Source organism: Camelus bactrianus, chromosome 28 (assembly GCF_048773025.1).
Source record: "Camelus bactrianus isolate YW-2024 breed Bactrian camel chromosome 28, ASM4877302v1, whole genome shotgun sequence".
NCBI lineage: Eukaryota > Metazoa > Chordata > Mammalia > Artiodactyla > Camelidae > Camelus > Camelus bactrianus.
The window spans coordinates 299,016-371,104 of NC_133566.1; the positions used below are offsets into that span (position 1 = coordinate 299,016).

The 72,089-nt window shown below is 37.2% G+C and overlaps 1 protein-coding gene and 1 long non-coding RNA gene across 3 annotated transcripts; one reads left to right on the forward strand and one right to left on the reverse strand.

The window, feature by feature from the left end:
- Positions 1-20,282: 20,282 nt before the first annotated feature.
- LOC141575488 (uncharacterized) lies at positions 20,283-34,495 on the forward strand. The gene is made up of 2 exons (XR_012503087.1): positions 20,283-20,421; positions 33,841-34,495. It is a non-coding gene; the product is annotated as an uncharacterized LOC141575488 (long non-coding RNA).
- On the reverse strand, positions 21,719-43,306 carry LOC141575487 (putative N-acetylated-alpha-linked acidic dipeptidase). Of its 2 annotated transcripts, none has more exons than XM_074354790.1 (12): positions 43,120-43,306; positions 41,148-41,266; positions 40,969-41,050; positions 40,272-40,338; positions 39,600-39,665; positions 38,729-38,792; positions 37,343-37,410; positions 35,268-35,399; positions 33,686-33,933; positions 31,769-31,883; positions 29,011-29,095; positions 21,719-26,076 (listed from the first exon to the last, which is right to left on the reverse strand). In XM_074354790.1, the coding sequence occupies exons 1-2, from the start codon at positions 43,304-43,306 to the stop codon at positions 41,157-41,159; spliced, it is 297 nt and encodes a 98-aa protein (XP_074210891.1). In that variant the 3' UTR covers positions 21,719-26,076; positions 29,011-29,095; positions 31,769-31,883; positions 33,686-33,933; positions 35,268-35,399; positions 37,343-37,410; positions 38,729-38,792; positions 39,600-39,665; positions 40,272-40,338; positions 40,969-41,050; positions 41,148-41,156. The 2 variants fall into 2 exon arrangements, with proteins under 2 accessions (XP_074210891.1, XP_074210892.1); XM_074354791.1 differs by having other exon boundaries at positions 43,120-43,294.
- Between the last annotated feature and the right edge of the window lie 28,783 nt (positions 43,307-72,089).

Below are 72,089 nucleotides of genomic sequence, written 5' to 3' on the forward strand. Positions count from 1 at the left end.
ACCATTCATGACGGTCACTTCTGGGGGTAGGATTTGCAAATCTCTGCACTTTTCCTTTAGGCAATCTTTCAAGTGTTTATAATATATCTATATTGCTTTACTAATTCTAAGGTATTAAAAGCATATATTACTTGAGATTCATTCATATTTCATCTACAGAATAAAGTTTATTATTTTTATTTTAAAATATTTGTTACAAGTACAATCAGCATTTATGAGAGTAAAATGATAAATTCTAAAGAATTAAGAATCAGATAAAGAACAAAATCTTTTGGTGACTCAGACACAGGCCAGCTAGTTGGCAGCAAATGGCAGGGTGGGACAGGTTTCTCCTGAAGGTTGTGTATGTTCTGAATCAGCATCCAATAGAGGCAAGGAAAAATTACAAGACATGTACACTGAAAACTACAACAGCTTATTGAGAGTAATTAAGAAAGACCTAGCCCTATTTTAAAATTTGAAGGAGCCAAAATGGCAGAGTAGACAGACTCACAGCTTGACCTCTCCCACAAACACACAAAGAATTACATCTACAAAAACATTGAAATTCACAGAAAACCCCTGAACTCTGGCAGAGTGTCTCTCATTTTGAAATACAGGAAGATTCTCACAAAATATGGTAAAGAATAAAAAGAAAAATTCAGTGCAGGACTGATCCTGCAGGGAAAGAGTAGCATAGGAAGAAAGGCACCCTCACACTGGGACACAACCTCTCTAGCTGGGAGATCAGCTAGGAAAGAAGCAGAGATTCCAAGTTTTGGAGGAGACAGTGGCAACTGCATGGCAGGCAGAACTGAGGAAAACTGACACAGAGGGTCCCTGTGATGATCAGCCTTAGACATGAGCTAGCAGGGATGAGCCAGGACTGGCTACTGGAGTCAGTGAAGAGCCCAGTCAGAGGGCTGGGTCACACTGCAGAGAGGCAACCTTAGGAAACTAGAGGGCAGTGTGAGCTCTGGCTGTGTGTGTGTGTGGAACAGAACAGACTGAAACTCTCATAAAAATGCACCAATGTTGGTATAAGGGGGGAGGAATGAAGCACAGCTGTGCAAAGTCACTTTCTCCACTTGGCTCCATTGTTGGTATGTTCTCATGAGAAGAGAAATGGGGTTTGGTCATAGCCAAAACTGCTGTACAAAGGCAGAGCTGAATGTTGAATCCATACCCTGTGCCATTGCAAATTCACAGGCAGGACTGAGATTTATTAACAGCCCCAGGCAGAGAGGGTGGATTTGCTGTCTCTGGTCCCTTTGTGGATCCACACCTCTGGGACTTACAGGCAGTGAGTGGAGTTCTGACTCAAGAAGGGTGGCCAGTGAGGGTATTTACAACAGGGTTGTGTATGGTTCCATATGTGGATGCAGGATTGGGGTTTGAGTTGAACCTGTAGTGGATCACAAATTCATGTGTGTGACTGCACACTTGCTAAGGCAGGTCCAAGGGACTGACACTGCTGGATCTGCAGTGATGTCTTCTGGGGCTCAGAACCTGATGGGCATCAGAGTAGGTGGCTGAAATTCCCATAACTAAGGCAGGGATAAAGCCAACATCAACAAATAGTACTTTGTAAGTCTGCATAAAAAGTGACAGACAACACCACAGAGGGAAATCCCCAGTGGACATCTCCTGCATATTTTTCTTCACAACGGAAGTGCTCCAACCCTGCCTACTATAGACCACAGCTCAGAAACGGGTCTAGAAGAAATACATAGAGCCAGAGAAATATAAGTAAAATAAAGAAGCTGAGGAACCACTTTCAATTAAAAGAACAAGAGAAATCCCCTGAAAGAACAATCAATAAAATAGACTTTGATAGTCTACTAGACTTCAAAAAGGGAATGATTAATGCACTGAAAGAACTAAAAGAGACTATCAATAAAGACAGAAAACTTTAAAAAGAAAATTTAAACTATAAAGAAAAGTTATTTAAAAACAGAAAATTCAACTACAGGCAAACAAAAGCAGACTAGATAATGCAGAGGAATGAATAAATGACTTAGAAGACAAGGTAAAAGAAATAACCCAATAAGAACAGCAGATAGAAAAGCCAATAAAAACCAATTAAAACAATATAAGTGACATATGGGATAATATAAAGTGTTCCAGCCTATGCATAATAGTGGGTCCCAGAAGGAGAAGAAAGAGAAAAGGGGATTGAAAAGATAGTTAAAGAAATCATGACTGAAAACTTTCCAAACCTAAAGAAGGAAAGAATTAGCCAAGTACAGGAGGCACAGAGGGTCCCAAACAAGAAGAAACCAAACAGACCTACACCAAAACATATTATAATTAAAATGGTTAAAGTTAAAGATAAAGAAAATATTCTAAAGGCAGTGAGAGAAAAACAAAGTGTTAGTTACAAGGGAGACCCATAAACATTCAGCTGATTTCTCTACCTAAAAACTTCTGGCCAGAAGGGAGTGGCAAGATATATTCAAAGTCCTGAATGAGAAAAGGCTGCAAACTAGGATGTTCTATCTAGAAAGACTCTCCTTTAGAACAGAAAGAGAGAGAAAGAATTTCACAGACAAGCAAAAACTAAAAGAATTCAGCAGTACTAAATCTATGCTAAAAAAAAAAATGAAAGGTCTAATCTAAATAAAAAATAAACAGGAAGCTATAGAAATTAAGACACCATAATTAGAAATGCAATAAATACAGTGAATTGCAAGGGAAAACATGAAGATATAAATAAGTCAGTAAGTCAATAAAGAAAACAAGAAAGCAAGCAAGAAAGAAAGAATAGCAAAATCATAAAAGGGGAAAGAGGAGAACAAGCGAATATAGATTTTGTTCCCCCTTTTTTTTTTCTTTTTTCTTTTTGTCTTCTTTCTTTTTAGGATGCATTTGAGCCTACATGACTATCAACTAAAACCAAACAGATACAGTAAGGGGTTACCATACTTGAAACACAAATAACCACAAATCAGAAGTATATAATAGAGTCATAAAACCCAAAAAGAAACCAAGCTAATAGAAAAGAAATTTATCAAACCAAAAAAAAAAAAAAAAATTAAAAGAAACAAATAAGAAATACCAAATCAACTGGAAAACAAATTTCAAAATGGCAATAAACCCACATCTATAAAATAACTACTATAAATGTCAATGGACTAAATGTTCCAATCAAAAGAAAAAGAGTGAAGGAGGAGAAAAGATGGCGGAGTAAAAAAGATGCTCAGAGCTCACCCTCTCCCACAAATTCACCAACAGTGACATACATGGACACACACACCACCCAGAACACCTGCTGAAATTTGACAGAACATTGCCTTTTTCAAAAGATAACATTTTCCACAAATCTGGTAGGAGAAAAGGAGAAAAGAAGAAAAAGGAAAATAGTTCAGGACCATTCCAACGGGGAGGGAGCAGCAAAGGAGGAATAGCATTAATACACTGGGTCTCCCCAACTCCAATGGTGAGTTCAGCAGGATGGAGAGGGAACCTCTGAGGCTCAGGTCTGTACAGAATAGCCTTTGACTGACAGAACTAAGTTAATTGGGCACAAAGAGTCCCAATGATCCCCAGCCTTAGACGTGAACCAGCAGGGGTGGGATGGGACATGCTGTCCGAGTCGAGCAGAGGACTCTGGCTGACTGTACAGAGGAAACCTTGGGGGACTGCAATGTTCTGTGTGCCATGGCTGGGAAAGTATACAAATTAGAACAGCTTGGGTCCCCCATAAAATACAAAAAAAAAAAAAAAAAAAGCAAAGCAACAGTCCTGGTGTGCCCTGGGGGAAATGGGAGCCGTAGCCTTTGTGTCCACAGACACACAGTGCCATTATTGGAGACTTCTTGGGAGAAGAGAGTCAAGGGTCAGCCATAGCTGCCATATTTTCTGGTGCATGTTTCCCAGGTGGAGGAGGGGTCAAAACCCGAATCTCTTCCTAGGGGCTCCACAACCTCATAGGTGGGACTGAGATTTGATTACAGCCCTAAGCAGAGGGGACCATTACACACCAATGCCTCTCTGAATTGGCTCTTCTAACACAATGGAGAAGAAGCAGTGTTCTGGAACAGAGCAGGGGTGAGGGCTAGTGCAGCTGTGTTCTCTGAGTCCACCTACGAAGTGTGGACCTAATGTGGCAGGGGAGCTACCTGCCAACAACCTTGCACAAGTGTGGTGCTGGGACCAGGCATTTGGTGGGGGTGCAGTCCACCCTCTTACTGATGCTGGGACACAGACCAGGGGCACGACTGGAGGGCCTCTGGAACCAGCAAGTGGAGTTTTCACAGCAGGATATGGGCAGGAGTGTGACAACCACAGGAAAAAAAGGAGGTCCTGCTCAATAGCCAGGACAGACTCAGACCACCAGAACACCAGCCACACCAACAACAAAGGGGATAATAGGCAAAAGGCATGGAAGAGAGACTTGGTAACCACCCATAGTTAAAAACAACCTTATGACAAAATTATTAACAGTGCATATTCATGGAGAAAGACCAAGATAGTGAAGTAGGAGGATGCTTGTATCTTATCCTCTCCAATAAATACACCAAGACTGACATTCACAGACACACCCATCCACTCAGAACATCTGCTGAACTTTGATAAAAACATTGCCATCTTCAAAAGACAAAATGTGTAACTAATCTTGTAGGAGAAAAGGAAAAAAGAAGGAAGAAAATGAAAAATGGTGTGGGACTGGCCCTTTGAAGAGGGAGAAGCATAGGAGGTATAGTGCTGTTGGACTGGGTCTCCCCCTTTCCAACGGAGAGGTCAGCAGGATGGACAGGGAACCTCTGAGGCTCAGATGTGTACAGAACCGGCCTTGACTGACAGAATTAAGTTAAATGGGCACAAAGAGTCTCAACAACCCCCAAACCTAGACGTGAATCAGGGATGGAAAGGGACAGGCTGCTGGATCCAAGCAGACTCTGGTTGACTGTACAGAGGTAATCCTGGGGGACTGCAGTGTTCTGTGGACAACTGCTTGGATTGTATACAGATCAGAACAGCCTGGGCCCCCCATAAAATAAGAAAAAAAAATAAAGCAAAGCAACACTGCTGGTTTGCCTGGGGGAAGGGGTGTTTTGTCCTTTGTCTCTGCTGACCTACAGCAACATAACTGGTGATTTCTCAGAATAAGAGAGATGGGGCTCAGCCACAGCCATTATACCCACCCAGGCAGAGGCGGGGTTGAAACCTGAATAGCTACTTGGCGGTTCTGCAACCTCATATTTGGGACTGAGACTTGTTTACATCCCCAGACATATAGGAAGGTTCTGTCCTGGTGCCTCTATGAACTCGCACCTCTAAGACAAATGAACAAGGAGCAGAGTCCTGGCAAAGTGCAGGGACTAGGGCTGTTGTGCCCATTTGACCCAAGCCAACCTACAGAGTGTGGAACAGATGTGGAGTGGGGAGCAGCACTGAACAGGGGAGCAACCAACCCAATTACTGTGTAGGACTGCTGAACCTGGACATGGCATTGGGAAGGGGCACAACCTGTCCACCTACCATGCAGGAGTGCAGCACCAAGATGCAGCATTGGGAGGAGATGTGACATGCCTACCTACAGGCACTGGGAGCAGCACAGACCAAGGGTGTGACCAGAGGGTCTCTGGAACCAACGAGCTGAGTTCATGAAGCAAGGCAAGGGCAGGATCTGTGACAACTACAAAATAAATAGAGTCCCCTTTCAATAGCCAGGGCAGGCTCTGGTTAACAGGTTAACGGCCACATCCCTAACCAAAAGGATAATAGACAAAAGGCACAGAAGTAAGACTTAGCAACCACATATATTTAAGAAGGACCTCTTGGTAAAATTATTAAGGACACACAATCTCCACAGGAAAATACTGTCTTCTTTTTCTGTTCCATTTTCTTTTACTTTTTAAATTTTACTTCTTAAATAATTTTTATATTTCTATTTTTAATCCCTTTAAATTTTTTCTTTTAAAATACTGTTATTATTATCTTTCAATTTGTCCAACTTCACTTTTATCTTTGTTTTGTTGTTCTGTTATTGATTATACTCTGTTCTCAAATATTTTTTCTTCTTTTAATATTTTAAAAATTCATCCCAACTCAATTGTTGTCTTGTTTCAATATGTTCTTCTGTTATTGATTATACTGCTCTTAAAACTAATTTCTTTGTGCTTAGTTTTATTCCTGCATCCACTTTATATAAATAAATAAACTCCTAAAGGACCACAGTAGATAATTGATACTCCATAAGTCATAGTGCCACAGAGATATAAGCAAGATGAAGAAGCAGAGCAACCTCTCTCAATTAAAAGAACAAGATAAATCCCCCGAAAGAACAATCAATGAAATAGACATTGATAGTCTATTAGATGATTTCAAAAAAAGGAGTGACCAAAGTACTGAAGAAACTAAAAGAGATTGTGTATAGAGACAGAGAATATGTCAAAAGACGAAATTGAAACTCTAAAGAGGAGCCAGTGAAAATTGGAAAACTCATTTGCTGAGATGAGAGTTGAGCTAAGGCTGTAAAATGTAGGCTAGAAAATTGAGAGGAATGGATATGTGACTTAGAAGACAGGACAACAGAACAGCTGAGAGAAAACAAATAAAAACCAATGAAAGCAATATAAGGGACTTATGGGTTAACATAAAGCATGCCAACCTACTCATAATAGGGGTCCCAGAAGGAGAAGAAAGAACAAAGGGGATTGAAAAGGTATTTGAAGAAATCATGACTGAAAACTTCCCAAACCTAAAGAAGGAATCAGATATCGAAGTACAGGAAGCACAGAGCGTCCCAAACAAGGAGGACCCAAACAGACCCACACAAAGACATATTACAATCAGGCTGACCAGGGTTGAGAATAGGAAATGATTCTAAAGGCAGCAAGAGAAAAACAAAGAATGAGTTACAAGGAAACCCCCATAAGACTTTCAGCTGATTTCTCTACACAATCCCTACAGGCCAGAAGGGAGGGGAAAGGTATATTCAAAGTCCTGAATGAAAAAATAATGCAGCCTAGGATACTTTATTCAGCAAGGGTATCCTTTAGAATAGAAGGAGAGATAAAGAACTTCACAGACAAGAAAAAACTAAAAGAACTTAGCAACACTAAACCTATGCTGAAAGAAATATTGAAAGACCTACTCTAAATAGAAAAGAAGCATGATTCTACAGAAAGGAGAAAACCATAATTGGAAAGGTGATTGCTACAATGAATTACAACAGAATAAACATGAAATCATAAAAAAGGGCATCTAAATCATTAAGGGTGGGAGACGCGAGCAAGAAAATGTACAGGTTTCTCTCTCTCTGTCTGTCTCTGTCTCTTTTTTGTTCTTGGTAGGATGGGTTTGAGCTTATATTACTATCTGTTTAAAACAAACAGATACAGTAATGGGTTAATATATGTACAAAGTAGGGTAACCACAAGCCAAAAAGTTACAATAGTGTCACAAAAAGACACCAAGATAATAAAAAGTAAAATTATCAAACCACAAAAAGAAAAAGAAAGGAACAAAGAGGAAATACAAAATCAACTGCAAAACAAAGTTCAAAATGTAATAAACACAGATCTACCAATAATTACTATAAATGTCAATGGACTAAATGATTTAATCAAAGGACATAGAGTGCAGAGTGGATAATAAAGCAAGTACCTACAATACACTGTATACAAGAGACCCACTTTAGGGAGGACACACATATATTGAAAGTGAGAGGATTGAAAAAGATATTCCACACAAATGGAAATGAGAAGAAAGTAGGAATATCAACAGTGATTTCAAATAAAATAGACTTTAAAACAAAGATTATAAGGAAAGATAAAGAAGGACATTTTATAATGATTAAAGGAGTCATAGATGAGGATATTACACTCATTAACATATATGAACCCAACATAGGAGAATCTAAATAAATAGAGAAAATATGAACAGATAAAAAGGGAGAATTTGATCAGAATACAATCATGGTAGAAGACTTTAACAATCCATTAACATCACTGGACAGATCTTCCATACATAAAATTAATAAGACAACATAGAAATTAAATGATACAATAGAAAAATTTGTCTTGGTTAATATTTTCAGAACATTATATTTCCCTAAAATAGAATATACATTCGTCTCAAGTGCACATGCCGCATTTTCTAGGATAGATCATATACTTTGGCACAAAAGAAGCATTAACAATTTGAAGAAGATAGAAAATATTTGAAGCAACTTTTTCTGACCACAATACCATGAAACTAGAAATTAACTACAGAAAAATAAAGGATAAATAAATGACAGCATAGAGATTAAACAACATACTACTAAAAAAAAAAAAAGGTGGATGACGAAATCAAAGAAGAAATAAAAAAACACAGTGAGACAAATGATGATGAAAACACAACCACACAGAACCTATGGGATCCAGAAAAGGCAGTGCTTAGAGTGAAGTATATAGCGAGAGAATCAGTTCTACCTCAAAAAAGAGGAACAACTGCAATAAATAATCAAACTTACCACCTAAAAGAATTAGAAAAAGAAGAGCAAAAAATAACAAAAGTCAGTAGAAGGAAGGAAATAATAAAGATCAGGGAGGAAATAAATAAAATACAGATATAAGAAACATTTGAAAAAATCAAGCCAAGAAATGGTTTCTTGAAAGAGTAAACACAATTGACAAAATTATGCTCTATGCTGGAAATTGACACAACAATGTAAACTGACTATAACTCAATAAAATAAAAATTTAAAAATAAATATATAAACAAAAGAAAAAAGAAAAGGTAGTTTCTACTCACCAGACTTGAGGAGGGGACTGCACCCCATGCGGGGGTCACACCCCATGGGAAAGCCCAGGGTCAGTATCGGAGGAGCAGGATTCTGTGGACAGGATCTGTCACAGGGTTTCTGCAGGAGGGAAGGGTGAGGCATGTGAGCAGGCTGAGGACTGGCCATTTGAGTAACTTCATGGGCTCTGGGGTGGAGGGGCTCCCCCAAGTGTCTGGACTTGACTCTGGGTGAGTTGGGCAGGTGGACAGTGGCTCAGTGTGAGTCCAAGTTCAGTGGAGGAGGTAGTGGGTTAGATCTAGAAGGACTCCTTCTGGGGTGGGAGGGCACACAAGGGAGGCAGGAGGCCAAGTCCAGGTGACTGAGAACAGAGCATATCCTGCATAGGCCTGCAGGGACGATGAAAGCATCCAGTCTACAGAAGGTGGAAACACGGTCCATACAAGGGTTCAGCTCCTCAGAGGAGCCTTCCCTGCCTGCACAGTCTACAGGGACAGACTCCTCCACGCATATCTCCCCAGCAGACACATGCTACATTTCCTGCATAGCATTCAGGACCTGGGTCCCTGCTCCGCACCCAGCCATGGTTCCGCTGCCCTGAGGAAAAGCCTTCAAAGGAGCCATCAAGCCCTGCACGACCTGGGCCCCACCTCTCTGTCTCCCCTGCCACCACTGTCTCCACCTGGCCCTCTTCTCCTCCACTCCTGCACTCCTGACTTCCCCTAGCCCTGTGTCCCTCCTAACATGTTGTGTGTACTCACTGTGTCTCACCAACTGCATGCCTCCCACCCAGGTCAGTATCCAGCACACAGTAGGGCTCAGTAAGTAGAGAATGAATGACTCTTATCATCACTGCTGGGAAGACTTTTGTCTGTGGCCTACAGTGATCACAAACCTGGCACACATCTGCTGAGGTCCTACTGTGTGCTGGGCTGGTTCCAGATACCGGGCACAGCAGGGAGTAAAGCAGGAGGGTCTCCACTCTCATGCAGCAGACAGCCTGGTGGGGGACACAGAGAAAATTAAGTAAAATATACACAATGTCCGGCGGTGATATGTTCCATGGAGAAAATAAGGTCAGGGAGGACATTTGAGCAGATTCCTGAAGGTGTTTAAGAAGCAGAGGAAGAGAGTTCCTGGCTGAAAGAGCAGCCAGTGCAAAGGCCCCGAGGCCACAGTGGGATGCACGTGGAGGATCTTAGTTATCCGTGTGAGTTCTTAGTCCTGCCTTGAGTATGTATGTTGCTTTTATTTGTAAACCTTGATTTCACCTTTATAGAAATTAACCTGCATCATCAATCTGTATAATTTAGCCAATTCTGCCTCAGGTGTTGTGGGCACAATGCCGGGCTAGTTACTTGGGTTGGTAAAGAAATACCAGCGTCTGAGAAGGGTCTAGGAAAGTTTAATAAGGACACTGCTATAGGCAACATCAGGCCACACAGGCAAGAGGTGCCTACACGAGCTCCAAGGTTGAGTGTGTGGGGTCTGTTATTGGGGGGGTGCTGTGCACACAAGGAGGAGGGGACTGCATGATCAATTCATGCACAGGCACCTGGTTGGTTGTGAGATCTGTCAGGGGCTTCTCTGAACAACAGGATTTACCACTTTGATAAGGGCAGGATGTGAGGCCTCTCTTCCTGGGGCAATGAGTTTTCATAGGGTAAACCCACAGCAAGAGAAGATGTTTTATAGCTTGTGGAAATGCAGGTGTGCAAAGAGTCCTGCAGTGGGGAGTGGGAGGTAAGGTGCCACTGGGCTGTAGGCACACAGAGAGCCCAGGGGTGAGGGTGTATGACTCTAAAGAGTGCCAGCTGGCTCCACACCAGGGACTTTATGTGGAAACAGGAGAATCTAGGTTGTCAGCACGTGTCAACTCAGTGACCTCCCTAAGCCTAGCTCTGTCAGTCACCAGGTGGCTCTGAAATGAACATGAAGGTCCCCACCCTGAGGGCCCCAATGAATGAAAATCTTGACATCCTCAAGCCCCTTCCCCTGCACCACCGCCCCACCTCATCTGGGCCTAAGTCTATGACCCTGACATCAGTGACACCTTCGTTCCCTACATCCAGCTCCTCTGGACGTCTCTGTGATGAGCTGTTCCATGTCAGTGAGCCCCAAACTGAGCTATGCCTTTACCCCATGATTGCTTCCTCCCTGTGAAGCCCCTTGTGAAGGAGCCACCACTAGCAGGATCCTTCAGCCCTGAGGCTTTGCCTTCCTCACCCCTCCGATGTCTCACAGCACATGATCCCCTCTGGAGGTCCTTATCATCCTCTCACTCCCACTTCAGTCTTGGGCTGCACACCAAACACGTCTACACAATCTCCCACAAGACAGATCCAGGTCCACTTGGGGACACTGAGGTGACACAGGCAGGTGTTGCTGGAAATGAAGAGCCAGCTCCTGAAGCAGAGGAGAGACAAGGGCTCCCAATCCACCAGAGCACAGGCTACAGCGGTGGCAAGACACCCATAAATGGTGAGGCTGGCATCACACTGCAGCCCCTCCCTCTGCTCCCCCAGGGTGCCCTGTGTTTCCTGCTTTGGCCTGGGGGTCTTCCCCCCTCACTCTCTGTTAGAGGGGCGCCCATTCATTCATTCACACCCTCATTCACCATGTACATGGGTCCTGCTCAGTGCCAGGCTTCAGCTAGATGACAGCTCATCCTTGGGGTCACAGCTCAGATCTCACCTCCTCCATGAAGCACTTCTGGATTCCCACCCCCTCCTCCAGCTCCTCTGGCCTCAATTGGGACCACTAGAGCTGTGATCACACTCTGATTACCTCCCAAGTCTGTGAGCTCTGTGAAAGCCCTGGGCCCAATGTGGAAAGAGACTCAGAAAAATGGGGCCAAAAGGGGCTAAGAAAAACGTTACTAGTTCTCTATTATAGAGGACACTGAGCAGAGAGAAGGCAGTGTCCAACCAAAGCCACAGAGGAGGGTATCAGTGAGCCCTCCCATGGCCCTGTTACTAGTTCTCTGTTACAGATGAGGACACTGAGGCACAGAGAGGGAGCAGGGCCCTGCTATAGCCTTGGCCCCACAGCCTGGGATCTTTATGACTAGCTCCATGCTGCCAGCAGGGTTGTGGGCCTGGAATGGAGGTTGAAAAAAGTCTGACCCCCAGGGCCCCTTCATACACAAAGTCAGTCTCAGGAAACACCCCTCAAGACCTACTCTACACCCCTGGGATTGGGGCCTGATTGCTGTTCCTGGAAGCTGGCTGGGCTTCCCTGTGAATTGGTCCAGGAGATGCTTGGGACAGCCACGGGGCGCCTGAGGCTCCCTGTCCCCAGCTGAGCAGCTCTGGTCCCCTTGACTGTTCCTGGCAGAGGCCTGATGACACGAGGTGTTGGCCGGGTAGCCAGGTGTGCTGTGGAGATGAGGAAATGGGGGCAACATGCAGGTACATGCAGAGGTTCAGGTATTCACTCAACAATCATTGATTCAGGCCTTGCAGTGTGGCTGGCCTGGGCCCAGGCCTGGGTGTCCAGCAGTGAATACAGTCAACCACTTGAGCCTCCTGGGAAAGCAGTGCTCAGAGAAACGGGCCCTCAGTGCCCCCACCCTGCTCCCCATGAACAATCACACTGAGATGAGGCTGCGGCCGTGGGTCCCAGCGGAGGGTGAAGGGAGGGGGGACAACCAAGTTTGGGCACTGATCATGAGCCTGGACACTGGAACCAGATGACCTGGGCTCTGTAATCTGGGGTGGTCACCTCACCTGTCCTCTCTGTGCCTCAGTTACTTCTTCTGCAGAAATGGGTGATAACGCCTGTCCCTGCCCCACAGATTTCCACGAGGAGTCAGTGAGCTTCTCTTTCTTAGGTGTGTAGGACAGTGTCTGGCCATGGGTCAGGATCCTGCTCACCTCACAATAGTCTGTCCCACTTTAAAATGAGAAAGCCAAGGCTAAGGGGGTTATGAGACCAGCCTGTGCTAGCCCCCTTCTCATGCTCTGCTGTCCTGGTCTCCTGCTTTTACATCATACCTCTGCCCCCATATCCACCCAGCAAAGTAGGTGCTGAGAATCTGAGCAAATCAGAGTATGAATGGAGGCACACCCTATCCCCATCTTGGGCTCTTGGGGCGGTGGGCAGGATGGGGATATCGGGCTCCCCCAGGCTGTCCAGGAGGCCCAGCATGTCCATCACCTCATTTCCACTCAACACGGAGTAGGTGTTTATCCAAGTGCCAGATGGCGCTGGAATAACCCTGGGTGGGTGGATGCTAGGTAGTTGTGGGAGGCAGAGTTGCCCCTGGGAGACAGTGTCTAGGCAGCCAAGGTGCGGGGAATGAGGGTGCCCAGAAGGGGCAGAGGACAGATTCCAGCCTGGACACCACCCCCTGCTGGACCCTGAGCTGGGGTGAGAACTGGGACAAGCCAGGGCCCCGCTGGGACTCCTCATCCAACAAAGAGGTGAGGAAAGATAAGGAGAAAATGGAAGCTGACCCCACCGTGCTCCCTGTGTGAGGACACTGCTTCCAGGATCCTGGAGGTTCCTTAGAACCTTGTGAAGTGGCTGCTGTTTCCAGCCCCATGTGGGCAGAAGAACTGAGGCAGGGAGGACAGAGTGACTCAGGACAGAGCTAGGATTCGGCCAAGAGTGTGTGCTGGGCCTCTCGCTGAGAGCAGCCTCTGAGCATCATGGACTCAGGAAGTGTCTTTTCCTCCCTCTTAAGGCTTTTGGCATGTTAGGCAGGAAAGGTCCCAGTGCCCATACCCGGGCCTCTCTGGGTGATGCTGGCATGTGGGAACATGATGGTCCTGGGAAAGGAGAGAGAATGTGGGCTGGGCGTCAGGTCTGCATCAGACCCTAATGATGCCCCTAATGTTGTGTGACCTGGAAACTTTCTCTGACCTCTCTGTGCCTGGCTTTCCAGCCCTGACTCAGAGGACTGCTGTTCTTGGCACACAGTAGGACCTCAATCAGAGGAAAAAGCCAGCCCTCCCCCAGGAACCTCTCCTCTTACATGCCCAAAGCTAAGCCCATGTGCCACACATCACCAGAGCTGATACTTGACAAGCAGGGCAAGTGAAATCCAGCAACTCCTCCCTCCTGCCTGAGGCCCTTCCCTCCTCAGCGACAGTGGCTCAGAGCAGGTCTCTGCATTCCAGAAGTCTGAACTGAGCCTTGTGACCTGGAGGAGTTCCTGTTCCACACAACTTGGTTTCCAGGTCCTTCCAACAAGACACAAGAGCACCTGCTCAGTGTCTTAGCTGCAAGGTCCTCCGTTTGCAAATTGCCCTATCACATCCGGGCTAGAAGAAGTGAGTTCCAGAGCACATGACCTACCAAATGATGACTTCAGAGAAGCATCCCTGCCCACACTACACTCTTCAGAGCCCACCTTCTAAAAGAAGGGGTAGTGACCCACAATTGTGCACAGTTTTATCAGAACACAGCTCTCACCCACCCACCATTGGAAAAACATGAGAAGCAGAGATTCCCAAGTGCCTGGACCCCTTTCATCCAGAAAACAGTGGTCAGGGTAACAGACAGAAGGGGAGAAAGTACTTTCAGACTATATATCAGATAAGGGGTCAACACCCAAAACATATAAAGAACTCTTACAGTTCAACAGCAAAAAACAAGCAATCTAATTTAAAAACTGGGCAGAGGAACTGAATAGACATTTTTCCAAAGAAGGCACACAGATGGCCAACAGGTACATGAAAAGGCGCTCAACATCACTCATCATCAAGGAAATGCAAATCAAAACCACAGTGAGATACCCCCTCCCACCTTTCAGGATGGCTGTCATCAAAATACAAGAGATAACAAGTGCTGGCGGGGGTGTGGAGAAAAGGGAAACTTGTGCAATGTTGGTGGGAATGTAAACTGGTGCCGTCACTCTGGAAAAGAGTAAGGAGGCTCCCCCAAAATTTAAAATTAGAACTTCCATATGATCCAGCAAGTGCACTGCTGGGAATATATCCAAAGGAAATGAAATCACTATGTCAATGAGACAACTTCACTCTCATGTTCACTGTATCATTATTTACAATAACCAAGATATGTAAACAACCTAAGTGTCCGTCAACAGATGAATGGATACAGAAAACGTGATGCATATATATGTATATATAATGGAATCTTATTCAGACATTAAAAAAATGAAATCCTACCATTTGTGACAACTTGGATGGTCCTTCAGGGTATTATGCTAAGTGAAATAAATAAGACAGAGAAAGACAAATACCTATGATCTCATTTATATGGGAAATCTACAAAATAAACCGAAACCCATAGAAACAGAGATCAGGCTGGTGGTTGCCAGAGGTGAGTCAGGGGGTGATTGAAATTGGAGAAGATAATCAAAATGTACAAACTTCCAGTTAGAAGATAAATCTTGGGGACATAATGCACTGCAAGGTGACTGTAGTTAACAACACTACGTTGTGCATTTGATAGTTGTTAAGAGAGTACCTCTTAAAATTTCTCATCACAAGGAAAACAGTTGTGACTATGGGTGATGACAGACGTCAACTAAACTTAATGCAGTGATCATCTCACAATATGAACATGTAACAAATCATTATGCTGCACACCTGTAGCCAACAAAGTTATGTGACAATTGTATCTCAGGAATACTTATCCCAGGAAGCGGGGGTGCGTGCCTGGACTACCTACTGCAGGAGCTGTCTTTGCCCTCCAACAGCAGAGGGTGGTAGTTGTGACAGGGACTGTAGGTCCCTCAAAGCCTAGAATGTTTATTGTCTGGACCTTCACAGGGAGAGTGTGCAGACCCTGCCCCAGAAGACGGTGGTCATGGCAGCAACAACGGCCTGCCTGTGTGCAGGCTCAACCAAGACAGCTCCTGTGCTCTGCTGTCACCGCACTTACTTCCCTCCACACCCTCAGAGAGACTTCAATGTTCCCATTTTACACATGAGAAAACTGAGGCTCATTTGCTTTGAATTATTGACCAATTGGTGGGGGAAGCTTTGAAACCCAGTGTTCTGATTTCAAAGCCACATCTCAGTCCTGATTTTTAGAAGGTGGAGTTCCAGACACTGGGGACCCTCCACCTTCCTCACTTGTAGTCATACTCCAGGGCTGCCACCCCTGAGGCGTCTGAGTGAACACATTTAATCCGCTTACTCTGCACCAGCTGAGCCCTTGGATGCCAGTCTGCTGTAGCTGCCTGACACCAGCTGAGGTTTTACAAGTGAACCATCACCCCCTGCCAGCCCACCTGCCCTGCCATGTGGGGCAGACCCCTCCTAGCCTGATCATTCTAAACCCTTAGCTCACACATTTGCAAAACTGCATCAAAAGGGCCCTACTCCCTGTGTGGAGGTATCGACAAGGGGAAGGGAGGGGAGTTTGGGGTGACCCCTTACTCTGAAGGTGACACATGACAGGGACATGTTCATGTCCATAATGGCACTCAATTTGAAGCTAAGAACATGGTCACAGCGAGGGGTAAAAACTGAGAAGCTACAAGGCTGCTGAGAAAGGGGCTTGACTATTGAATTGCAAATGTGTAATTTAATTTAAAAATTAGCCCCCTGGGTAATAAGAATTTTCCGCTAAGGCCAGAATTGGCCACGTGACCCCTTGGCACCCCTCAATTCCAGGATGTAATCATCTGAGGATGGAGGGGGCTTAAATTGGGGTGTTGTCCTCTCAGTCATGGTGCACCTGCCCACGTGTGCACCCATGAACTGCAGTACTCACACATCAAGTCACCTCTCATGCCCTGCCAAGGAGGTCCAGGTCATAAGGAAGGGATGACAGACTGTGAGGTCACACGTGTGCCCCTGCAGGGGTGAATGTTGTATAGGGCAGAGCCCCCCCACTCTCACCTCCAGGAGAGGTGCTGGAGGGAGCAGGACTCCTGAGCCCTTAGGCTTAGAAAGCATCCTGGCTGAGGCTGGGGATGCTGTCCACTCTGAAGTCATAGGTCAGATGGTAGATTAGGGTCCCACCCCCACATCCCACCAGTGAGACCGTCTAGTCTGTCTTCTCTGTAGAGTGGAACCCAGTCACCCTCACCCTCAGAAGTGGGGGCAGCCTGTGTAAATTACAACACAAATCCCTGGGCTGTTTCAGGTGCCCGGGGGTGTCCAGCCCCCTAGGCTGGGAAGGTGGGAGAGGAGAGGTGTGGGTTAGCAGGTGTGAAAGCAGAGCTGAGACTTGGCTGAGTGCATGCACTCTAATATCCAGGAACTGGGACCTGCCACTAGCAAATCTGTTCACTGAGACCATGTGTACTCTCCCTTGTCATTTACAATCCCCTGTTTGAACAGAGGCTTCTGGAGTCTATTAGCCACATTGTTGCCTGTCAGCACACTGTTGCAGTTCCAGGGTCTCCATTTATCCAGCTTGAAGGAATAGTCAAAATTTTTCTTAAAACCGGTGACAGAAAACCAAAGTGGCTTAAAGAAGCAAACAGGGCAGGAGAGAATGACTTACTTAATGGAGACATCCACAGGGAGACAGCTTCAGGCAGGGCTGTACCTGGTGCTCAGTGACATAAGCAGAAGTCATCCTTCCCCACCTCTGGGCTCTGCCACTGGTGTCATCTTCACATGGCTCTGCCTTTATGAAAGCAAGAGAGTCACCAACTGCCACAGGTTGACATCACCACCCCTCAACTCCCAACTGAAATAGAACTTCTCTTCTCCCAGGATTCCAGTAACAAGGCCTAACCTACATGGAGACTGATTGGGCTGGTGCCCAGCCCTGAGCCAATCACAGTGGCCAGGGAAGATGGAAAATGCTGATTGGCCAGGTCGAGGCCATGTGACCATCCTCTCCAGGAAACCTGTGAGCTGTTCACCTGTTTCCAGGTTGGAAGAGTGTGATGTCTCCCAGAGGATCCTGCTATTAGCACAACCTGCAGGTGGCACAACGATCTGGAATGAGCCTGTCTGCTTGGTGACAAGTGACAGGTCACTTAGTGGTTCCTTGCTTCAGGGAGGGAGGCATGACCACACAGTATTGGGGCTTCAGGGCCAGAATGTAGTAGAAAAGCCTCCCAGTCTCCTAAAAGGTGGGAAAGTGAGCAGTGACACTGGAAAGGCACTCATCTCTGTGGCCCTTAGCTTTCTCCATGTTACAGTGGAGAGTGAAGTGCTGCCCCTGACAGACCACTTCCCTGCTGGGAGGCCTTTGCAACAGGTGGAGAGTGCTTGGAAAAGCCCACTTATTCTGAGGAACTGTTATTGCTCCTGGTGGGATTATTATTTTCATGTCACTTGTGAGGTGGGCCCTGAGGGGTCCCTGATCTGGGGGCACAGACACCCACAGAAACTTGGCCCAGTATTGCTGTTCAATCAACAATGACTTACCGAGCACCTACTGTGTGTCAGTTTCCCAGGGTAGAGCAATGATATTGACAGCACAGGCCCCTGTCTCACCTCATCTCTGCATCCCAGGTGGGGTCACCAGAGTGGGAGTTCAGGAAGCAGGGGATATGGCCGAAGCCTTGTGGGAACCCCTGCATTTTTCTCTGTGATGAGGGCACTAGCAGCACACCGATTGTGGGACTCGGTACCCACAGGACCTAGCATTGATGGGTAAAGGAGAGGGGCATTTCTACAAGCCCATCCTCACTAACCCCAGGCTCCGTAGGGCAGCTCCACTCTGCTCAAACCCAGGAGGCATCTTCCGCCATCCTGATCACCCTATGGTAATACTCCCCACTCAGATGCAATTTTCCGTGTGGCAGCTACACTCAGAATATGTGTTTGTTTCTCTCCCATGTGGTTAAGTGGACTTCAGATGCGTGATAGTGCTGGAGTGGCTAAGCCTCTGGGCAGATTGCTGGGTGACCCGCGGACCTTGCTGCACATGGTGAGCTCCCTTCTGCCAACCAATGGGCCAGGTCCCACCACTTTTCTGTCTGTTCTACCTCACTTAATCTGCACAGAAACTCTGTGCAGGATATCCTGTTATCCCCCATCTCTGCTGACCTTGGGTGGACAAAGCTTGGGTTTGAGAAAGTTGCCCAGGTCACATAGTTGACAAATGGGGAGCTGGGGATTTGCACCCTGGTCCCAGGGGTCTGGATCATGGAAAGGCCTGGGTGGAGCAGCTTATTGCAAAGGTAAGTCCTGCCCAAGACCTTAACATGAAAGCCCACCCACCAGCACATCTAGCAGAGTCAGCATTTCCTGGACCAGATGGACAGAACCTCAAAACTTCTTTGAAAACACAGAAAGGCCACAGGCCAGGGAAGGATAAGGCCAAGGGTGTTTTCATTGGGGAGAGTGAAGGACAAGTGTGAAGACACACAGCACTCCCAGCAGCCTTCATGGCAGAGCCTGCCACTGGATGAGCATCTACCGTGACTACCTACCATAACCCTGTGAGGTTCATGCCTGTACAACCCTGCCTGTGAGAAGAGAAAAGTGAAGCTCAGGAGGTGTGGGAACGTTCCAAAGACAAACAGATAAGGTGGGATCATCACCACCATGCTGTGCTGGGACAGGCAGTCACCTGTCACACTGCTCATGCATGACCTGCTGGGAGTAGTGAAGGCCTGATAGGAGCACAGGAACACTGTGTTGAAGGTGATGTTTCTACCTGGAAGAGCTGGTACCGGGGACTCTAGCTGATTCTTCATTGTGCCTGCTTTGAGTGTCAGCATGTTGCAGCCTCATGTAGGGGAAGGGCTGTCTCCTTTCCACACTGGTGCACAAGGAAGAACATGTACACACTGGCATCACCATAGACCACCGGCAGGATCAGCATCTGGAGCTCAGAGCAGAAACTGCCAACACCTCAGGAACTGGTGCAAGAGGAGGACCTGAGTGCCCCCCTGAAATATTTCTAGTTTTAAAAACATACTTAATTAGGGGGAAGTGATAAACAGTTGATCCCTTCAAAATATTCTGTTATCCAAGGAACAGTAGCACCTCAGCATTGTAAGAGGATTAACTCAGTCGTCAATAACCATCACTATAGGTATGAGAAAACAGAGTGTTAGGAGTTACAAAAGGGTCTCAAGATCATGCAGGTCAGAACTGAGAACCGTCCAAAGCATGTGCTGCATGATAGCCTCTCTAAGCTACCTGAGGCTTGGTCTGCTCCTGACACAGGGCAGATGGTTCTGAGAAAACCACACTCCTCAGGGGACCCCAGGGAGTTGACAGAGTTGAGTTTGGGTTCCTGATCATCTTCTAAGTCTGGAATTTTGAGATTCTTCTGCACCTGTTCTTCCTCCAGAACGGAATCTGATTCAGGCGGGATTCCAAGGACTGAGGCATGTGTCAGTCAAGACAGCAGACATGGCTGGATGACAGCATCACCAGTGCCATCAACAAAGAGGCCAGGGCACTGAGATTTCCAGTGATTTAGCATCCTGTCTGGGAGGGGTCATGTGTTCTACAGTGAGTTCTGAGTATCCTCCACTGCCCTCGAGGACCTGCAGGGGGCGCCGAAGCCAGGGTGTCTTAGGTGGTGGTGCACATGCGCAGTCCGCGTCAGCAGCCAGCGTCTTCCCTGGGGATGGAGCTTGTTTTCCTCAGGAAGGAGCGGGGGGCGCCATGGAGGCTCCGGGACAGCGCTGCCTGCGTGTCCGCGGGAGGACACTCCCCGCCCGCTGTCTGAAGTTATGCCGGTTTCCCACGGCCTGAGCTGGCTTCCTGCCGGGGTGTGTGTGGACCTGACCGAGCTGGGGCCCCAGCCGGACAGGAGGGGACGGGTGCGCTGGCGGGCCCGCTTCGACTATTCTCCCCCGCCGGAAGCTGGTGAGTGCCCGTGTCCATCCGGGCCGCGGGCTGTTCGCGCCCCTGGTCCTCACCTCCCGGGTCCCCCTTCCCCCGTGTGAACGGAGGTGTGTACACCAAGGGTCAGGAGTGGGGACGCGGGTGTAATGAGAAAGGGTCTGAGAAAGTACTGAAAGATTTAAAGAGAAGTGTGTAGAAACACATTATGTTAACTTTTATATTTTAAGTGTGTCAAAGTCAGAGTTTATCATGCTTTTACTTTCTTGTCTTTAAAGGAATGCAATCATTTATTTTATACTTAAAATATGCTTCTCAGCTTATCTCGTTTTCAAGTCAAAATACTGCCAGGGTTGACATTTTCTCATAATATAGTGACAGTCTTAAACATGTGTGAATATAAACTCATTGAAAAAATCTTGCAGCATTCCAGGGCGAGTAGTCTTGTTAAAAATAATATCCAGGCCATTACTAAATTATTACAAAAATATAAATTTTTTTTGAATCACTTTTAGAAGTTCCACACACAGTGGTATTTTTAAACCATCAACCCCTGCATAGTACTTAAGACCATTTAAGATGAAATATATTCAAACCTTAAACTTTAGAATGCCCAAAAGGCAGGATAATGGCTGCTTTTTCATTGCAAATACATTTTTTCTTCATAAGTGCAAAATACGAAGGTATTCAGCTAAATTTTGTATATCTTTATTCAAAAGGTGAAATTAGAATATAATCTCCTTATTTTTTATTTTAAGCCTATTTCCCATAAAAAAAAATGGTATTTTTATCTGTAGGATCTTAATTGTCCATTCATTTGTTTTTTCTTTTAGTTTCTTTAACAGAGAGTGCATTCTTGTGTCTTGTTTGAGTTTTTAATTCTAACCTATTCCAAGTGACTTTCTGACACTGATAGTAAATAAGGGGAGAGGCCTCATAGTAACTGTGCATCTTTTCATGTAGTCAGGTTTTTTTTTTTTGGATAACTTTTTTTTCACAATTTCCACTTGGTTCACAATATTATCCTATTATGACAACTCAATAAAAAATTGTAATCGGTTTACACCAAGACACTTATGTCAGCACAGTGCTTTTGCTGATATGATTTTACATTAGATTATAATATAATATTTTATTTGATTTACATATATACTAATACATATTTTATATATGTACATACATATGTATATCTGCTAAATGCCATTAATTTGCATGGGGTGGTAACTGATAACATGAGATCTTTCTGACCATTGGCTATTCTTATGTGTGTCTAATGTACTTCTTTGAACAGATACTAGAATATTACACCTCTCACTATACAGTATTTTAAAGGTTATATTTTATTTTACTTATTTTTAAACATTTTTTATTGAGTAATAATCATTTTACAATGTTATGACAAATTCCAGTGTAGAGCACAATTTTTCAGTTATACATGAACGTACATATATTCATTGTCACTTTTTTTTTGCTGTGAGTTACCACAAGATCTTGCATATATTTAAGATTCCACACATGAGTGATCTTATATGGTATTCCCCTTTCTCTTTCTGTTCTGCTCCACCTAGAATAATATTCTCCAGGAGCATCCATGCCTCTGCAAATGGCGTTATGTTGTCAGTTTTTGTGGCTGAATAGTATCCCATCATATAAATATCACACATCTTTATCCAGTCATCTGTTGATGGACATTTTAGGCTGTTTCCACGTATTAGCTGTTGTAAATAGTGTAGAGAAATCAGCTGAAAACCTTATGGGGGTTCCTTTGTCACTCACTCTTTTTTTTTCTCTTGCTTACTTTAGGATCATTTCTTTATCCTTGACTCTGGCCATCTTGATTAGGATATGCCTTGGTGTGGGTCTGTTTGGGTTCTTCCTGTTTGGGACCCTCTGAGCCTCCTGTGCTTGGATATCTGATTCCTTCTTTAGTTTTGGGAAGTTTTCAGTCATGAGTTCTTCCAATACCTTTTCAATCTCCCTTGTTCTTTCTTCCCCTTCTGGACCTCCTATTATGCATAGATTGGCACACTTTATATTACCCCATAGGTCCCATATATTGTTTTCATTGTTTTTTATTTGTTTTTCTCTCAGCTGTTCTGATTGGGTGCTTCCTGTTGTCCTGTCTTCTAGGTCACTTATTTGTTCCTCTGCATTTTCTAGTCTGCTTTGCAAGGCCTTTAGGTCAGCTCTCATCTCAGCCAATGAGTTTACTAGTTCTACTTGGTTCTTCTTTATAGCTTCTATTTCATTTTTGACATATTTTATATCTCTAAACACTATTTCTTTTAGTTCCTTCAGTACTTTGATCACTTTTTTGTTGAAATCTTGATCTAGTAGGCCATCAGTCTATTTCCTTGATCATGCTTTCAGGGGATTTCTCTTGATCTTTTAATTGGGAGTGGTTTCTCTGCTTCTTCATATTGCTCATATCTCTCTGGAACCGTGGCTTAAGGAGTATCAGTTTCCTACTTATCCTGGAGATGGTGTGCCCTTAATGATTTTATTGAGAGGTCTTTCTGTCTTCACCGTGCTTTGTGAACTCAGCTTGCTGTTTCCATAGGCCTTCTGTTGGTGCCCTCATCTGTGCTGCTCCCAGTGGCTGTTGGCTAGCAGATTGCGCCCCCTCCTAACCCAAGGTCAGGAGCTGAGCTCTTAGCTGGTGGGCGGGGAGGTCACTCCCCCTCCCGATGCCACAGTCAGATACTGTGCTTGGGGAGAGGCAGGTGGGCAGAACACACCCCCTCCCATCACTGTGGTCAGGTGCTGTGTTCCTGCCAGGAAGGTGGGTGGCTGCCCACCTGCCCTCTCCTGGTGCTGGTCGCTCTGCTGCTCTGTGCAGCTGCCTGCTTTGCCTCGGATAGGCGGTCTATAGGTGGGCTCGGGGAAGACCGCGGAACAGCCCTGCCTACGCTCTGTGCCAAATCTGAGCTCCTTGCTTCTCTTGGCAGCACACGTTCTCTGAGGTGTCAGCGTAGAAAGATCCTCTCTGCCTCGGGCTATAAACAAGTCTCAGTCCTGCCTAGGAGGTTGTGGAGCCCCCACGTGCAGATTCAGGTCTCAGCCCCACCCCCACCCGGGCACTATGCACAGAAGGTAGCTGTGGCTGAGCCCTGCCTCTCTTCTTGCAAGATGTGCCAGTAATGGCACAGGTCTGAGGAGACAAAGGCTACAGCACCCCTCCCCCCAGGGCACATCAGCTGCTTTGCTTTGTTTTTTCTTTAATTTAATGGGGGACCGAGGTTCTGCTCCGTATCCCCTCCCAGCCATGGTGCACAGCACCTTGCAGTACCCCATATCTCCCTCAGTGCAGCTGCCCCAGTCCTCTGCCCAGCTTGGGCAAACTGTCCTGGCCCCAGCTGCTGGCTTTTGTCTCGGGCTGGGTGTCGTGGGGACCCTTTGTGCCCATTTAACTCAGTTCTGTCGGTCAAGGGGTGCTCAGGGCAGATCTGAGCCTCGGAGGCTCCCCCTCCATCCTGTTGGCCTCTCCATTGGAGGAGGGAGATTGAGTGAATGAGCGCCAGTCCTCCTTTGCTGCTCCCTCCCAACAGGATTGCACTGTTTTGCTTTTTCTTCTTTTTTCCTTTTCTCCTACCAGATTTTTGGTGTATTCGTCTTTTGAAGAAGGTGATGTTGTCGGAGTTCTGCAGGTGCTCTGGTGGCTGCGTAGGTCCATAGATGTGAGTTTTGGTGTATTTGTGGGAGAGGGTAAGCTATAAGCGTCCTACTCTGCCATCTTGCTTCTCCTAAATATGCTTTTTAAGGCTATTTTCTCAATTTATTTGGCTTCTCTAAATTTCATCAGAAAGATGTTGATTTCCTCCCCAATATTTTATCCTGAAACTTTTCAAAAATACAAGTGTTGCTGAAAGTTGAAAGAATTTTATACTGAACACTCATACCCATTACCTAATTTTAGCAGCAACATTTTATTATAGTCTATCCATCCCTTAATTCATCCATTAATCCATCTTAAATTTTGCATGCATTTCAAGGTAAATTATAGATATTAGTACAGGTCTCTGTAATATATCAGCATGCCTGTTTATAGTTTTGTTTACCTTCTGAGTTAAAATTTACCTGACAATGAAATGTATAAATTAGGCTTTTGAGATTCATCCTTGTATCAGTAATTTATTCTTTTTTATTGTTAAATAGTATTCCATTGTTTGAATATACTATCATTTGTTTTATCCATTCTCCTACTGATAAATACTTAGGCTTTGGATAACTTTTTTTTTTGCAAGCAAACATTTTTTTTAAAAAATGCAAATATAATATACATGCTTAAATGTGAACACATCTTAAGTATACAACTCAGTGATTTTTCACAAAGTAAACACATCTATGTAACCTTCATCCAGTCAAGAAACAGAACATTGCTCTTCCACTTTGGGTTTCTTCCCAGATACTACTGCACCCCTTTGATGGATTCACCATCCTAAATTCAGCCACCATGGCTTGGTTTATTTTCTTTTGAAATTTTTGGTCCCGTACTTTCCACTCAACATTAAGATTCATCCACTAGTGTTTTTGTAAACTAGTATGTTTATTTTTATTGCTTTAAAGTATACAACTTGTATGCATGTGCCACCACTTATGGTTATGTATTTATTGTTGACAGGTGTCTGGGTCATTTTCTATTTGGGGCTATAACAAATAGTGATTATGAGAATTTTCTGGATGTCCTTTGGAGCTCAGATGTAGAAGTTTCTGAAGGGTACAAACATGGGTTACCCTTGGTAATATGGTGTGTTTGTGTATGTATGTGTACACATACACATATACATATATAACTTTCATTCAGAAAGCCTATTTCCAAAGTATTTGTAAGAATTTATATTCCCACTGGCCATGTGTAAGAGTCCCCATTGCTTGTTGCCCTCACCAATGCTTCATATCACTTAACAACTAACTATTCTAGTGGATGTCTAATGGTGTTCTAAGTGTGGTTTTGGTATGTATTTCCATTATTACTAAAGAGGTCAGCCCCTTTTCATAGCTTATTTGGATTTATTTTTTGTGTGTGTGAAACACCTGTTCAATTTTTTTGCACATTTTAATATTGAGGTTCTGCCTTTTTCTCCACTGGTTTTTGTTCCTTATATGCACTAGATACAAGTCTTTTGTTGGATATAGGTATAGCAAATATATTTTCCCACCATGTGGCTTAGCTTTTCACTTTCTTAATGGTATCTCTTGATAAAAATAATTCTTAATTTTACTGAAGTCCAACTTAAAACTCTTCTTTTATGTTTAGTGCTGTGTCCTGTTTAAGAAGTCTTTGCCACTTCAAAGTCATTAAAATATCTCCTACACTATTTTCTAGATGCTTTATTTTGGTGGGGGGATTAGGTTATTTGTTTTAATGGAGGTACTGGGAGTTGAATCCAGGACCTTATGCATGCTAAGCACACATTCCACCTGAGCTTTACCCTCTCTCAGATGCTTTGCTTTTTGTTTCAAATTTATTAGATTTACAAGCTATCCAAAATTACTGTTCATGTATGGTACAGGGTTTCATTCAATAATGTTCCATTGGTCTGTATCTCTAACTTTAGGTAGTTATCACATAGACAATATTGTTTTATAATAAGTCCTTTAGCATTGTTCTTTAATATCACCTTGGCTATTGTTGGCCCTTCACGCTTCTCTATGTATTTAGAATCAGCTTGTCAAGTTCTACAAAAAAACAGTAACAACAATTAACTTTTGGGGATTTTGATGTGCACATATAAATCTTTGAATCAGTTGAAGGGGAATTGACATTTTTAAAATGTTGAGCCTTCCAATCCATAAATTTGGATTATCTCCCCTATACTTATTTTTATCACTGCTGTAACAAATTATCACAAATGTTGCAGCTTAAAGCAACACAAACTTATTATTTTATGGTTCTGTAGGTCAAGTCAGGAACAGGTATCACTTGGGTAAAAATCAAGATGTCAGCAGGGCTGTGTGCCCTTCTGTAGGTCAAAGGAAGAATATATTTCCTTGACTTTTCCAGCTTCTAGAGTTCACCCACATTTCTTTACCCATGGCCCTTCCTTTATCTTCAAAGCTAACAACTTTACAGCTTTCTAATCCTTCTTCCAAAGTCATATCTTTCTGACCACAACTGGGAAAGATTTTCAATTTTTAAGGACTCCTGTTGTTAGACTAGGCCCATGTAGACAATCCAGGCTAATCTCCCTGTCTCAGAGTCCTTAACCTGATACATCCGCAAAATCCCCTTTGCCATGTAAAATAACATATTTACAGATTTCAGGATTAGAGCCTGGATATAGGTAGGGGTCAGTGTGGTGCACTATTCTGTTTATCAAACTGTTTAACATTTGACACTTTCTGACAAACGTACAAGATAGAAGATCCTGATCATGTTTAGAATGCTTCCTCTGCAAAATATTGGGCATGGAGTTTATCTGAAAGGACTGAAAATAATATTACCACAGGAATGGCTTCCTAATTCTACTGACATTTACTTACATTATAATCAAATACCCAAAATGGTCAGCCAGGAGTGGGATCTTGGCAAATAAAATAAAAGTATAATTCAAGCTTTTATCACTGAATTTACTAGCTAATTCTATTTTAGAAACAGACACAAAATAAAACAATTTAGAGTAAGTCTGCTTACTTATATATTAAATGAACATAAAGTTTTAAAAGCATGTCTGAATATGGGATAAAGTGAGCATCATAAAATGTAATGTTAATATTTAGTACCTGCAAATCTCAAACTCCCAATTTATAAACAAGTTCATACTGTACAGCACAGGGAACTATATCCAATACTGTTTTGTAGTAACTTATGGTGAAAAAGAGTATGAAAATGAATATATGTATGTTCATGTATGACTGAAGCATTGTGCTGTACACCAGAAATTGACACAATATTGTAAACTGACCATATATATATATACATATATATATGAAAGGACTGAAAGGACTATATATACCAAGAAAAAAATTAGATTGATAACCAACAAAAAATCTGTCAGTAATATAATGCTAGAAACACTGAAACACAAAAGAAAATCTCAGGCATACATCTGTTTAGAGTCATAGAAAAAATAGTGCCTATGAAAGTCCCTGATAAGCATGAGAAAACAGGAAAGGCAATATAAAAGTTCAAAATTCTTTGCTATGTAAGAGCTGCAAGATGACTCAGACACAAACTTAAGTGGTCAAAATGTTTATACAATTAATGATAATTTAAAGTAATTGAGAACATCATTTTAAATGAGATAAAAATAGCTGCTCAATTTTCATATTACCAAGCAAGTCATTTCTGTTTATAGTAGACATATTATTTTTATATGTATTTATATTTTATAAAGATATCAACTTAAATCCTGGCTGATAACTGACAGTGGAGCAACTGATTGATTTAAATGGGTATCATAGGCTTATCAGATTTCATATGCTTTAAATATACGTTAGTTATTAGCTGACAGGAAGAGTTCAATTTCCATTTATTCTAACATAGCTGTGTCACAGGCAGGTTACTCTGTATTTACCATGGAGGATCATGATAGATATAAAGATATCAAACCTTACTGATCTTCATAGGGGTGCTTTTATAAGAAAAGGAGAATAAAATAAGAAAAATCTAAAATACTACTCTTTTTTATAGTGTTCTAACAGTTTTATCTTTATTTTTATTTTTTTTTATTGAGTTATAGTTCGTTTACAATGTTGTGTCAATTTCTGATGTACAGCACAATTTTTCAGTCATATATGAATATATGTATATTTGTTTTCATATTTTTTCACCATGAGCTACTACAAAATCTTGAATCTATTTCCCTGTGCTATACCATATAAATTTGTTTATCTATTATATATACACCTGTCAGTATTTACTTGTATGAACTTCCAGTCTTTCCCTACTCACACCCCTCCCCCCTGTAAAATACTATTAAATCAACATATATTTATGAAGAACTATGAAAAATGGGAAACTATAAGTTGTTTCTTTAAATTTGAGCAAAGAGAATTACTTTAACTGGGAAAATAGTTAAAATCTGGCAAGCTTTATGATTTCATGTTCACCCCTGGCAGCTTTTGTTTCCTCCTTTCTCCTTCAATCTTTTTGGGACCTTCTAAAGAATTAAATTTAAAAAAAAGAAAAAAAAAGAAAGAAAGATAGAAGAAAAGAAAATTAAGAAACAGCTTTGCATCTAAAATAATCTCCTAACTGGAAAGATTGTATACTTTGTGAAAAATTTACAGCTGCCGACTTATGATCCATGTCTCTGTCCACACTGCCTTACTTGTTGGGAAGGGTCTTAAAAAAAATAAAAAAGTAAAGAAAAATAGCAAATTATAATGGCTTTTACATTTTAAATTCTTTTCTATGTGTCTACAATCTGCTCTATCATGAGTTATTAAGATAAACATTATCAGCTATACTCTACTTTCCTATCATGCACATTGTGACTCTGAGAAGCACGCATGCTCTAACTTACCATCTGCAGGTGGTGTACAGGTTAATGTAGTTCTTTTGACAATATATGGTTTTGTAGCCTAGTTGTCTTAACTACTACCTAATGGAAAAGATGTAGAACTACTGGTACCACTGCCCTCGGTCTCTGTCATTTACCTTAAACATACCTGGAAAAGTAGATTCAAAAACTCATTGGCAAGAACATTTTTCACACTCCAGATCTGATATTCTTCTAGAGTTAAGATGGCCATTCTGAAAGAGAAACAATATTTAAGAATATCTTAAATCTTCATTTTCTTATATTATTTGAATAAAATCTGGTTTATTAAACTTGTAATGGTCATTTGTCTGAAAGAATACTAATGATTTAATGTAGATGCTATGTGTTCATCTGAAAGTAGGCCAGCAAGAATAATTTCAAAAGTAACCAAACTCTGAAGTAGTCAGTCATAACGTGGGCAATTTATCACCAAAAATCTTCTTCCTCCAGTAAGACCTGGGAAATAACTCACAGTATCTTCTGGTTCAAGGTGAAGTTTACTAACAGGACCCACAAAAGGTTCTGGGTAGAGAAAAAGGACTATTTACCAACTTTGAAAGCATTTTTCCAAACTCTGGATTATGCCCTTTGACTCTAACAATTTTCTAAGATCTTCTTTTAAACATCTGGCAATATTATTAGACTTCTTAAGAGATTTAAAAGAACTAAATATATATAATAAATGAGTATCTATATTAACATTTCCTCAAAATAAAATTTAACATTACTTTTACAAGTTCAGTAAAGCAGTATTTTTTTTTTTTTGGTGTCAAAGTGTTCCAAAAATTACATTTATATACAGTAGACAATATTTCTTGGCAGGCAAAAATATAACCAAATGCTTCTTACTTCATGTTTTCAACAATCACCTTAACAATCCTAGATGAATAATAATGTTCTTAGCATTTATTATTTAATTATATTTTTATTATCTAATGATTTATTATTTAATGATATTTAATAATATTTATTATTAATGATATTCATGTATTCATTCAATATATAACACCATTTATTATAAGAAAAGATTTTAAAGCACTCTGATGGTAATTATTGGCTTTCATGATGCAACTTCCATTAAAGTATATTAATACCAATGTAATGGTACAAAATAATGGGTAATAATGTCACAGTCTAGTCACCAGTGAATATGGGTAATAGGTTTGGTTGAAAGGTCCAAATTCTATTCTAAATTTTTACCATTTCATTATTATGGTTACACGGAGATGGAGCAGCTAAATGATCTTTTTTTTTTTTTAATGTTCAAAAGCTCAGCCATAAGAAGAAACTCGGTCTTACATAAAAATAGACAGCAATGATAACCTCTATACTTATCAAACACCCAGAAAAAAGGCGATGGAAATTGTATCTCTACATAAGGTATTTCCTAACAGAAACTTTCCTATGTTTCTGTTTTCATATATACCAAATAGAAATGGACACCTTAATTTTGGGCAGAAAAGTAAATGAAGACGGTTATCTGAATTGCCAAACATAGATCAAGCCCTGAAAAATTCATTTCTATTATTTATTTCTTTAGAGTGTCAGTTAATAAGACTATGATGATTTCTCTGGATTTGTGATTAAAAAAAATTACGTATTTTTCTAAGCCTATATAAGAACACTATGGTCTACATCCTACCATCTGCTACTTGGTACATGTCAACATTTGAATAGAAAGGGTCAAATGAACTCATATTTGTCTCACATATATGGATTATCTTCAGTTTCACAGGGATACATAGACATTATGGCAAACCTATTATAATATCTTTAATAAATGTTGTCAAAATAAAAAAATTCAAGGCTTTATTCTTTGTAAAGTACATGCTTGTTTCTGCTATTATACACTTATTCTGGCTGCTATTAAAGAACTTAGGACAGACCCTCACCAATATTATTGAAAAAAAATTTTAAAAACTATATACACCACCCAGATTGAGATAAAAAATAATTTCCATCATCCCAGATATCCTATGGTCCTTCCCAGTTAAATCACCTATCTCCAAAATCACTATTGTAACACTTATTAACATTAGTTCTGTCTCTGTTCTAGAACTTCATTTAAATTGAATTTTACAATGTGTTCTTTTATTCTGTGGCTTCTTTTGCTCAATATAAGTTTTGTCTTACCATAATGTATTAAAATGGGAGAAGTAAAGATTATAAACTACAGATGGCAAGGGCTGCTCTACTTAATTTTTATAAAATGCCTAGCTTATAATATATAAAGTTTTTATGTAAATAACACTTAATGGAGTTGTTTAAAGGTGGAATGAGCTTTACCTAGGGACAACTTGGAGGTATTGTAATCAGAGGTCCAAATAAGCATTTAGCAGGGATGATGTAGAAGAGATTCAAGTATGTATATGTAAGGTATATATACCAATTCAGAGTATTATGTATTTATAGGAAAGAATAAATTAGTCTCTGCTAGACTCAACTTTGTGGTGTCATGTGCATTCTATGTGTCTTGTACAATGTTGGATAGATCCACATGTAATTCCTTTAAAACCAGAAACCCAAATCAGTAGTTAGGATAGAGCAGGTATCATTTTAATTAGCCAGTAGCTGAAGTATAAAATATTTTTGGTCAAGTATTTTTTTTTTTTTTAATTACAGAAATAGGTTGCTTGTTTGCCTTAAAAATTTATGACAATTTTCCAGTGGTTTCATTTTTTTTTTACATAATACATTGTTTATTAAATTTTCTAAGGCAAATTCTCTTCCCAATTTTGCATCTTTGGCTATGAATATTTTGAGTAGCATAATATAGAACCTAGAAGTAGTAAGAAATCCTTTTCTCAACCTCTTTTAAAAAATTCTTCACTCTATGTTCCTGTTGGAAGTTTACATGCAAGAAGATGTATACAATCAGACTTTACCAGGGTATCATCGGTGCAGTTGTCCTTCCAGACCTCTAAATGTGCAACCACGTGTCTCTCAGTTCAACCCTAGAGAGAACTCCATCACCATCAACATCAAATACCTTGAAGCAAACTAAAGAAAAGAAACTCTTATGGAGGAAAATTACTTTTATATTCTGAAAGATAATACATTTTATTACAAGCTGCCCTAGTAAAATTACTTAGTTCCTCAAACAACTACATTCTGGATTAAGTTTTTATTTGGAGGAGATTGTGTCATTAAAGTCCTTTGAACTTGTACGAATTCCTGTACACTTCACAAGTCTCTCTCCTTATATCATTAGCCAGGTTAGAGAACTCTATCCTACACCTAAACCTAAAGTTAAATTTCTTGCAAACTGAAAAAGAAGAGCCAAGTTACTATACAATATTTCACAGATTTTGAGAAGGTAATTCAAGCTTTTAAATTAATTTCTAATATTTAAAACTGATCAATTCAGAGTTGATTCTTACAATGCTGAAAATATTCCATCTACATTAAGAATCAACAAAAAGCTGGTACAGTCAGCCCCCTGTATCCATTGGTTCTGCATTCACAGGTACAAACAACCACAGATCAAAATAATAATAATAATAGTAATAATAATAATAGTAATAATAATAATAATAATAATAATAATAATAATAATAATAATATTAATAATAATAATAAAAACAAAACCAAAAATTTTCCCAGAAAGTTCTCAAAAGCAAAACTTGAATTTGCTATGCACTGACAACTATTTACATATCATTTACATTGTATTTACAACTAATTACATTGTATTAGGCATTACAGGTAACCTAGAGATGATTTAAAGTATACAGGAGGATGTGCAAAGGTTATATGCAAATACTATGCCATTTTACATAAGGACATGAGCATCCATGGATTTGGTATCTGAGGGGGTCTCAGAACCAATCCTCAGCACATAATGAGGGATGACTGTATAAAGATTTTGCCTCTCCAATGTAATTAATGTGCATTCAATATTTTTGCCAAAGAACAATTTCAAATCTTCAATGAAGTTTATATACAACAAGCTAAAAATCTGAAATATCAGCACTTTGCTAATTAACATCAATATCAGCAAAATTGCTAGTTAGTCTCGTTGGTTAACTTCCACTAGTCCACTGGCAAAAAATAAATTTAAAAAAATTTAAGGCAATAATTAACCTCAATTGAGAAACAAAGACTTCATCCTCTTTAATACCAGAACTTTAATGTGAACAAATAATCTATCACAAAGCCAGGTTAGAGTAATGGTATACTATCAGGGAAGATAAAAGAAATCTAAATTTTTAAGATTAAGTAATTATCTACTTCACAGACCCGTGTAATAATTATGCTATTAAATTAACTGAGTGCATCAAAGTACAACATTACAAAAGAATATTGAAATATTAAGTATCATACCCCAAATATGCAATATTTGTGAAGCTGTATTTTAGAAAGATGAAGAGATAATGACCCTAGTGAATATATAAGAATTAGATTCCAATTAAATGTAAACTGCTGCATTTTCCTAACCAAATATGGTTAAGATGTATTAATGTAATATGCTTATAAATTATGCTATAATATTTTAGCTAGTTTTAAAAGATAAATTTAGTATTTAATAAAATTGTTTTATCATAAATATAGTTTTGCTAATAAAATATCAATATACACAGTGATAGAAAATAAGTTGGAATTCAAGTTAAGGAAGACAAAATTTCTGTATAGACTACCAGAAAATATTTTCTTTCTTCTTAACATTTTCAAACACATCATGACTAACATAGTTCATTTATCATGAATTGTACATTCATCTGGAAAATCAACCATTATTAATAACAAAGATCCTAAATCACTCCACAGTAAAAAAGAATAGATGATTAAATCTTTACACTGACCTCAGTAAAACCTCAGCAAGAGATTGCTATTTGCCAAAGTGATGAAAATTCAAGCCTTAATCAGATGATTTTTTACATGAATGAATGCTAATTTTTTTCTCTGTATAGTTTCCAAATTTTGTGATGTTTAACACGCTTGCATTTCTGTCTTTCAGCCAGAGGTCCTCTGCAACAGACTGATAACCCACAGGATATCTCCTTAAAATGTATGTGGCTGTCATGATTTTCACCAAAATCATTAAATAAACCTGTAAAACAGGAAAACACAGAATAAATTACATCCAACAAACTTCCTGTAAATAATGACATGCTTATGAAAGAAGGCATGACTTGCATAAACTGACTTAATTTTTAAAAGTTATCAGTAGTTTCCACTGTCTTAGGAAGTTTTTTTTTTTCCTGGCATAATTATAACCAAAATTTAACTTTCTAGAAGAAAATACTATCCTTTAGTGTTTGGTTTTGTTTGCCTACCTGTCTCTATTTTATATTAATTCCAAAAGTCAAAGATGATTGTAGTATACAAAAAATAAAAATATATTTTAAAAATTTAACTGGAAAAAAGTCAGAGACCAGTTATCCTAATTTGGAAAGAATAAGAAGAAAAAGGAAAAAAGAAAAAAAGTTGAACTCTATCAAAGATATACTGTTGTTATTAACAAGCTTCAAACAGCTCCTTCATGAAGCAAAGAAAACTAACATATTATATTATAAGACAAAGAAATTCTGTACTGCAGTCTTCATTGTACCACTTAATCTGTATAAATAAATATATTAAATTTCAGAAATAAAGGACAATTTATAATCTAATCCTGTGGTTTTTTAAACTTTTCATAAAAAATAAATGGAGTCATTTTGTTTTCAAATGAAATGATTTTTCAATCTCTAATTCTAAAAAGGTAAAAACACAACTGCACTGCTGAAGTGGAAGCCCTGTCTGTTCTAGCTCCCCTAACAAGTATTTTTAAAACACACTAGAAACCTGAAGAATACAGACTATTTCAATAATCTAATTCTGTGTCCTCAAAGAGCAGAAAATTGAAGCTAAGAAGTAGTTAAATGACTTGTTAAAAGAAAATTTTTTAAAAAGGTCTGAATCAGAAGCAGAACCCAAGCTTTCAGATTTCAAATACAGTTTTTGTGATTATCACCCACAACTACTCCTTGTAAACCTCATTTAAATATATATATATAGTAGTGAAAAGTTTAGAGCTAAGTGGGGACCTTAGAGATGGTCTAGTCCACTGGTTTCTTAATTTTTTAAGGGTAGGGGAAGGATACAACAGTGGAATATTCTTGTATATAAAAGAAATACAGTAGACACTCCTCACCTGAAGAAGAGGTGGGGTCATGTGTGGAAGCTAGAGCTTTGCCTATTCAGTGTCCACTACCCTGACCCTGCAGCAGATGCTGAGGCACTGTACTGGAGCACAGTTTCATAATGATTGTCTTGGTCAAACTGATTTTATATATGAGAATATTCAGGTGCAGAAAGGTAAACCGACTTATGCAAGGCTCCAAAGTTAAAACAGGGCTCACGTGTTTAGCAAAGAACATTTGTAGAAAATAGAAGGATTCCTACCTTCACTCAGAGATGGAGAAATTGGTGGTGAAACCAATGGGCCAAATGTCTCTAAATCAAGTCATCCAGTTTGGGATTGAGCCCTCAGCAATCAACAGCATTTCTCCAGATGAATGATGTCTGATTCCTCCACTGACAATCAAATCAAACAAGATTATAAAACCTCACTCTTCTGGACAGTTAATTAGTTCATCTTAATAATGTAACTTCTAAATATACATTTTAATTTCCCAGTTAAACTGTTTAAAAACTACCTAAAACAAAAACTCTGAAAGACAAATATATTTAAAGTGGCATTAAAATTATATTCAAATTAACATAAAAGAGGCTTTAAAATAGGAAAAACAAATTGCAATTTCCCATTAAACAGGCTGTTTAATTCCAATGTGTAAAATAATAAACTAAGACATTTATTTTTGGCTTCCCACACCACTTTTATTTGTATTCACTTTGGTGATTTTAATCTCTATCTTGGATTTGAAAATTCTTGATCATAGTCTCTCCTGGCTACACAGTTAACACCCTAATAGCAGAATCTATGTTTGATTTATCCTGTCACTATGGTAACTACTTACACATTTAATACTTATTAAGTAAATATACAAAGGGGATAGACCTAATCTTCTTCTTGGCCCTGAAATTCTTACTACCCCTCCTATAAAAGCAGGAGCCTCTTCTGTAAGACAGAGTGTAAATGTATCTCCTGAGAAGGATTCTCCAACAAGGGCTGTCTTTACAGAGTGCTTTTAGATAAGATGTTTTATGGGACATTTCAATAAAAGGATCAAGTACCTAAGCTTCCCAGTATGGTGGGAGTTGTGATGGGCATGGGAGGATGCTCACTTGGGAGGATGAGATGTTAAAGACACAAACAGTGTAAAGGATAGGGCAAGATGAAGGGTGATTGGGAAACAGGACCACAGAGATGTGACATCTACTTCCCACTGTCATCTAAGTGATACCTACTTGAAAGAAACATTTCTACAGTTAAATTCTATAATGGGGGATTATTTAAATGAAGCACACATATACTCAATGAATAGATTACATAATTTTTAGAGATTCAGAGTGCATTAGCGTTATCAGAGTACTTTTTACATCAATAACTAGTATTTATAAATTCCTGTGTGCTAATAAATAAGTATTTGGAATTATTTCCATTTCGCTTTTAGGCCTACTACAGCTTAACCTATTCACTGCACTGATACAGAGTAATTTTTCTAATGAATAAATATGATAATGTACAACCTTGTTAAAGATTCTTTAATTTCCCCAACACCAGATTTATGAACATTTAGGCCTATGTGTCAGGCCAAATTTCTTACCAGCTTTTTCACCAACACCTTACATTTAGGTTATATTGCATTACCCAGAGGTCGGGAAATGTTCTTTCACACATCCACATCTTTATTAGGTCCTGTGTCCTCTGAGGAGAAACCTTCTCACCACTTTCACATCCTTCCATTTTACAGCCTAACCACTAATCCTTCTGTAAACACCTTCTAATGCTTTCCAACCTCACCAGCTACCCCAGGGTTTTAGCTTCACTCTTCTGTAATTGTCCTCCACTGTATATAGTATCCAATATTCAAGTGAAGTATGAGTCCTCATTTACAGGTCTGTGGCTTTTCTAGATTACAAAGTATTTGGATTCAGTAACGTCCTTTTATCACTGTTGCTGCTAGAATTCATTTCATAGGATGTGATACATAGTAACCACACAATAAATACTTAATGAATGAATGAATGAATAGCCAAGGCAATCTTCACAGCCAAGGTTTTCCCATCCCAGCCCACTATTCTTTCTGTTATATCAGAGACTCTGCCCCATGAAACAATAGACCCTGCACATTTTAACAAATGTGTACAATTATTAGGAACTATTATTAGAACAGAGACTAGCACTACTGATCTCAGAGTTATGTCACATAAGTAGTGTATTAAAGCTTGTTCTGATTTGTTATTTATACAAATCAGCTATGTCTGTCACAAGTTTAAATATTAGTAATTTAGAAAACAAAAGTTATTGACTAATCTACTCATCAGAAAACATTATGACAGATCTCTTTACATACCTCTTTTGTCAGTTTATATACCAACTGGAAAAGAAGGGGTGTACAGTCAACTCTGAGAGTGTAATTGCCTGCAAAATAAATGAGAGTATTTTAATACCTCCAAATGGACTTCAAACCTATATTTAATTCTAACTTTATTTTCTAATTATAAACAAGATATAACAGATTTCAAATTGAAGGCATCATTCCTGGAGAATTTAAAATAGGGTGGACCCTAGAGATTATCATATTAAGTGAAGTATGTCAGAAAAAGGCAAATATCAAATTATATCACTTTTATGTGGAATGTAAACAAAAAATGATAAAAAATGAACTTATTTACAAGCCAGAAATAGACTCACAGACATAGAAAAGAAACTATGGTTACCCAAAGGGAAAGGGGGAAGGGAAGAAATATGTTAGGAGTTTGGGATTAACATATATACATTATTATATATAAAACAGATAAACAACCAGGACCTACTGTATAGCACAGGGAATTATATTCAGTATCTTATAATAAACTACAATGGAAAAGAATCTAAAAACAATGTATATGTATATGTATATGTATATAACTGAATAACTTTGCTGTACACCTAAACTAATATTACAAATCAAATATACTTCAGTAAAAACAAATAAATAAAATTTTAGAATAGACAGATATGTAGATAGATAGACAAACAGACAGACAGTCTGGCTAAAACTAAAACACAAGGTGGAAATAACTCTTCAGGAGCCAGAGATGCTGCAGCACACACTCAGGATAGAAGACTGCAGAGGCGGACTCTGCTGGTAAGGCCGCAGCTCCTACAGTAACAGTAAGCATCATTGCCAATTACAGCAGCAGCACTTAGGGGCCTTTGGCAAAGGAAGTGGTAAGGCCATAATGTTCATTTTTTTAACCATTTGTTCAATTCAATATCAAGACTTTAGACTATAGCATGTCAGTAACTAACATGTGTCCGGTGACACTTACCTAGAAATAACCATAATATGATGAAAGCGTACAGATGCACATGCCACATGTCAGGGTCAAAAGGAAGTCTGTAGTGGGTGCTTATTTCAAAGTCGTTCCAATACATACAGGAAGTATTTCTGTATGAAATATTTTAGCCCAACTTTTAAAAATAGCTCCACAGGAAGAATGTGAAAAGTACTAAAGTTTTAAGTAGTAATCCAAGATCGGCAAATGGTAAATATACAAAAGAAATTAGGATCAATAGCTTAGTTATGAATCATATTGATTCACTTGAATCATAATAATTTTCTCTCTGGTAAAATGGAGAAATGGAAGTATTATTGAGGCATCTCATAGAAAGAGGATAATCTTAATTTATGAGTTGGAGTTGATAGACTTAAATACTGGTATATTATTTAATGACAATCTGAAATAAAATTTACCTTCTGTGTATGAGTCTGCATTGACATATGCAACCCCTCTCTCCTGGAGTGTTTTCACATTCTCCTGTAGTTGAAGTAAAGTGGTCACTTAACTCACAGTGTTTACAATTGTGGAAATACAAGCAAAACAAACAAATTAATTCAGTAAAAGAGTGGTCTGCAGATACCATTATAAATCAAATGCCTATGCCTTTGACCATAATTTTAAGAAAATGCTATCAACTGGTTGATAATATTAATGCAATTAAAACAAGAAAGAAAAATATTATGATGCTGTAGCCACTGCTCATAGCAACAGCAGGGAGACCCAGAGGAAAACTGTCCTGATCCCCTGCACCATAATATGAAGGGGGAAGGCTTGGAGATGCTCAGCCTCACCCTGGATCTACTGGATGAGAACTGCTCAAAGTAAGGCCTGGAAATCTGTATTTTTAAAAGGTGTCCCTGGCAGTCCTTACAGACATTAAGTATGAGATCCCTTGATGTTGGGGATCCAAGTAACTTTACAATATTAAAAGTGAGGAAGTTGGAAATTTGATTTATCCAGAATTTTTTTAAAGAGAAGATATTGATGAAGAAAAAGAAAAAAAAAGGAGGGGAAGATAGAGAAAAAACTAGAGGGAGAGAAGAGTGGCTATTAGGACAAAGACAAGACATTTCTCTCTCACACACACGTGCACACATGCACACACATTCTAGAAAAATACAGCAGAAGAAGACTAATGTCATCACACACAGATGGGAATATGCAGAGAGAACACTTTTATTCTCTCTTTCTCTCTCTCTCTCTAGCTTGCTACCTTATAAGAGCAGTTACAGTAAAAAAAAATTTAAAGCTGTGAGTGGTCATCCCACAAATGAGGATTCTCACCTCTGCACTTGGCCACATGGGATAGATGACAGCTGATTCTGCTGCAGAGTTTCCATTATGACAGAGCTACAGTAGAAATAAAGAAGATTCCTTAACTGTATGTAAAGAAGGTAAATGTGCTGCTGAATATGATCAAGAAGCTAGCAGAAAACGGGAAACAATATTCAAATTGTCTTTTAATTCACATGAATTTAAATTAATTCAAGGCATATTATCTTATATCTTGGATTTACTTTATCTGTATTTTAAGGTGCTTAAATTATAGAAAGACACATGTATTGCTATATACATGTATTCACAAGAAATTACATATTTCTAAAAGTAAATTACCTTAATGAATAAGAACTGATTCATCTAAATAACTGTATTATGAAATGTATGTTCATAACACCAACATAATTATAAGACTTTGCAATATAAATGGAATCAACTGTGATACAAGTAACTGTGATTTTATTCCCTTAATTATTTGATTCATATTATTGTTTTAAAGTATGAGGAAATGAGTCAGAAGGAAAGCATTTTAAAAACTGGACACAATAGCAAGGAAGTTATGACATTCTTTAAATCAATTCTATAAAATTTGGACTCATAAATGATGAACAAAACAGAAGTTGGTCAAAGGAAAGCGCTTTTTGGTACACCTGCCTTTAAAAAAATACACAAGCTTACCTTGAACATGTAAGAACTTAGAGTTACTGGACAGAGATCCGAAGGGAAGAAGATGAAAGAAGGGGGCCTATGAGAGACACTTTAAAATAAAACATTAAGAGCCAGTGACAAATGAAAATTAATCATAATTGAATTAAAAATAAATCCTTGAAATTTTTAGAGTAATTCAATTTACAAAATCATTGTATTATACTTCCCAATCAGGCACTTTTGTAAATGGTAAAATATACGTATGGTTAAAATTTAGTATGGAATCCACAAAGGAGGGACTATAATCAGAGTATAGTCATCTTAAAAGAGCATGTTGTTTTCCTAGATAGAACAAATCCAAGGAAACTGTAAAAACTTGAAAATTAATGCCAAGGATCTAGATCAGCTTTTTCTATAAGCTAATTCACTTGTCAGAAGCAGCTTCCTAGGTTTGACTATTTCCTGAGCTTACAGATTTTACTTATCACAAAACAAATACAAATAGAAACTAAAATATTTTAACAATAATGAAAAAACTGGTTTGTGCTCAGTAATTAAGAGGTTGTTCTGTTTTGCCAAACTGATGTAAAAGCAAAAACAAACTCTATTTCTTAAATTTTCTTGAGTATTTATCCAAATTAAAACCACATCAGGTAATGGAACACATCTGTGATTACCCTGAGATACATGTTGACCAAGAAGATAAGAAGTTTTCTGTCTTAGTTACCTCAGCCCATCTGTGGAACCCAGAAGTCCAAATTTTTCTGCATCCCAGCTGGCAAAAATGGTAGTTCTTCTCGGTCTCCAGCCTGTAATCATTGTTAACATACATGGTTAAGTACATCTGCCTAAAAACAAAGGAAAATTCACTGAGTCACTGTCATCACTTGCCAAGGAAACATTTACCTCTACTAATCAGTTTTCCAAAATTCTGGACAACTTCTTACAAATGGCAGTTCCACTGGTTAGGTCAATACCTCCAAATACCCAGGAGCCCTGATGATCTCCTAGAATAACACACCTGTCTGGAAAGGAAAGCATTCAAAAGAATGACAACTTAGAATGTATTATAAAGAGCAGTAATTTATGTTTTTAAATTAAACTCCTCCTGCTTGAGTTTCCTACATAGAAAACCATCAAGGTAGTGTCTCCTTTTAGAATTTATCTTCCCCCCCCACATTTAATTATATCACATCAACCAGGAAAAAAATATATATTAAGAGTTGATTAAAATTTGTCTTCTCTTAATCCTGTAATCTTTGTAAAAACAAAATGCTTTAAGACATTTTTAAAATTCACCAATTCACCAGGTTTCACAGATCCTCAGATAGTTCTGATTACATTGTAAATGCTTGTGATTTTCTTGATGTTATGAACATGCATTTTAACCTTCCTAGAATTTCACAAAGGGAACAAATTACTTCACATAGAGCATTATGTCTAACAGATTCCTTCCAATGTTTTATTATAGGTCTCAGAAGTACAGAAAACGGTTTAATAGGATGATAAATTCCCATATGCCCAAGATCTAAATTCAATCATTGTTAATACTGTTGAACTATTTGCAAGTGAGTTGCACACATCATGACAGATCTCTCATATGTACTTAAGAATGCACCTTATGGTGAAATTAAAAAAAAGTATCAGTATTTTATATCTTTCCTCCCTCATAGCTCTATTGTTGGTATTTATTTAAACTTCAAAATACTCTATTATTCAACGTGACAAAGAATCTTGTTCTTAGCAATTTTTTTTTAAAAAAAATTTGTGTATTTGTCCATTTAGAGCTCAAATCAATTAAGGGATATGAGCCCCAGGTGCTTTTTTTGATATTTTGACCAGGGAAAATTTCTGTTTCTGACGTTTCTCTTAAATTGTTACTGAAGCTACATGCTCTGTTTTCCTTGTGTCTTTATGTGTCTGTTTATAAATCACATTTTTCATTGTGTACCTCTAGAGGGTATTAATACATGAGATAATAAAGTCTCCTATGTTAAAGGAACTCCGTTCTAATTGAGTTAAACACATTTTTAAAAAATTCTTTTAAAATAAAATTGAACTTCTAATCCCTTAAGAGTTTTGAAATTTTAAAACAAGTTTCTTACAGAACTTATAAAATACTTGCAGAATCCAAATTCACATTGCTAAGGCAAATCATTAACCAACAAGACTGATCTAACCATTTTAGTTTAATAAAAACAGCTATATCCTCTCTGATTCATCAGTGTGAAGTTTCCCTTTCCCTTTACATTTCAAGCCAGTCAAACTAAAGTTCTGGTCACACCATGCTGTTTCCCAACCCTGCACAAGTTGTCCTCTGCAGCTGGCATTTACTGCCTGTCTTGATTCCATGGAAATCTGACTGTTTCTGTAAAATTAAGCTCAAAGAGCACATGTTCCATGATCATGCCTCCTCTACACCAGTGCTGTCCAGGGTTAGTAACAGTAATGACTATGATGTATATGGAGCCATGTGACATTTACACGTTCATCACTGTGGCCATCTAACCCACCCCCACATAAGTGACAGGTGAACTTTGCTCCTTTCCCCCTTCTCTCCTACTCCTTCCCTTAAGTTAACCTAGTGTTTTGCATGCACAGCTTTTTGACAGTTATCTGAAACACTATTTTAAAATGTCAATTGAAAAGGGAAGATGAAATGTTACACCTGGCAGGGACGAAGAGAGGGGTGGGGAGTGGCCCAGAGGAAGCCGAACGGGATGCGCGGCCTCGGATCACAACACAGCCCTGTTCCTTCCTGAGTTTTGCAGCCGGGAAAGCAGAGGCCAGGGGCCCGGACCGCCTCGGGGCCTTTGGGGGAGGCCGAGGGTGGGACGGAGACCCACGCAGGGCTGGGGAGGGGCCCGCAGGGACTCACCATCTGTGCAGCGGCTCCTGAGCCATAGCCGGGCGGGCGGCGGTGGCGGCTGAGGCTGCGGTGCCGGCTGAAGGGGCTGAGGCGGCAGTGGCGGCGGTGCCGGCTGAGGGGGCTGAGGCGGCGGCGGCGGTTGCTGTAAGGACTTGAGGGACTCGAGGGCCTTCAAAAGCTTTTCCAGGGTCGCCATGGCGGCCTCCCGCCCCGCGGGGACAGCCCCCGGAGTCGCCGGGCCGACTGGCTGTTCCGGTCAGCAGCGGTGGTAGTGAATGGGGCTCGGGGCCGCCAGCAGCCGCGGACCCCAAGCGCCCGGCCATCTTGGAGCCGTCCCGACAGCCCCCGCGGCCCTGCTTCCTGCCACTCTCGGTCGGTGGGGCGGGGCCGGACCGCGGGATTGACAGTCGGAGGCAGCGGCCTCCGCCAATGGCTGCCTCGCTCGCCCTTTGGGCTCAAAAAGCCGCCACGGCTGCTCGAGTCACTGCGTTCTTCCCGGCGAGGGGCGAGGGGTACTGCACGGAGATCGGGAGGGCGGTTTGGGGGCGGGGTTGCATGGCACGGCGAGGAGGGTGGGGAGGGCGGGGTGACTTGTGATTGAGGGTCTCTCTTGGCGATGGGCGCCCCCAGACGAAGCCTAGCGGATGGCAGGGAGGCCGGGTAGTGGGCTGGGAGCCCGAGACCTCCCGGGGCGCTTGCCCACCCCGCGGCGCGGGCGGAGGGCCGGCTCGCCAGACAGCCTGCTATAATATGCTGACTGTTATATATTTGGCCTTACCCTTCTTAGTAGCCTCAAATCACTCCTTGTTCACCTTCATGATCATTACCGTAGATATACTTCTTACAATCCTCGTACTTAACTATGTTCCCTCATGCTACAGGGCCATACACATGCTATTCGCACTCTTAGAAATAATCTTCTACACAACAATCCCCTACTACCCTCAAGAGATTTGCCTACCTAATTCCAATCACTCTCAGTGCTCAGCTAAATTGTGAATTCATAAAGCCCATTACATTAACATAATTTCTTAACACCATGTAATTCTCCTTTATCACAGTTATTAAATTATACTTTATAATAACATAAAAACTCTTCCATGCATGAAGGTATATATTAAACAATTAAATTCACAGTATAAAGTTGTAAGTACATATACTGTATATTATGAAAAATGTTAAGGAATAACGTATTATACTTAAATTCATTCACAAATTTTCATAGAAATATGGAAATATTTATTCCAAATTGGATCATCGCTATATGTGTGTGTGTGTATATATATATATATTTCATGCTTCATTCACATTATAAGTTCTGATAAAGTACTGCCAACAATTAACTTTTATACCCCAAATTACCAATAAAGGAATAGGAAAGAAGGGAGAAAAGAAGAAAGGAAAGAAGGAAAGAGGAAGGAAGGAAAGAAGGAAATTGAGGGGTTTTAGAACCCTTGAGATTGAGACATATTAGATAAAGACTCAGATTTGTACATTTATATATGATAATTATTTTCCTGAAATAATATAAAAACATATAAAGAAAACTGAAAGCAAAATATAAAATTATCTACAACCCAAATTTGAGGTTAATTTATATCTTCAATTGATTTGCATTTTTTTAAATTTAATATTACACTGTCCCATTGCTATAATATAATCAAATTCATAAACAGAAAACTATATATGATATATACATCCTCTCACCATTTATAACATCTCTGAAAGTATTTTTGAAGTAGAATATTTTATATTTAAAGTTTTATCATTTGAAAGGCTTTGAATGTTTTAACACAATTAGATTTAATTTACTTCATCATATTATTTTTTCCAATACATGAGAAATAATATATGGTTTTGATTCATTCTTTAGTTTGTTAATATTGTGTAATAAGTGAATTCATGGAATATTGTTATAGAGTTAGACATTTTTTATTTGAAGATGTCATCTTTTGTAATATAATAATAAGGCCATTATTGTAGGAATGTGAAGGAGTCAGATATTGCTTTTAGTAAAAACATCACTCTAAAGGGCATATTGGCAATAGCAGCATGTGATTAAGATCATGTCAATTTTTTGTAAATCTTTAACAAATTCTGAAATCACTCTGGTTGCTTACAAATTTATAAAACACAATTACTTACAGGAAGAACAAGGCTACAGTCACTGCATGACAAAGGAATGCTGCTTAATAAATAAGTGAGGAGAAGAATTATGTTTAATTCAAGAAAAGCAGCATTCTTAAAATATTTTGAATTGATTCGAGAAACAGGGATTTTATGATTATTTATTTAGCAGAGTTTATATAGACATTTATGTATGTGTGTGAATCCTTCATCTCTGTATCAATTCAAATAAGATTTTGACAAAAAAATGAATTTTAGAGCCAAAAATACCAATCAAAAAGAAAGAATAGAAGAGGGAAGGAAAGCAGGAGGCAACTTAACATCAAAAAGTTTCATCATTATTTAGAGTAAAGTTCTATATCAACTAAACATTTGTATTGTGACCTCCACATTCCACTAAAACTTATGTCATTTACCTATAAGTATAAGCTTTTATTTGCTTCTACAATAAATAATACATAAATTTAATGAAACTGCAGCTCAAAAGAAGGAAATAGCATTAGAAATTCAGTCATCCAGTGCAGTAACTAAAGCATGGGTATGACCTGACTCTTAGCAATCAGAGAACAACCAAGAAAATGTGCCAAACTGTTGGATACCCAGATTTGTTCCCAGGGCAGGGAAATAGGCATATCGAGATAAGTAAAAGAATATACCATGTTTAAAGCTTAATTATAATGTAAAATAGATATATATCTATATCTATTTCAAAATGTTAAATTTAAAACTGGACCAGAAAGAAATATAAACAAAATTACTTCTATAAAGAAAACAAAGAATACCCTTGTCTTCTTCTATTAAAGACTGACTAGCTGCAAAATATTATGGAAATAGCTATAAAGCTTTGAGGAAAAATTATAATTCTATAATTGTGTTAACACTAAGGTTGTTATGTTTGTAGTTAAGCCAAAGTAATACCAAGACATTCAAAGAATCAGAAGGAATGGTAACTATATATTTATCCTAAAAAATAATAGTAAGTACTAAGAAAAGGATACATTTTTAAAATGTAATAAGTAAGATGTGATTATATAAATGCTATGTTAAAGGGTATTGAATCTACAGGTAGACAAAATAAGGATCATGTTTATTTTGAAAATATTTCAAAATAAATACCAATAAATAAAAATAATTCTTAAAATGATATTTCAGTCTAACTTGTTTGATTTTGTAAATGCATGTTACTTTATATCAATTTGCATTATTTATTATTATATAGTTAATAACACAGATACAATTAAAAGAAAATTATAAAAAAGTTGAAATAGCAAAAATAACTTTCTTTTCTAATATTTACAAATAAAAGATTTAACAGTGAATTGTTATCAATCATAAGTCTTTATATTTTCAAGTAAAATATAAAATTATAATGGAGAAAAAATAAGCAAAAAATAATTCAAATAAAAATATTAAGGGGAATAAACGTTTATAGCATTTGCCATCTACCACTGCTTGGTACTGTAACCAATCATGAGCCACTGTAGCCGCTGAGCTCCAACACTCCCTGAAAGTTCACTTTAGAGATCAGGAATGGGGCACTTTGTGCTGTGGGAAAACTGACAAAATAGAGCTTCAGATAGATGTTTTCAGGAGAAGATTTTATGAGCCCCAATTCTTGCATCTCCTTATATCTAGAAGAGAACTAAATTCATTAACGGTGACGTCTGCTCCTCATAACTGGCAAAATAACTCAATGTGTGTTTGACTGCACGTACTCCCCTTCACTAAAATTATATATATAATATTGAGTTTCCCCCTGCCTCTTCAGAAAAGTTCCTCAGAGCCATCTGAGGTGCTGTCTCCTAGATTATAGTCCTCATTTTTCCCCCAGATAAACCTTAATCTCATGTTATACGATTTTATTTCAGTAAACAGCATATATATTAAAATTGTTCGAAACATTAATGTCACAATTTGTGAAAAGATACCTCTGCCTATATAATTTCTAATTGAAATAAAAAAAAAAAACTGGGCCACCATGATAATGAATCTGTGTAAGGACAGACATTTTCAGCATGATGAAGGGAAGATAAATCACTCTAAGCTTAAAAATATGCATCTGGACAAATTAGCAGTTGTGAGAGTAATAACCAAATATACTTCTAGAAATAAAAAGGATTCAAAAATTTTACACCCAGACATCTTCACAGAGAGAATTGCTGGAGGATGTACTTCAGCCCAGTCTGCTTGATGATCCACGAACTGGTCCAACACAGAGGGGAAGGAGAGACCATAGAAAGAAGCAGAGAACTGCAGCTTAGTGGGCGGCAGGTGTTATCAGCAAGATAACTTACTTATGAGACTTGTCTTGAGCAGCCACAAGAGTCTCCTTGCAACCCCACCAGAATCTTAAAAGTTTATATAGAAGCCTTAAAATACTGTCCGGATAGTCTCGGCAACAAGCACATTACTGTCACAAGGCTGAGTACTTGGTGGGGCTTCGGCAGGAAAGGCAAGCAAAACACATTCCAGTAGTCATGTCCTCTTGATGATCCCTTCAAGACTGATCCATATCAGGTATAAATAGTGGGGAAAAAGAAGAAAAGGAAAACCGAGTTAATGACTTCTTGGATATGTAAAACATTATTTTAAAATTTCTGTGCAAAATTTATGATCACAATATTGAGTATATTTTTAATGATACCATTCTGGAAGTCTCTATATCAAAGATTAAATTTAGTTAATTATGGGCTTGTGAGTAATTTTTTTTGTTTCTAAATTTCATAACCTATATTATTCACTAAAGATTTTTTAAGAATTTAATTACAAAGTTAAAATCATTTCAAACGTATAAATAAAGAGATATTAGAATGATTATTTTAATAGAAAAATGCCAGTGTGAAGCATTAAAAACGATGTAATAGCATCAGTAAAGCTGAGTAATTATATTTCTTATGGTTTTCACAAATAAAAAGTTACTTTGTTATTAATAATTATATTTAAAGTCTTTTAAAATCATAAGGGATTTCAATATAGAATGTCTAATGTTCATAGAGCAAAATTGTGTGCATAATTTGATTCTAGGACAAAAACATACATATATATAATATACACACACATAAATATTACCCAGGAATTACATACAAAAAAAGGTTAATTCTTTATTTTTTACATTACAGTAAGATTTGATTATATTTTTATTTGCATTTCTAAATTATGAAACATTTGATACATACAGGTTATGATTATAAAATATATATCCATTACTCTACCACCCAAACTGAGAAATAAAACATGACATTTCCAATATATTTACCCTTGCTATTTTATGTTGCTTAAAACTAAAACTGATATAACTACTTTTTATAGAAATAGGTATTTCTTTCTGGTGTTTCTTTTTTCCATATTTTTATTTTCAATAATTTTTGTAGCATGTTTAAGTGTTCCTCTTGCAAATATCCTAGAGATTCCCCACAAATGTCTGAGAATCTATGTATTTTAATGTCTTTTAATAGGAAAGTTGACTCAATTTAGGCTTATCCATATGTATTATTGACTAATTTATTTATGACTGTTTATTTTGTTTTCCACATATAACTTTGTTCATGTATTTTCATTTTTTTGAGTGACTTTCTTTTGTTTTTCCTTCAGATGTGTTTTTCAGGCATTAAACCCCTCATTGTTTATATCACTGAAGATAACTTCATTTATTTCATACTTGTATAATATTTTGGCTATTTCTAGAATTTAAATTCAGGATGACTTTTCTACAAAACATAAATTTCAAGAAGCTGTCTTCTTTAATCCAGTTTTGCCAATATTATATAAAAAACACCCTGTTTATTGTTTTTTCCTGATAGTTATTGTTCTGTAGTTAAATTTTTTCTAATTTTTTTTATATGTTTTCTACTTTATATCAAGAAAATAGTCATTTTAACTGTTTTTTATATTATAGGTTCATTATGGTATTTTGCTCCATCTTTGGAAATTTGGTTCTGTTATTTAAAGGAATATCTAGTCCATATTTTGACATTGTTCACTTTTCTTTTTGTTAAAGCACCAAAGGTATGATCAACGAAATGAATAATTTCTAAGCTGAAATTTAAAAAAAAATTACAATTTGTTTTCTTTGCAAAAGACATTGTCAAAAGAATGACAAGACACGCCACAGATTGGGAGGATGTAGTTGCAAAAGATATATCTGATAAAAGACTGTTAGCCAAAATATAGAAAGAATTCTAAAAAGCTCAACAATAGAACATTAAACAACCTGATTTAAAAAATGAGCAAATTACCTGAGCAGACACCTCACCGAAGAAGATAACAGATAGCAAGCAAACACATGAAAATATGTTCAGCATTATATGTCGTTCGGAAACTACAAGTTAAAACAAGAAGATGCTACTGGATACCTATTAGACTAACCAAATCTAGAACACTGACAACACCAAACATCCTGCCAAGATGTAGAGCAACAAGAACTCATATTTATTGCTGATGGAAATACAAAATGATTAAAACAGTTTGGAAGATAGTTTGGCAGTTTCTTACAAAAGTAAATGTGCTCTTACCATAAAATCCTTCAAGCCTACTCTTTGCAGTTTACCTAAAGGAGCTGAAATCTATGTCCACATGGAAACCTACACAAGGATATTTACATCAGGTTTGTTTGTAATTATCAAAACATGGAAGCAACAAAAATATCCTTCAGTAGGAGAATGGATAAACCATAGTACAATCAGACAATGGATTATTATTCATTGCTGAAAAGAAATGAGCTATTAAGCCATAAAAAGATAATGTAGATCCTTAAATGTATAATGATAAGTGGAAGAAGCCAATCTACAAAGGCTATGTGTTATATGATTCCAACCCCATGACATTCTGGAAAAAACAATACTATGGAGATAATAAAAAGATGAAAATTTGCTAGGTGTTGTAAGAAAGGGAAGATTGATTAGGTAAAGCACAGAGGATTCTTAGGGCAGTGAAACAATTGTGTGTGGTACTGTAATAGTGGATAAATACCATTGTACAGTAGTCCAGACACATAGAGTATTCAACACCAAGAGTGAGTCCAAAGGTAATTATGAGTGATTATAATGTGCCAGTGTAGATAAGTATATATTTATATATGCTGCTGGGTCCTATAGATCCCAGGACATGAGCTTCCTCTGAGAAGAATGATTGTGGCATCAGGGTCTTGGTCCTCTCATATATGTAGATATAGAGTAGACAGATAAAAAAAGAATGTCTGGATATTGAGAAACTCAAAATTAAAGTGAGAGGATTTAAAGTAATAAAAACAAAAAAATCCCTTCAAACTTTCTAGATTAATTAGACAAAAAAAGTATAGAGAGGATTTTCTTATAGAGTTTCCAACCTTTGTCTAACAATTTGTACACCTCACAGAATATATATTTCTAAATGTACATATAAAAATGACAAAAAATAACTTTGTAGTAAGTAAGAAAGAAAGTGTCCACAAATTTCATAATGCTAAAGTTGTACTATTTTCATAAAAATAAGTAAGATAAAATTTAAAGAACAAAAATGGCTAATTGTCTGGCTAACTGAAATTTATGAACTTTCTTTTTGAAATTAACTAAAGCATGTACTTTATTATTACAGCCCCTAATGTGCTTTTATTTTTATCCTATTTACCTCTCTTTCTTCACTATGGAGGTATCCTGAGATTTTAAAATGCATTCTCCTGCTTTTCTTTATAATTTCTTGAACACACATATGTATCAATTAAATGATATCATTTAGTTTAAGTTGCCATTTATAATTATTAAATGTTATATTTTTGTTCAATTTCCTCAAAACATTATCTTTACTACAATTTTTATATTTAGAATTATAAATTTTTATAAAACTGAAATTTTTAGGATGCAACTTAAAAATTATTCCATTAATCCATTTTCCAAAAAGTGGATATTTGAGTTATTTACAATGTTTGATTACTATAAGCAATGATGTTATGAACATACTTGTATATTTATCTTGGTGCAAACAGAACACAGGCATGAGGTTGAAGGTAATTTAGGAAAGAAATTGCTAGAGTTCGTGTGTGTACACCTTTAATTTATAAGGATATTATAATTTTCTGAAGTTAATGTAATAGAGGAGAACAAATCTTACCCTATATTGGATATGTTCCTTTAGCTTTGACCACTGTGCCCTGTTTCCTAGGCTTAGTCTTGCTAGCTCTGCACTCACATAAAGATAACAAGCTGCAGAATAGAGAATAACATTTGTTTGTTGGAGGTTTACAGGGACACCATGAACTGACCCACATGGACAGCTGCAAGAACAAAGAATTTCTACAGGAAGAAGTTTGCAACAACCAACCATACACCCTCGCTTGTTTTCTGTTTATTTGTTTGTTGTTTTTTTTGTTTTTTGTTTTTGTTTTTCATAAAAGAAGCCTGTATTGTGACTGGATCTGGATGGTTCTCCAAGACATTAGTCGGCCATCCTCTCGGCCTGCCAGCTTTCGAAATAAAGTCGCTATTCCTTGCCCCAACACCACATCTCTTGTACTTAAAGTTTAAAGTTTAAACTTAAAGTTTCATATTTGTGTTAGTGTTTTTCTATCTTTTCTGTTAAGTGTTACTGGCTAATATTTATGGCTGGAATTTACACTCACCTAATTTTCTTCAAGAATAACTTGACTATTATTGGCTGTGTCTTTTTCCATATAAATTTTAGAGTAACTTTGTTGAGTACCATTGAAACCTCTGCCAGAATTTAATCATAGAGATTAAATCTGTGATCACTTTGGTAAGATTTTATATGGTTAAAATATTGGCTTTCCATATTCATGAAGAAGCTATATTTCTCCAGTTACTTATGTATCTTTAATGCATTTCCACACAGTCATATTTTTTTCTGATGGCATGAAAGACTTTTATTTGGTGAATTTCTTTTCTTCATATTTTTCTGTGGTTAAAATTGTATCTGTTTATTGCATTTCTAACATTTTGTTTCTAGACATAGAAATACACCTGATATTTAGTCTCTGAAAACTACTCTTTTTATACCTATTTTTTTAACAAAAACAGTTTAGATTATTTCTTTCAGATTCTATTAAATAATACATTTGATTCTATTTCTTACTAAGTTCTTAGGTACCTTCCTTACAATGATGAATGGAAGAGGTCATAGAGGATATTGTTACCTTGTTTCTAATTTTGAAGTTAATGTTTTTACCTTTCTTGTATTGATCACAATAGTTTACTTTGGGTTTTTTTTTTTTTTTCAGATATTCTTTGTCAGAATAAAGAAGTTCTTTTAATTTCTTGTTTTCTAAGAGCTTTTTATCACGACCAGTATTGGACTTTAATCACGTAATTTCTCTGCAACTTCTGAAATGATCAATTGCTTTTCCCCTTGTAGTTTTGTAATCTATTAATGTACCATACTACATTAATTTATTGTATACAGACAAACTAATTTGCATTCTTGGAATAATCCCATTTATTTTTACAGGTCAATTTTGCCTACAGATTCATATTTTTCTACTGTATTTACCTATTTTTGTTCTGTTATTTTGTGTGATAGTAAATATGAGACAGTTTACACTTTAAGAATTAAATATGCAATGCCGAATCTCACTTTTTTCATAAGGAGTACATGAGCTCAAACTATTTAAATTGTGAGTTATGAACCACTCACATTTAGTCAACCTGAGATGAAAGAGTCACAGTGAAAAAACGCCCACTATAAAAGTATGTAGAGTGAATGCTAGGTCCTTGGTTCACCTAATCCACATAACTGGATATTTACATTTGCTTTTCTCACAGGAGGGTACATCCTTCTTTTAATTTTATATTTATATATAATGTGCTGAAAGAAGCATCTTCTTGTCAGAGATTTTACAGTTACTAATAATTTAATCTAATTTTAAAAGGGTCCATGTCAAGTGTACCAAATAACTGTTTCCAGAGATTTGAGGTATGACTATAAACACCGAAACTACACAGTTAACTTATGCCAGATGACTTTCTATTATTAATGTACATATGTACATGAAAAGGTTGTTTTTGTAAATTTAGTAAATTATACAAGGACTAACAATACAAATGTCCCCAAACATTTAACTTTTCATTAGTAATATATTTATGTGTGATCACTGTTTTAATCACATAATACTATTTATTGCTCATACATGATATACCAACATCATGAAAGACATAGCTCTAAGGACTAGAGGTGTATAATATAAAATAAGAGTGTACTTTATTTTAAAGGGTTAACTATTACATATTAATGGCTTTAAGTCTTGTGTATACATCTTTCTCTTAGTGGCCTTGAATTTTTATATTTATGTTGCCTATTTCTCATTTTTGGAGCCAACTCAGGTGAAACACAAATACAACTCTAAAAAATTACCTAAACACTCTGACACAACTTTTCTTATTTTTTATCAAGGAGCAACTCCATCACTGTCTTCCATGTTTATGTAAACTGGTTAACTACACAGGGAGCTTACATGGCCTTCCAAGGAGAATAATTTGGCTATCACTTTGATGATCACTTAAGAAATTGTCATGGATACATTTGGTAGAATAGAATCATTCATATTATTACATTTATACCATTGATGTTTTCACTGTTTCTACCTTTGTTGCTTGGTTCTTTAATTATAGTTAAATGATGATGAAGCCTCTGTTTCCTTAAAACAGAGAACATATATTTATACTCTTGTAAGTATTTTTAGATACAAGATCTAAAAAGAAAAAAGAGATCTGTTATTGCAATCACTATAAAACACAGATTCATTTGTGTCTGTCAGCTATGGTTCTGCAACAAAACATCCAAAAGCTTAGGGGCTTGTAAAGATACATATTCTTATGCACTTACTAATTGTTCAGCTCGGATTCTACCTCAAACTGCTGACCCACTGGGCCAGCTCTGCTGAGACCTCTGATGCCCCCACTTAGGTTTAGTTCCAGGCCATGGGTTCTGTTCAGGTCTAATCTTAAGTGCCTTTGTTTTTTTTTTTTTTTTTTTTTTGAGACCAATAAGTCTATTCAGCATGTCCTCATGGTAGAGGAAGAGTGCAAGAGAGAAAGCCCAGTGCATAAGCACATTTTAAGCCTTGGCTTGCATCACATCATATCTGCTGATAGCCCACGGGCCAAAGCAAGTTACAAGTTCAAGTCCAAAAGTAGGAGAAGATAAATACTCCTCATGTGGAAATATAATGCCAAAGGATATTCTAATACACACCATAACCTTCTCTGAGTTCCACTCAAAAGTTCCCCACTGAAAATTAGAAGCTTAAGTTAATTATAATGGTTAGCAATTTAAAAAAAAATCCTTTTGAGAAAAAGGTCTCTGTATTAACACTTTCTATATCACTGACTTTTAACACAGTGCTGGTCATGTATTAGGCACTCTCTAAATGTTTAGTGGCTAGCTGGCTGGGTGACCTGGTGTAAGACACATAGACATGTTATCAATATAATAATGTCCAACTAAAAGAAATTTACATTATTGTACCAAGACTGGATTGTCTTACCCACACAGTTTTAAAAAATATGCATATAAAGTATAATATACACTATAATTCACTCAATTCACAATATGATACACAGCAATGAAGGTAGTATTCCCAATGGATATTCCCCATTGACATTCTCTAATGTATTAACTCTCCTGGAAGGAGTTGCATTAATTATTAGATGTTTAATTAGATTTTCACTAATGGTGTAAACACAATATGAAAATTCACATTGATTTGCATTGTCATTTAGAATCACTAATCAACTGAGATGTATGAACATTCATGGCAGGAGACTGAGACTTCAGCATTGAGGGGTTTTTAAAATATTCTTGGCATCATTAGATGAACATAGTCTCAATTACAGAATGTGAAATTCCATTAAATTACCCCATATGAGTCAATACTCAGAGGATCATTTTTGATCAGTGTAGAATAACTCATTTTTGAGGACCTTAGGATGGAAAATTTCATGTTTTAATGAAAAGTCACATCATGAATACTCTTTATTCCTTCACTGTAAAAGGCAGGAAATGTTATTCCCCTTCACTGAGAATAACAGTAGCTTGAAAAAATAAACAGACTTTGGATTTAAAAACTAGAAAAATTCTGTAATTTTTACTTATTTTGTCAGTGTTTTTCTTTATAATTATTAGTAGTAAAAATCACAAAGTCACTTGGGATCTATGTCCCCCTTTTTTTTTTGGTATCAGCTAAACAAACTAACCCTGCCAATAACACATACCTTTGCCCACAACAGGCATGTGTGTGTGTGCCCCCACATGCACAACACAATATACCCACACATCCTCCTTACTACTATTTATTATAGTATAAAGTCTCCTAAGTTTAGGACCAAAGTCATTGTTTTGAACTCTATATCTCTGATGAAAACACAGAAATGAATTCTTCACTGCCTCTCCTATGAAACAATCATTGTCAAATACTTGCACTGCTCTGTAACTACTGACTATATGTCTTTCACTATCTTAATAAGACCACAAACTCCCAACATCAGGCACTGTGGTTTGAACCTCAGTCTATATACCATGTACATAACAAGGCCTAGCCCAGATTTGTTTAAAATCTGTTTTCTGCAATAGGGCCATAGGTTTGATTGGGATAGTATCTTGCAAAGTCTCCTTTGATTTTTGTTTAAAACGAATTTCTAATTCCTCAGTTGTTTTAGTTATGATTAGGTTTGCAAACCCAAATGAAACTGGAACACACCATAATCAACATTTGTATGACTGAATCATAGAAATATGTGCACAATTGGTAAAATATATACCACTGTGGTTGGTGTAAGTAGTCAGTTGTATTACAAAAAACAATAATAAAATAAAACAGGCACATGAAAAGTTCAGTAAATTATACAAAAGGTTTATTTATGATCTATATAATTTTTCTTACTTTATCTGGGTAATTTTCTTTTTTTATCTATCAAATGATAGGATTAAGAAAGATAATTTTGAAAGTTCTCTTCATTTCCAAGAAAAATATAGTAGAACTTTAAAAATCTATACATTAATGGCATTTGCATTTCTTTATACACAGGTCCTATGTGTTTCTGGCCAGAAGTATAAATTACTGCCTTAAATGTGTGTTGGTTTCCACTGATCATTAGCTAAAATTGAAGTAAATAAGTATTAAAAATAATAACTATTAAAAACTCAAAGCACTGAATGTTCTTCCAACTAATTTTATCAGAGCAGCAGTTACATAAGATTCAAATCAATATTTATAATTTTCTTGGTAGTACATGAACTTCAGAATTCCATGTAATAGAATTTGTAAGCTATCCACCTCTTTGTCTGTATGTGTCATGAACATTAACTTATTAATGTATTATCTTAGAAGTCACAAGTAAGGATTTAGTTAACAGGTGATTATTGAATTTTTATGTAAATTGTGTGTACTGCACTGTAAATATTTGAAATCTACAATCATAGGCTATAGAACAAGCAGATATACACAAGACAAGTTAAGCCCACACTGTTTCAAGAGGCTACAATTCTTAAAATGTATTAGATATTTATTTTCACAGATTGATGTGTTTAGGCAAATCATTTTAAAATATGTTGTCACAATTACTTTGGAAACAACAATAATTTTTATCATTATTCTAATTTTCAGTGTATATTCACATGTGATTCCAACAACTATGACACTGAGTTTCTGAAGCAAAATCAAACATTTTAGAAATAAAGAAATTAAGGCACAGGAAAATTAATTGACTTGCAGCAATTTTTTTGCACTGTCATCTTGACTAAGCTAGAATAGTTTACAGGAATCCCCTAGCCTGTATGATACTTTGTTAACTGGCCCAAATAAGAAATTCTTTTTACAAATTTTGGAAGGGGAAAAATAAAGCAGCTCATCTGAAATCTGTTATTTTAGAGGTACGAGTATCAAACAAGAGATACATGTGGATTCTAGCTAGTTCTTGCTGTCTTTGGCTCCTCACCCACATCATCTTCCCAAGTGAAAATCTTGCTGACCAAGAGCCACTGAGACCCAACAGATACATGGAGACAGCAGCTTTCCATAATCTTTTCCACCAGGTCTCCTTTGCAGACCCACTTGGGCAGCCCAAACTGCTTTATTTCAAAAGGTTGATTATTGTCTTTTCTGTGATCCTCCAATTCTCCCTTTTAGAAATTTATGACCCCAGCAATACACACAACTTGGGGGAGTGCTATCACATATCTAACCCCTTTTTACATAATACTCATATTTGTTTTCACTTTCAGATTGAATCTGACTGAGATATAACTTCGATGAGATCACACTGCTATTAAATGTCAGTATTGAAAATCAAATATTTTTTACTATATCTCAATCTTGAAAGAAAGAGTATTTCCAAAAAAAAAAAAAAAGAGGAGTTGTTAAGGTATTTATTTACTAAAAAAGAAGTTGGGAGCAAGGAATAAGAGGTTTCAAGAGAGACAGAAGTGAGAAAAAAAGGAGATAATCTAGCAGGAGAGAATGATTCATGCTTAAGAATGTTTTCATGGTAGCCCATGCTAACTACCAGGTGGCTGGTTATATCAGAAAATACTGGTATAATTGATAACATGGAAAATTTTCAAACCTTCATGCCCTTAACTTTCATTGAAGATAAAAATGTCCTGATTTTGTATATAGGCTAGATATCCTCATGTGTGTGTGTGTGTGTGTGTGTGTGTATGTGTATATATATATATATCTCCCCAAATTTCAGTGAATTAAACAACAAAGATTTAGAATTTACTCTAGCAAAGTCTGTATCCAGATAAGAAGCAAGATGGTCTGTTCCACAACCAGCAACCCAGTGATTCATAACAAGGAAAGAACCACCATCTTGAAGCAACACCATATGGAGCTTCCTGCCTCCTGATGGGCATCTCAGAAAAAGAGGCAGCTGCAGAGCCATTGCTGTTTTTTCCACGCTTTGTGCCAAAACTTATACATGTAAATTTGACTCATGGTCATTGGACAAAGCTAATCACATGACCTTAATGATCTTCAAGTGGATAAATAATGTAGTCTTGCTGGTGCACAGAAAGGATACTAATGAACACTGATAATATTCTTTCCATAAAGTTTAATATTTGAAGTAATTGACTTTGGCATAGGGCTTTATGATATTGGGCATATTAGTTAAATTATCTGTTCCTCAATTTTCTCATTAATAAAATGGAAGGCAATAATATTCCACTATTAGAAAAATTAGGGAGTCAAATGCAGGCATATAGCACTCAATAATATTAGACATTATCAAAATAATCATTATCATCATCATCATTCTCTATATCTCTAGTCTTTGACAACATGTATCACTGAGGCTGATAGATTTTGACAAAAAAACATAAATTATTAGAGCTGAAAAGAATTTTAGAAATTTCCTACTCTGGTTCTGTCCTTTCATTTATGAGAAAAGAAATGCCCATCAGTTAAGTGACCTACCTGGTCCCAAATCTCCTTAACAGCGAAATTGGAAACAGATGTCTAAGTCCAGATTCCTTCGATCTCAAGATAGGGAAATTAGAACTATCAAGCATAGACTGAAGATATCCAACTCTTTTGCATACTGCTAAATCTGGTTCATGTTACCTTTGGTCATTTTACTCCATCGATTAATTGACATTTTGTAATTAATTAAAATCTTCCCAAAGGTGCCAGCTTAATGATTTTATAAGCATGGCAGAATTATGTTGATATAGTAAAGCCCTTATTGACTGAGCAAATGCATTTTCCAATTTCTAAGAACTAGTCACCCAAGGAAACTTTGCTTACTGTGTTAAAAATTAGGGATTTTCATGGGGGGAAGTGAACAAGAAAAAATTAAAAAGTGAAACTGTTAATAGATCAGTTTACTTAAAATATTTAATTATTGAAAGAAAGTAGTATTTGACTTATAATGATACAAATGATTTTTTATTCTTCCATTTCCACCAAAACAGAAAAAAAGATGCTATTAGAATTGTATGGTTCAATAAAACCTTACAGAACACAAAATCAAGAATGTAACTAACATTCTTGCCATTATGAACTTTCTTTGAGGAAGAAATTTGTATCATCTGTAAATATATGAATAAGACAGAAAAGACCAGGTGACAAAAACACATTTAATTGCTTAATAAATGGATAAAACTTAAAATGCTAAATGCCAAAATGTCAAAATTCCACTTCAAGTTTAGAAATGCTATTTTAAAAGACTTTCCAAAGCACTTTACCACTTTTTCTATGAAATCAAAAATTTCCTTTTAATTAATCACCTACAGATGCATAAGAACCTCATTCAGACTCACAAAAATACCAACCAAGAAATATGTTTGCTATATCCATGGCATGTTGCTGACACAATTGAGAAAAAATGAGAGAGTGATGACTCTGTGTGTTGTGTTGGGTGTGTGTGTGTGTGTATGTGTATGCATGTGTTTGGGAAGGGGCAGGAGGTTTGAAGTTGAAGTAGACAGGGAAAAAAGAGGCTTTGTTTATGGTGTTTTACACTTAACAGATAATAAAAACACTGATGTAAATTTATTTAAATCTGCAATGTTTCATCATGACAAAGAATGGAAATCAAAATGCTTTAAGGTTAAAGAAACCTAGATGCTAAAAATAGAAAGATGTGTTGCATAAATGAACTGCATCTAAAAACTGTTATTCTCATTAATGTGTATTAAAAATCACAATTTCATTTATTTGTCAATTATTCCTGAGTTAAATGAAAAATAAAATTAAAAGTCACAATACACTATATTATATCTTACAGAACAGAATGGGTCTTTAAACAGAACAACTTTCAAGCAATGAATTGAGGGAAGTACACAAGGAAGAAGTCAGAAAGGCTAGTTAGGAAAGTACTGTAGTTGACCAGGAGAGAATGTAAAGGGTTTTAAAAAGGTGGATTTATTCAAGAATTTTTAAGGAGATAGAACTGATGGGCTTATGTACTATTTAAAAGTAGGACATGAAGTTGACAAATATAGATTGACCTTCATTCAAGATTCTTGCTGGAGTAACTGAGTCAAAGGAGTGACTTACAGCAATAGAGAGAGTGGGGAAGAGATAAGAAGATAGGGAAATGCACCAAGTGTACTGAATTCAGTTTTAGATATGTTGGGTAATCTGTGCCTGATTTTAGAAGACATATTAAATTTCGGTATATAAATGAGTACTAGTTTAAACCACAGCTTTTGATATTCCAAAACTGTATGTAAAGGACGATCCGTAAGAAGACCAGAATTTTAGGCATTATAGGGGATGATAAATCCAAATTTTTTAGAGACTCTTAAAGAATCATAATAAAGTTGAAAGAGCCTGGAAAGAATACTGGATTTGATAAAGAAAAGAAAAGTTTATATATTAACCAATGAGGCCTGCAAAATACCACAAACTAAGTGGCTTAAGCAGCAATTTATTGATTAGGAAGCTAAAAGTCTGAGATCTAGGTGTTAGTGGGGCTGATTCCTTCTAGGGTTTCTCCCCTAGTTTCTGGTGCTTTTCTGGCAGTCCTTAGCATTCCTTGGTGTGAAGAAGCATTGCCCCGATCTCTACCTTCATTTTCACGTGGCATTCTCCCTGTGTCCATGTGTATCCATGCTCTAATATTCCCTTTTCACAGGGACTCCGGTCATATTAGGTTAGAGACCCACACCAGTCCAACATGATTTCATCTTCACTAATCACACCTTCAACAGCTCTATTCCATATAAGGTCACATTCTGAGGCAGCCAAGTTTTAGACTTCAGCATACAAATTATACAGAGACACAGCTCATTCTATAACAAAATTCTAGATCAATGGTAGAGTGCATGCTTGGTATACAGAGGAACCTGGGTTCAATCCACAATATCTTCATTTAAATAAACAAACAAACAAACAAACAAATAATAAATAGATAGATAGATAGATAGATAGATAGATAGATAGATAGATAGATAGAAAAATACCTCCCCATCAAAACAAAATTTAAAAAATATGACCACAAGGAAAGTCATTTTTACTAACCAGTTTCAATTGGTGGTAGAGGCTGATGTTGAAAATCATTTACTTAGTTTAAAAGATAAACTAGAGACAATAAATTTAAACTCATTATAAAGGCACTTGGATTTGAAGTGAAGGTCAAATATAAAGACAGAGTTAGAAGAGGGAGTTTGATCTTGAATTAAATATGAGAAAAAGATAGATATTCAATTTTTTATTTAATTTGGCCTACCTTGAAATTTCTTTTGAGAAAGTATCCTGTGGAGATAGACCTGGGCTACCTGGATCTATTTCTGGAAGTAGCATGGTCTAGCAGAAAGAGTAAGAGATTTGGAGTCACAAGATTCACTGTGTATTTCTGGATCTGAAATCTAAACTGTGCATCTTTGAACATGTTTACTGACCTCTCTCAGACTCACTTCTCTTCAATTGTAGATAATAGCATTCCTGCACCAGAATGCTATGAAAATTAAATATTATTATGTTGTCTAAATGAACTTTTTATCAAAATATTATATGTGTATATTATTTTTTATATTGTCAGCATCATTTTATTCTGTCTTATGTTCCCTCATATTATAATTATTTGTGGTAGCTCTAAAGCTTTTATTAACATTTAGAAAATGCAGAATTTGACTTCCTCTGATTGCCAGAGCATAGGAAGGATTGTTAGAAACATAACCATCTTTCCAAAATACTACATCTTTCTGTCTTAAAATACTAAAGGAATGTATTACTATAAAAATGTGTTGTATTCTGGCAATGGAAGAAACAAATCTTAAGAAAACTTTATGAACTTCACTCAAGACACAGAATGTGCAAACCAAATGGGCAGCAAAAACAGAAACATTTTTGAATTTAAAAAAATAGTATAATTGCGTTCTGGTGCATGGACATCAACCCACAGGAAATATTAATAGCTCTTATACTCACATTTATAATTCAATAAAATGTAATTTTATATCCTTTTTAAAATCAGGAAACACTAATAAGATGGAATGATTAAATTAGATGTAAGTAATGACAATGATGACATAGAGAAAATGGGAATCCACAATGTTGTTTCAATCACAAAAGCCCTCGGTGTTTGCTTCCCCAAACTAAAAGCAGATAGTGCCCTTTAAAGATTGATATGAAAATATTGAAATTGTGAATTTTCTCATCTTAAAGTGCTCCATTTGTTCTATACAGTGAATTAAAATGTGTTAAATTTATATTCTATTTACCTGTAACATCAGGTTGTCTGACAGACTATAACACTGCATAATTTATCCAAAAGTTTAATTGAATTAAACTAAATATCTAAGGAGATATATTATATATATCTATAACACTATTATATAATACTATTATACATATATATATGTATGTATATATGTATTTTATATATATATAAAATACTAAAAAGTAGGTTATTTTGGGGGGTACACATTGTAAGAGGAGTAGTAATCTATCGTGTCATATTCCAGAGCATTCTGTGCCTACCATCCCCTTCAGCCATCCACAGGTAGTGTGATTGCCCTGATCACCTACTCCAATTACCCCGAGAGCATGCTGCATGTAAGGAGCATGACCTCAGTGTTTCACATACAAAAGGGAAACTTAAATCGTCTTAGTGCTGTGCTTAGACATTTACACTGAATCTGTCATTCTAGCCAGTGGCAGAATTCTCCAGTTGAGTATGCTCTGGATTTTCCTATTGAAACACTCATCTTCACCCAGCATCTTCATGATGTGTACATGTTAGTGATCAAAATGCTGAAGTACACTTCTGCAAGAAAGTACATTTATTGAAGAATACATAAAAAAGGAAGTACCCTCAACTCATTTGTCTTATTGATTGAGTATATTTACATCTTGTCTCTTTCCCAAAACAAGTGGAAACATTTCTTCTTCTACTTTCCCTTTGAATGCAAGTTACTAAGGACTTATCTCCTGGAAAATGGGAAGAATGTATTACTCACCTCTACAGTAAATTGTATAGTATAATACAGTATAGTATAATATAATATGTAGCACATATGTTGTAGCATGTATAACATAACATATTCTATATATGGCATGTGTATGTGTGGTAAAGTTGTTCATGCTGGTTGTTGAAATACTTGTCATCTTCCCAGTGTACTATGGGTGTCTGGGGGTCTGTAAGACATCACAATTTTATCTATATTTTGTTCTCTCCTAAAGGAATTATCTGGACTAACACAGATCTTGATATGCATTAAGTCCGATTAACATTTACTCAATGAATAGCAAAATCCAAATATATTTAAAATAAAATACAGCTACCTGTCCCATGCTCTAAGCACAGACTTAAAGGAACCAAAAGTAATTATAACAATCACATAACATCCTGAAGTCCTTCATTGTCGAGGACTGAGCAGTGTCTAAAGTTTCTTTAGAACACACTTCAACTCTTTCACAATAGATCAATTTTGCTTTTGGCATCTGAGAAATACTTTCTCCTCTGAATGAGCAGCTGACTTACTGAGAGCACGTGACATTAGAGCAGAGGAAGGCGGGACACAAATGCCTACTCTTGGTTCTGAAAGCCACTTTTCTTTTCTGTGAGACAGTGGTTGAGAGTCATAAAACTACAGGTTTATAAGAGGATTTACACTGATTCTTTATTAAAGGAGATGTGGGCCAGACTTCCAGTTATCTATCATTCAATGTCCACTGCTCCTTTCCTGGGTAGAAATGATACTTGTACTTATCTGGGAACATTTCATTTTTCATTATAGGTTACTACAAAATACTGAATATACTTCCCTGTGCTATACAGAAGAAACTTGTTGCTTACCTATTATATGTATAATACTACATATATCTACAAACTCCTAATTTATTCATTCCCACCTCCTTTCACCCTAGTAACCATAAGTTTATTTTCTATGTCTGTGAGTCTATTTCTGCTTTGTAAAGAAGTTCATTTGTGTCTTTATTTTTAATTTGTTTTAGTTTCCACATATGAGTGATATCATATATAATTTTCTTTTTCTTTCTGGCTTAATTCACTTAGAATGATAACCTCCAGGTCCAACCATATTGCTGCAAATGACATTCTTTTATTCTTTTTATGGCTGAGTAGTATTCCATTGTATAAATATTCCACAGTTTCTTTATCCAGCCATCTGTCAATGGATACTTAGGCTGCTTCCATGTCTTGGCTATTGTATATAGTGCTGCTATGAATATTGGGGTGCATGTATCTTTTTGAATTAGAGTTATCTCCAGGTATATGCCCAGGGGGGGGATTGCTGGATCATATTGTAAGTTTATTTTTAGTTTTTGTTAAGGAATCTCCATACTGTTTTCCATAATAGCTTTACCAAACTACATTCTCACCAGCAGTGTATGAGGGCTCCTTTTTCTCCACACTCTCTCTTGCATTTATCATTCATGGACATTTTAATGATTGCTTTTGGTAGTGTGGCCATTTTAACAATATTAATTCCTCCAATCCAAGAGCATGGGATATCTTTCTATTTCTTTGAGTTATCTTTAATTTCCTTAATTAATGTTTTGTAATTCTCCTGATACAAATCTTTCTCCTCCTTGGTCAGATTTATTCCTAAGAATTTTTTTTTAATTGCATGAGATTTAAAAGAGATTGTTTCTTTATTTTCCTTTTCTGAAATTTCATTGTTAGTGGGAAGAAATGCAACTGACTTGTCTATGTTAATCTTGTATCCTGCTACCTTGCCAAATTTTTTTATCAGCTTTATTATTTTTTTGTGTGGAGCCTTCAAGATTTTCTATATATAGTATCATGTAATCCACATTTAGTGACAATTTTACTTCTTCTCTTTGAATTTAGATTCCTTTTATTTCTTTTTCTTGTCTGATTGCTGTGGCCAGGACTTCCACTACTCTGTTGAATAGAAGTGATGAGAATGGGCATCTTTGTCTTGTTCCAGATTTTAGAGGGAAGGTTTTCACCTTTTCACTGTTGAGTATTATCCTGGCTGTGGGTTTGTTATAAATAGCTTTCATTATGCTGAGATATGTTCCTTCTATGTCCACTTAAGTAAGAATTTTTATCATAAATGAGTTTTGAATTTTAACAAATGCTTTTTCTGCATCTATTGAGATGATCATGTGATTTTTGTCCTTTCTTTTGTTGATGAGGTGTATCACATTGTTTGATTTGTGTATATTGAACCATCCCTGGGATGAATCCAACTTGATCATTGTGTATGATCTTTTTTATGTGTTGTTGGAGTCTGTTTGCTAATATTTTGTGAGGGATTTTTGCATCTATGTTCATCAATGATATTGGCCTATAATTTTCTTTTTTGGTAGTATATTTGCCTGGTTTTGATATTGGGGTGATGGTGACTTCGTAGAATGAGTTTGGTAGCATTCCCTCCTCTTCAGTCTTTTGGAAGAGTTTGAGAAAGATCAATATGAGTTCTTCTTTGTATGTTTGGTAGAATTCCCCAGTGAAACCAAATGTAAATTTTCTTTGCATTCTTTGTAGGATGTGTTAGAGCCTATATGACTACCATTCTAAAGCAAATAGATATACTAATGGGCTAACATAATTTAAAAAACAGGGTACCCACAAATCAAAAGCAGGGCACACAGACCTACTGTTGATGCCAAACCCATCCCCAATGTGCACCAAGTCTCCACTCATTTGTCTTAGAGGCACAGGTCCACAAAGGCACCAGGAGAGCAAATCCACCACCTCTGCCAGGAACCAGAATGACATCAGTCTTGCCTGTGATGTTGCAGGGCCCCTGAGTAAGGGCTCATGTTTCAGCCCCTCCTCTGCCCAGAAGACAAGCACCAGCAGTTGTACCCCTCCAGAGCAAACTGAGAAGATGGCTGTGACTGAACCCCACCTCTCTTCTCACAAGAATGCTCATCAACATTGGTGCAGAGCAACATCCTCTGCACTAGTGGAGATGGCAGCTATGAAGGTTGCAATGCACCTCTCATCCCACATGCAATGGTGCTTTCTATGGAGGGACCCAGACAGATTTGCACTCTCTTCTAGCTGCAGCCCACATCACACTCAAGTCTCCTGAGGCTGCCTGTGTGCAGTCAACCCCAGTCCTCTCCCCAGGCTCATCCGTGGAAGCCTGAGTTCCAGCAGCCCAGCCCAGCCTGTCCCCATTGGCTTGCATCTTAGGCTAGGGTTCACAGTGACTCTCACTGCTGGTTTCTCTCAATTCTTTCTGCTAAGCTGCTGCTGCTGCCTCCTCTAAACCTCTGAAGCTTCTGTTCTGTCCCCGTGGATCTCCTTGCTGGAGAGGGAGATTCCCAGGTTGAGGGCACTTTTCTTTCTATGCTTCCCTCTCTCTGTGTGGCATATCATGCACCAATTTCCTTTTTCTTTCTTTTTTTTCCTCTACCTGTTTTTTGGGGGCTTTCCTTTTATTTCCAAAGTAAGAGAAATTATGTCAAATTTCAGGAGTTATTCTGTGTGAATTGTTCTGTATTTATATATAATTTTTGGTGTGTTCATGGGACAGGGTGAGCTATGTGTCCTTCTACTCTGTCATCTTGGCAATCCCTTTGCTGGTCTTCTAATTGCCATACATTTTCTTAACAAATAACACCTATTGTAAGTGCATAGCAGTTATATGACTGTCCACTGCTGTGCTTCCCTAAAGAGTCAAAGAATGTGAGTGGATCTACACTTAAAAGTGCAAGTTTTCAATCTTTGATCTCAATATTTCAAAGGCATTCCTTGCAGTTGCAGTCAGTGCTTGGGTGTGTGGCTGAATTGCATGAATTCTGTCAGTGAGTTTATTGATGTTGAACAGCAGGAACTTGTAAATACAGACAGTTGAAATTGTCAGTTTACTGATAAACCCTTACATTGGTAAGCAGTTGAAAGTCTCCTGCAGTCAGACTTGCAGAGCAATCCCTGGTAAAATAGTAGAATTTCTTAAATTTTTTCTCCCAGTTTTCAGCCCTAAAAAAGTCAAATACAATTTCTTGGTTTGATTCACTTTAATTATTCACAGGAAGTACCCATGCACAAAATTTTGCAAATGATGACTCAAGATTAATATAAAATAAAGAGAAACACAATATGAGGTCAAGCTATGGTCAAAGGTGCTATTTTAAATACCAAAAGCTAAAATTTAATATGGAAATATCCTATCTTTTGTTTCTAAAGTTATTAAATGGAAATAATTCACCTTATCCCACAGGAAAACCACATAGCATTCATATATGAAGATACGAATATATCTAAGTCCTTTTAAAGACTCAAATAAGCTGAATCATCTATAGAAACAAGTACTGATATTGCCAAGTGCTGCACTTCTTTCCATTAAAGGCTTTATAAAATTTGTTCATGACAGGTAGCTGAAGTATATTTTAAGTTAGTATGTAATTTTTTCTTTCTAGTTTGTTGGTAGAGATTTCATATCCTTTCACTTATATCAATTTTTATTTAACATGCAAAAGCATTGCAGGGAAATGAGCAAGCTGCATAAATGATGGTCATTTATTGAGATGACCAAACTCCCATAGCCAAGCACTTCCCTTTAGCATAATTTAATTTAGCATAGTTTAATGTTGTACTGAGAAACAAAGCTGACCTTATGCTTGTGTTTCAGAATTTGCATTTATGCAAGTTTAGTAAAGCAGCATAGTTCTATTTGTATTATATTATCACAATCTTTCATAAGTATATCTCAAAAAAAGTAACTATTTTTATTATTAAGAGATGTCCCAAAAAGATGTCATAAAAAATGACATCTAGAACAGACTGTTAAATAAATATTTTAAGAAACAATTAGGCCCTTAGTCCCATTCAATTTCTTGCTGATTAATTTTAACTACCATTAATTGAATTTATCTTCAGCATGCTGAGTAAAAAATATCTTAAAATCAAATGTTTTGTGTAGAAAATGTTTTTTCTATTTCTCCTGTTACAATGGTGGAATAAAGAGACATTACATCCTGAGTTTTTGCTGGTGATTATCATAGTTACAGGAAAGTAGGTAAATGATAAAAATAAATAGTAGTAAATATTTGTTTAATCGATCTATGTTTAAGTAAATTGTGTTGTCCAGATGTAATAAAAAGTCAATAGTTTAAAATCCTGTTTCTTCCTTCATTATTTATGTGTTCATAGAAAGTTTATTTAATCTTTCTAAACCTTGATGTTTTCACCTTGGGAAAAAAAAAAGAAAGCTAAACTAAATTCTGGGGATAATAGAACCAGTGTTGGAGAATTAAGGAAATAATTTATTTTAGGGCCTGACATGCAACAGTTTGACTACAAATCCTTCCTTCATTCCCTACTTTTTCTCTTTCACTCCCTCTCTTCTTCCTCTCTCCCTCTTTTCCCTACTTTACTATTATTCATTCCTGATTTTAATAATCAGATTTACTAGCTAGCAGGACCATTTTACTACCTCTGTAGATCTAGTCATCCACAATTATAGCCATCTTATTCTACATTATATTAGTGTGATAAGCACACATATAGATTACTTTTGTCAAATACATAACTTTTTATAGTTTTGATTTTAAGTTAATTAGCTATTTAATTCAGATTGTCCATCATTACTTAGAAGTCACTGGGTATTCTTTTCAACACTTAAATGAGATATGTAACCAATGGAATTTTTTCAACAAAATAGTGAAATTGAATTTTAGCAGTGACATGCAATAGTTTTGTGGATATTTATTGATAGAATTTTGTAAGATCCCTTCTGTAATGTATACAGTATGTACATTTTTTTCCACATGTCAAAGAACTCCAGGCTTTGAAAAGAGAGGTTCTAATGGATCATGTGTTAAAGTGCATTGGTTGCTTGATTCTTATTGCTGTTTTTGGTACTGGTTTTATCAAAAAAAAAATCCGACAAATTTAATTGTGATAGTTAACAAATAATTGATAGATTATGTGTTATCACATAACATAAAATGAATAATTGAATGCAAAAAATTCAACATGACTACTTCTACTCTATTGGAGTGTTCATATTGACAACTACCATCTCCTTACACAATAGTTGCATTTAGTTAAATGTCTTGAAAAACATTATTTGGAAAACTCAAGGTCCTACGGTGCCAGAACCTTTAATGTGCAATTCATTTTCACAATTTATGATTCTAAGAGAGTTGCTCCAAGTCAAGATGAGGGAATCTGTTAATCACAATTACAGAGAGGATTGCTTCCAGTTAGTTTTCTTTTTTCAAAGACACACAGGCATTGTGTGAACAAGACACTTCTGTTGTTTTTGTTTTTGAGTTAAGATTTTATTGCTAAATTCTGATCAAAATAATTTATATATTTTAAACTTGTACTGAATGAAGGGAAAATCTGCACAAGATGGATTGGTTAGATTGAACTTTGTATTCTCTTTTGACAAGTGTATGTCCCTATACTTTTGCATATAGATCAAGAATACTTCAAGGCATTCTCACCAACAGCAAGCAGAGCTCCAATTTAGAGTGTCTTGTCTTGCTTTTAATTTGCATTTAGAGTGTATCTTATTCTATTTGGGAAGTTGTAGTCTCACTTCTGTAAGTGAAATAGTGAAGCTGTTTATATGTCTGAACTTGTTGCATGTTGGTATTATTGTGTCTGTTGGGGACTGGGAAATAAGTAATTTAATAAATTGATTCAATTTTCAGTGTGTTTGAATTTAATGAAACTTAAATTGTACTGATTTATTCTCAACACTTTAATTACAGGTTAATTTCAGATCACTGAATTGTTTTACTTACATCAAGGCATCACAGATAGGATAGAGTGATATGTTGTAATATTTTGGATACAGTTATTTTGGTTTTCACACTAGTTGAAAGTTTTACCTCCATCTCCACCAAGGACAAAGGGACAAGAATACAGTTGTTTAGAAAATGATACATTTGTAGACCATCTGCTCTGTGCATAGAAATGCATGAGCATTTTCTTATAAAAAGGAATTATGCTCCTCTTTTTTCTGTGCAGATTAAAGACAAGTCAGGAGAGAAAATATTAATGCAGACAATGAGAGGGCAAAAGCAATATGATTTGTTAATTACTACAAGAATATAAAATAAAGGTGAAAAAGTACATCAGTGAAGTTTATCCTAAATCTTGAATTGTGAAACAAGCTATAACCATGTAATTAAGCTGAACTATTTACAATTGTTCAAATGCTTTGAATTTTTTTAATCTCAAATCCTTTGCTCAGAATGTTCTTCCCTGTGTCACATTAGTTTGTTATGTATTTTGAAGATTTTTCAGAATTGCTCCAAATTATCCTTCTGTAACTCTCCTCTGAACTACCCTTAGCAGAATTAAATGTTTCCACCATTGTGCTCCATTAGTAGCTAGTACATAACTTTATCATATAACTATTCAGGTACTTTTATATCTCTTCAGCTTAACCTTAATCCCCTAGAAGGCAAAGCTTTGTTCTATTTTTTTCTGTATTTCCATTTCCTAGGGCATGCTCCCAGATTTTATTCCTCTACTCAAACCTTACTATTGAATCTAGACTGGAAATATCTTCTTGGGGAACCTGTTTTTATGACTTATAATTGCAGCCCAAGACACCTCTCATTTTACCTCTAACTTCAATTTGATCACCTCTGAAGTTTGACCTATACTCAGCTTTCCACCTGACATCTCTGCTTTAGTGCCAGAAAAGGTGTCTGTAACACAGTTTGCAAACTCATCTCACTCCTTCCATAAACTATGTCCCCAGTTTTGCTGCTTAAGCTCAGATTTTAGGTGTCATTATTGACACTTCTGTATTCCTTAGTCCTCATATAAAAAATATCACCAATTCCTGTTAATTATACTTCCAAAAACCACCTTCTTGATCTTCAGCATCATGGCCACCACCCAGCATCTTCTAATATCTTTCTCTCCTTTTAGTCACCGAATTTCAGTTGCACTGGTCTCTGGTGTACTGAAGACTGTGACTTTTACCCATCTCAGTACTTAAATATGATGGTATTCTATCAGAAAAACATGAATTTGAATTCTTGGGCATGGCTAGTTCCTTCTCTTCACTCAGCTCTCAGGTTGATTTGCTTCTTTAAGGACAATACTGGGAGGCAAATTCTATACAAGTATCTACTACCCAGATTGTTTTCTTATAGAGAATTTGTCTCTTTCTTAGCACTTAAAATCTCATTATTTTGTATTCATGTCTGCCTTTATTATATAATATTCATTTCCCCATTATAATTTAAAAACCACAAAGAAAGTAATCATCTCACCATTATGTACCAAACATATAGAACAAAGCCAAGCACATAACAACACCATAAATATTTGCTAAAAAGATTAATGCATAGATTGAGAAAGAATCAAGAGAAACACCACAATCAGAAGGATAAAGGGTGCTATAATGCAAGCTTCTTGGAGGTAAGCATATTTTGTTTTAATCATTATATCTCTTTGTCCAAGTACATTCTGACATGTTACATGCATTCAATATTTGATGAATAAATGTAAGAATTTAGAAAGATGTGCTTAAAGCAGTTTTTAATGACAGCATCAATGTCAGGATATAGGTTCAAGAAAAATTAAATTCTTCCACATAAATGAGAAACTTCAGTTTTTACAAAATTTCTGCTAAGTATATTCACTACCTTATCAATCAATGAAAAAAGGGGATAACAGTAGTTTTTTGGGTCACTGTATAAGATAATGTAATCAAAATAACAAAGAAGCAGAAATAACTTAAAACCAAGGAACACTGTAATAAACGGACTAATTATCAAAATGAATTTCATGGAGAAGAACAAAAAACATAAAGCACTCATTATAAATTTTGATCTGTAAGTAACAAAAGCAAAAACAAGAATTTCAAAAAAATTAAGTATACATTTAATGGTAAAATACTTTTATAAAAATTGGTTTTCTGTCACTTCATACAATAGTTATCCCACTGCAAAACTGTTCAATAACAGCTTTCACATTTATTTATTCTCAAAGCCTATGCTTTAG

What these genes read in the sequence shown, in the direction of transcription:
- LOC141575487 (XM_074354790.1), bottom strand. Translation starts at nt 43,306, where the DNA reads ATGGCGACCCTGGAAAAGCTTTTGAAGGCCCTCGAGTCCCTCAAGTCC. An exon ending in CAGGAGCCGCTGCACAGATG is followed by an intron (nt 41,267 to 43,119) that starts GTGAGTCCCTGC and finishes TTTCCTTTCCAG; the next exon opens with ACAGGTGTGTTATTCTAGGA.